Source organism: Micropterus salmoides, unplaced genomic scaffold, assembly GCF_014851395.1.
Source record: "Micropterus salmoides isolate LMB-PRFRI ecotype aquatic unplaced genomic scaffold, ASM1485139v1 Ms_hic_scaffold_2, whole genome shotgun sequence".
Classification (NCBI taxonomy): Eukaryota; Metazoa; Chordata; class Actinopteri; order Centrarchiformes; family Centrarchidae; genus Micropterus; species Micropterus salmoides.
The window spans coordinates 6,169,699-6,241,787 of NW_024041150.1; the positions used below are offsets into that span (position 1 = coordinate 6,169,699).

Genomic DNA, 72,089 nt, shown 5'->3' on the forward strand with positions numbered 1-72,089 from the left:
ACTGGCTGCTCCTCAATTCTCTAAACTGCAGCCACGTTTCCCTCGCTGGAGTCTTTTCCACGTGAAGAGGAAGGACAGAGGAAATATGGTTTTAGACAGTGAGTGGTCCTCTCCTCCGAAGCGTCACGTGATGCAAAGTCCGTTTCTGATCCAGCCGGACCAGCCCACCAGTCGCAGGCATTGACCCACCAGGCCGGATGCGACCCGGTGCGTGTTTTAGTGCACACATGACTGATGAAATGCATAATGGGATTTGTATTCTTAAAATGTTTTTAGCCTCTGTGAGGAAAAAAAGTTTCCAAAGCTGCGCTGCAGACAGAGATGAAGGCTGATGAGCTGAGCGACATTTCTGCCGATTACAGCAGTTACTTTGAGGACCAAATCAACAAGAATTAAAAGATCCAGACCTGCAAGCCAAGTGAGACTCCGTCCTGCAGGAAGTGGACAGCTGTTGGTGAAAGAAGTGAGAACCTTCTGAGAGTCACTGTGGACTATTGGCAAAAAGAAGGAGCTTTTTCACACAGGTTTGCAAAGATCTGTAGCTAATAATAATAACAACAACAACAAAATTTTGCACATTCCTTCATCCATTCCTTGTTAATAATGCTGTATATTATTTGTATTATTACTATAGTATTATTGTATTATTTTGTGTAGGTCGTGCTACATTTTTAAACTCTTCACTTTTTCTGTATTTATATTTCTATATTTATGTTCATGTGTAACAATGTAAGCAACAATCGTACCAAGGCAAATTCCTCATTTATGAAAATGTACCTGGCAATAAAACCTCATTGTGTTTCTGATTCTGAATATGTTGCCATTTGTAAAGAAATAACTAAAATTTGTACAAATGTATTCATTTATTTCAACTTTCTTTTTTAAAAGTAACTGAATACTGGGGGCAAATGCAAACTGTTCAAAGCCAAAGGTATAAGCTCTTCAATGGTTTTTATTTCATGTTTCATCTTCTACGGAGGCTGAGAAATAAAGGTGGAAGGTTTCCAGAAACCCCTCAGGTTTCAGAAAGCTTTTGTAGAGGCGCCACAGGTCTGGACGGGGTAAGGACGTACAGTGGAGGATTGAAGAGCTCTCCAGTGGCTGCCACGGAGGCACTAAGGAGAAAAAGATCAAAAATAATGTTAACATACTGGGTTAATGTTCAGGGGTGCTGTAGCTCTCACCCCCCTCAAGCCATCTTAGAAGAGAGCTGCACAATGACAGTGTCATTGAGGTTTGGATGGGAGGGGAATGCTGTAGCAGAAAGCCCGGGCCTTAGGTTCACTGCAGAGAACCTCCTTGGAAATAAGACATGGGGAATATCTAAGCATTAAATATCTGAAGAAATGTATTTAGTCTGCCAATCATCTGATCGGTGGAGGTAATGCACCTGGTTGCCAATTAAATCAGAAGAAGAAGCTGGATCAGCTGATCTCAGCTCTAACAGCTGGAGAGACTCTTGATGGAGTTTGTATCTGCACACATGTGATCTGTGCTGATACTAAGACTCAGTTCTCCCTGCAGAGCTGCAAGTTTTCTCTCTGTAGCTGTTTAACAAACACCTGCACATGAAGACCAACCTGCATTCTGTATTTATACTGAGCTGGTTCTCATCTCAGGGCGTCAAACAGGCTGCTGATGCTTTGCCAGGCTTTCTCAAAGCGTAGGTAGGCCTGCTCAGATTGGCAGAATGAGTTTTTATTATTTATTCAATAGCTGCATCTGTATTTACTGATATTCTGATTAAGTATTCATTATGTAATAACTCAGAATATGATAACGGTGTCCTTTGATTTATTAGACTAAATGTTTCAGCTGACTTTAGCTCAGTTTGAGGCTTTCCTGGGGCCTGTACCATGAAGCATGTTTAACATAACCAGGATATCTTTTCGTTATCTGGCTTCACTAACTCTAACAATCAGGATCAGGATAAGCGGTCACACAAAGCAGCTATTTGGAGCAGCTACTTTAAAAGTGTGGGGTGGGATGTGAGCACAAAGCCTGTCTGCAGCCATTATGTCCATCTTGCTGCTAAACTACACAGTGCTTTGTTTTTTTGCTTAAAAAAAAAAACAAAGTTAGAACAGCACTGACTTTTATCAGTTTATCTTATCTTTATGCAGTTTCCAGTGTGAAAGCCGAGGTATTTAAAGAAATCTGCTTGTTATTGTTGGATCTCAGCTAATAATGAGCTACACTTCATAAAGGGGAAACACACAGCACACTCTAATAACGCCAACTTATATTATTTTGTCATAAAAAAGTATTTTAAGTTTTACAGAAATTTTTGTAGTCGCAACTTGTTCTCAGTTTAGACAAAAAAGAACAAAAAAATAACACAAACTCAAAATCAAACAGGTTGGAATTATCATGATATAATGTTTTACTTAACGGATATCATCCAGTTCAACAAGTGTAACTGTGTTTTCAACTGTTCCCTATAGTTTTAAATAACCACAGTGCTAGTTGTGCTAAGAGTGAATTGTTATAAGATAGAACCAAAGCTGTTGTATGTCCTAACTCTGCATCTGAGTTTTACTGTATCTTTAAATTCAAGATAAAAAGGTGTGAGAGAATTGCAGTTTATTATATGCCTGTTTTACTAATATTGTTCTGTATTATCGTTGCTGTTGTCACAACATCCCAGCTTTGACTAGGCTGTGTGTGTGTTCTGTTACTTTCTCTTTCTGAGTGTGTGATCTGGCTGGTGTGTTTTAGTTTTTTTCTCTCTCTCTCTTCCTTGCTGCTCTACCTTTTCTACCTTGGCAGGAGGCGTGACATGTGGTGACGCATGGGGCTGGTTCACACGCCTGTCTGGCACACCGGATTCTCATCATGCCTATATGTGCTGCTTGATAAGCCCAGCAGTTCTCCTCGGTCTTTGCCGGATTGTTATGTTGAGTTCAGTGCGTCTCGAGCCAGCATCCAGCCTCGTGGTAACTTTGTATTTTCTGACCGTTCATCTCGTGTTTCCTGTTAGCCGCTGGTTAACCTTCTCTGTTCTCTGGTTTTTCCTAGCCTGGAAAGACGCCAACCCGAGAGGTTACCCTGCCTGTTTCTTTGGGGATCACACCCTCGTCGTCTCACGCTGCTTGCCTGCCCACCGGCAGACCGTCAGTCCTTCCGGAGCCACCAGCACTGATCACCGTCACGAGTCTCACGCTACACTCACTTACCACGATCAGTCCAGCAGACTTTTAGCTCTTATTGACTCTGGAGCAGAAGAGAGTTTCTTAGATGAAGTGTGGCAGAGCAGCTGAGAATCCCCACTGAACTGCTAGATACGCCACTAAACTAATGCTCTAGATGGTAAATTATTGGCCCTGGTTGTTGCTCGCACCTGCCCAGTCGAGCTACAGTTATCTGGTAACCACATCCAACAGATTCTTTTGTTATTACATTACATTTAGCTGAGCTGATTAGTTTCCCCTTTGTGCCACTAGTTCTGGCCATTACCCCAATATGGACTGGGCCACCTCAAGGATCATTAGCTGAAGCGCTACCTGTCATGCTAGCTGTTTGTTTCTGCCACACCCTGTCTGTTTCCCGTCAGGTGGAGAGCGCTGTAGAGCCCTTCCAGTGTATTTACGGATATCAGCCTCCTCTGTTTCATTCCCAGGAGAAGGACATTGCAGTCCCCTCAGTCCAGGCTCATATCCGTCTGTGGCATCGAGCCCGTTCCACGCTGCTGAGGACTTCGACATAGTACCAGAAACTATAATTTCCTGTAAATTGTCTGGTTTTTTTACATGTTTTCAGAAAAATTTATCAAAATTTTAATGTAGACATTGCATCTGTAATTATTTACAATTTAGATGTGGAGTTATTGATACTAATTGATCAATATGAAGAACCATAAGTTACAGTGTGAAATTATAATTTATTACAACTTAAACAGAAGTGTCACGGCTGTCACTGTCACCTTTGTGTTTCCCCTTTTTCCTGTCTCACCTCTACCAAGTAGGCTGTGTCCCTGGGGAATGAAGACCCGCCTACTTCCTGGTTTCTGGGTTGCTGACATCTGTCTCGCCCATTGGTTCCCTCTGTTTCCACTCAACCAATGGCCCGTCACCACGTTAATTACCTCCGGCTCATAAGGAGAGTCCACCTGTTGCTCCAGGCAGCTTGTCACCGCCTGTTGACTTGTGTGCTGCTGGTATTGACTGCATACCCTGCCTGTTAGTTGTACTCTGTGTTTAGTGGAATTATCCACCTTCCTTGCTTATTAGCTGTACATTGTGTTTAGGGAAACATTTGCATACCTTTGTTTGTTAGCTCCACATTGGGTGCAGTGGAGAAATTCACTTAGTGTTTTGTTTACTATTGTGTTTTCACCAGGTGGAGTGGGTGTTGTGCTCTTTGTGTTCTTTTGTAGCAAGAAACAACTCTGCTTAAATCGATAGATAGGTACAGGCCTCCTTTTGAGGACCTTTTTATTTTAATTTGGTTTGTTATTTTTGCAGCACCCGCGTCCACCCTCCTTTTGTTTTTTTGTTACCTGTCTACATCTCTGTTACCAATGAAAGTTACCTTGTTAAGATCTGTACCAGTTGTGCCTATATGTTTATGGCCCCCACACCCCTAGACCAACAGGGGGTCGTAACATAAGTAATAATTAAAAGTTGTTGCAACTTTGGTTGAGTTAAGAGAACGTCAAACCGAAAATTGATCAGACTCAAGAGCAAAACTTAAAATATTCAGTTTAATTGCCCAACTTAGAAGTTTGGTAAATTTTATTGGCTTAAAATTTTAAGTTCAACTTTTTCTTTTTACATTGTGGACTTTACTAACTTCTACTGAAACATGTTGGTCTGATCTGTTGTGACTGTCCCTGTCACACTTTATCATTTCTGCCCCAAATTATTATCTAAAAAAGTCTGAAAACTTTAAGAGTTGTGAGGAAACCTCACTTGGTCAGAAAGTGCAGGATGCCTCCCTGCTAACAGCAGGTTGGGCTTTATGTTCATATAGACAACGGAGATTTGTCAACCAGCAGAGATTTTGTTGAACCTTCATTTATCAGCTTTTAATTCACTGAGTTGCTCAAAGACAAACATTCACAGTTTGGTCTACAAACTGATTTTTATTGGATTTCCAGAAAATGTACAATTTCATATAAACTGACATAAACTGTGGTTTAAGATTTTATCCATATTGCCAAAAACACAACAGCTGCTGCAAAACAGCTGCTCTGAATCACATCCTAAACAGCAGCATGATTAGATCGAATAAAATGAAACAAACAATGGAATGGATTTTTTTCCTTATTTGTCCAAAAAATAAAACGCTTCGCGAACACAGTTTTGGGAAAGCATACATTAAAAAAACACTAAATTAAAACATGTATGAGAAACTAAAATATAAAAAGTGCTAAAGACGTGTTGAGATGCTCTCCCTGTATTAAACATCCAAACAACAGTCCAAATAAAGATTTAGGAAGAAGACAGCGAGGCGGCTAGAATGAGCTCAGTTCATCTAAAATAATATCTGCTTTGCTTCTGGGATTAAAGGAGAATAATGACAGACATCAACTTCCAGCTCCAAACTAATAAAACACATTTTATTTCCATGTGTTGAAGCCATCACAGTGAACCAGAGCAAGTTGACCAAAACATTTCCCAGCAGCCACTTCTCCCACAGCAGAGTCCAAACAGTGCTTCCTGTTCTCTACAGTTAGGTGTCTTATTGGAAATGGTCTCAGTAGATGACAGGATCTGTCTCGTCTCTATCCTTTCTATTGGCCTCCATTTCTCCTCCTGTTTCCTCCCCTTTCTCTCTCTCCCTCTTTCTCTGCCTACATGAAGCTGACTGTGGAAATGTTGTCATCATTCATACTGATGGACTGCTGATATCATTGCTGTCCATTCTGCAGCAACACACAGAGGCCAAAAGCTTGTCTATGAACCCTTTCCTCATGAAGACATACAGGAACAAGTCTGCAAGAGGACTCAACTTAACAAAGATGAGAGACAGAAGGTTGAGTCTAAAGTCTACCAATTGGTTATTGTCAGTGTATTCTTTCAAGAACCAAATGATGCTGGGCAGGAACAGCAGCGTGTAAATAAGCAGCACCAGAACCAAAATTCCCACAATTCGTCGTTTTTCATCAGAGGGGACCGAGATGGAAGCAGACAGGGCTTTGAGGGTCCCAACCAGGGAGAATATGAACAGTGGGAAGGGAAGGAGGAGGAGGACGGTGAGGATTATGTATGTGGTCAGATAATCAACAAAATAGTAAAGGACACCATATACAAGAAAAAGGACCCAGACCAGGACACAGACCACCACAGAGCTCCTGATGGTTCGTCTGAAGCGGTACCACAGCGGGTGGGCGATGACCAAATACCTGTAACACAAGATGGACACAAAGTCTTTGAGGAGCTTCAGAGTTATAAACTAATATAATGTTCAGACACAGAAGGAGCTCCACACATACTGGATAGACAGACAGATACCTTTCCAGGGAGATGCAGACCATGAAGCCAATACTGGCAAACAGAGCAGAGAAGTAAATATATATGAAGATGAGAGATATCGTCCTATCCACAGTTCGTACCACCTCAACGATCATGCAGCAGAGCTGAAGCAGGTCGGTAATGAGAAGGTTGATGACGTAGATGGGAGCAACATGATCTCTTCTCACCTGCAGGAAAACATTGGTAAAAGTCAACAAGCAGTTGGAAACATGTTGTGAAGTCCACCTCCTCCCAAATCTGTCATCTTGCTCTGCCCAAATAATAATAATAATACATTTTATTTACAGGCACCTTTCAGAACACTCAAGGTCACCTCACAAAACATCTTCAAACAGTCTAGAAATACATTTATAAAACTAACAGCAAAAACGAAGGTGGATAAGATGTTAGGATGGTTAGTTGCGTTGGTGTTAACCCCGTGTTAACTTAATTGGAGTTGGTGCATGTTCGCATAAAAGGGGCGTGTTTGGCCGTGCAGGCAGTTTTTTCGCAAAAAAGCCTTTGCAAGGCTGCAACATCACACACACATGTCTGCAGTGTATTATACATGCATTGGAAAGTTATATTAAACTTTGCAATCAGATTTAGCAGAGAGGAAAAACTCCTGAGTTTAGCCCACAATCACTATCATGCACCTCAGAGACTTTGCCTTGGATCGGGCGTATTCAGAAGAAAACACCAGTGTAAATGTCTGATAAATCGCATTAATATTCTCCTACATAGTATATATTTATATATTTAATAAGACATTGTAGTTCTGCTTTTATTTTGAAAGGCGCCGTTTTCTTATGTTTTGTGACGCTAAACTTCCTGCTACTTTTCTCTTCACAATGTGGTGCTCACGCGTCGTCGGAAGAACGGTAAAAAACTGGTAAACACGTTATTTATCATGTTCATCTATTTGAATCTTGTAAAGAAGGAGTTTACATTGTGATTTTATTATTTTTGTGTTGTTTGTACATGTTATTTCTAAGACCTACGAACTGTGAGCGTGTGTCGAGCTAGAGAGCGTGATAGCCGATGGCGAAACCATTTGATTAGCTTCCTTGGAGAGCGGAATGAGGTATGAAAGAAAATGTGTCTAGTGTATTATTATCAGAAGGGATTTTGTTTAAGGAAAGGAGAATGTCATTACTTCATTTGTTTATGGGTTAATTGCACATGTCATTAACATAAAAGCAATATTATTTCTGTGAACAATTATAATATATTGTATTTCATTTAAAGGCATGTGATATTTATTTGTCATAAAGACTTAAAAACATTTCATTTCATATTGGTTGTTAGTTAAATGATTTGTATTGTGTGTAAACATGATAAATATGTGAACACAATTTATGTGCAAACTATTTGTGAAGCTACATAGAAGCCTTTTGTGTTTCTTCTGTTTTATTCTGTAGTTTTCACGGTGTTCATGGTGCATGGTGCACGTTGAGAGGAATAATAAATCGACACCCGTTTGAAACTCTCTGCGTCTTGATCAATAAATCCAAGGGGCCGCTACAACCAGATTTCGATTTTTTGTGACATTAATTTCAGGGGAATTTCCGATTTTTCTTCTTGTAAATTTCACACTTTGATCTTGGATTTGTTTTCTGTTTCCTGTCTGATTTCCTCTCTAAAATCCCAGCTCGGCTGCAGGGCACGCTGTCTGAATGTAATGTTGTTGTGTTCAGAACTTCACCGCAGCCGCAGTGGAACAAATCAGGCTGAAATCTAAACATATTTAAGTGGTGTGTATTAATATCCTACTTCTCATCATTAACACTGAGTACAGATGTGGTGTGTAGTCCACGTGCAGGTAACCTCGAGTTAACCACGAACAAAACCTGCTCGGAGCAGTTTAGAGATCCAGCGTAAATTGCCATGGCAACAGACCTCGGGTAACACCTATCCACCTTTTGTGGTACGGGTAAACCAGGAGGTTACACCCGACGTCATGAAGTTACTCCTGAAGTTACGGATAAGCCAGTTACCCTGCTTGGTAGTACAGGCCACTGATGAACAGTGATCATGATCATTTATATGCCAGTTTAAAAAGATGTGTTTTCAGGCGGGAAACATGTTTTGTGAAAATACCTCATTTTGATCTTCCAATCAAACTCCCTCCACGTCGGGCTGCTAGTTACTTTGAATGTTTCTTCCCATTGTTCATCTGTTATTATAATATTTGCTTCCAATTCCCATTTTTCCTTGACATCCAAATTGTTATTGTTAGATTCCAGTTGTAGTACCTGATACAGTTTTGATATAATCCCTTTCTTTGTTTCTCCCTCTGTATACGCCATTAACAATTCTTCTAGTTTCGACGGGGTGTTAGAGATCTTCTCCCACTCCTTATGTGTCTTAAGGTAATGTCTTAGTTGTAGAAACTTAGAAAAAATCATGGGCTGGTAAATTAAATTCTTGTGTTAACTGTTGAAATGACTTCAGGGTTTGTCCCCTAAACATTTGTGCAATATATTTTAACCCCTGTTGTGTCCATCTATTATATCCTGCATCCATCATAGATGGCAAAAAATCTGGGTTTGTCGAGATTCGAGCGGCTCTACAAATGGTGTTTGACAGTTTCAATTTCTTACGTACCATTGAGCATATTCTCATTGTCCCCCTGATCCAGACTTGCCCACCTTCAGCCTCTTTAGTGTTACCTCACTCAAAAATGGAAGCGACTCTATAGGTACATTTATAGAGTTTTGTTCCATTCCCACCCACAATGTATCTGCATCATTAGTAATCCACATAATAAAAGCCCTGAGTTGAGCAGCCCAATAGTAATTGTTTAAATTGGGTAAATTTAACCCTCCCTTCTCTTTTGGACAAAGAAGTGTCTTATATTTAATTATTTTTCCAAATAAATTGGGATATAATCTTGTCTAACATCTTAAAGGTAGAGTTAGAGACCATAATAGGCAATGACTGGAACAAAAACAACAGTCTTGGTTGTACATTCATTCTCACAGTTTCTATCCTCCCCATCAGAGTCAAAGGCAAAATCTCCCACCTCTTTTTTAATTTCAGTTATCAATTTCCCATTGTTCGCTTCAAATAGCTGTGACGTAGCAGAGGTAATAATAATACCCAGATATCTGAACCCTATATTAGTCCATTTGAACTTGAATTTCCCCTTTAAATCAGCTGGACATTGACCTGAGAGCATCATAGCTACTGATTTAGCCTCAGATATCCTGAGATCTCCCCATACTTGTTCAGGTTATTCACCAGGGCTATTAATGAGGTGGAAGGTGCATTTATATATGTTAATATATCGTCTTCGAATAGTGATATTTTGTGTTCTGTCCCCCCTCATCCCTATTCCCTTTATCTTTATTCTGTCTTATTGACTCAGCCAGTGGTTCTATACTTGCAGCAAACAGTAAAGGGCTCAGACAGTCTCCCTGTCTGACTCCTCTTTTGAGTAGGAAAAAGTCTGAGCAACACCCATTGACTCTAATCCGTGATTTGGGGTTTTTGTATATCATTTTCACCCAGTCTATGAAGGTTGTGTGAAACCCGAAATTTGCAATGTTTGGTAAAGGAAGCTCCACTTTACTCTGTCAAATGCTTTTTGTGCATCTAAGCTGAGCAGCATGGCTACTTTTTACTTTTACTTGAGTAGATTTTTATATCAGTAACTTTACTTGTCCTTAAGTAAATGCTCATCAAAGTAATTGTTGTTTTGTTTAAGTAGAATATTTTGACTCTTTCCAGCTCTGGTCAGAATGTACATACCATAGAATACAGAGCATAGATGGCCACGAGGGTCAACAGGAGGCCGATAGCGATGATTGTGTATGTCACCACATACAGGATGAATACCAGTTCCTGTAATCCTGCTGTTGGAGGTGATGTCGCTGTGATCGTAGCTTTGGTTCTGTGAGGTGTTGTCCATGTGAGACCTTCCATTCTTCAGAGTGAAACCTGTTTGAGAGATCAGGTTATTAAAGGGAGCAGGTTTTTAATATCTACCTAACATTGTTCAGTGACATCACTAAAGCTGTGAGGTGAAGTTCACACAAACACAGTGTACCTATAGTTTACCCACAATCATATCAAATCACAAACTGCTGTCTTTCACTTTCTATCATCATTCCTCAACATTTGTTACATTTAACATTTATTTAATCAAAGAAGAAAAGAAGAACAAGTTCTATTACAAAAAATATTTTTACTTGTTGATGTTTCTTCTCACTCTGCACAGCTAGGTTACTACAATGCAAACAAATGGACTGCATTTAGAAGAAATTGTTACAGCTTAACAATTTGGAGCAGCCAGACTTCGATGGCTATGTGAGAAACATTATTGTCTGGCTTAGCTAGTCAGAGGCCGGGTAGGAGACGTCACGCCTTCACCAGAGTAGGAATCGCATAGTTGCCTCCTGTACTCGATGCCCCACAACTTGTTGAACGCCCCTCTGTCCTCTGTGGTTGATGAGGAGGTTTACATGACTATTAATCCACTTGATGAACCATCTGCAGATTTTATCTTCCTTGTTGGTGTTTATTCTGACATTTGGAATAAACATTTGTTACATATAAAACCTGTTTCTTTATCAAAATAAATAAAATTGACAAAGTAACTATTGAATATGCCATTCATGGGGTTTATGGATTTTACACTTTATTTCATCACAGATTGAAAAAGTCAAACCTACATTTTTAAAGGAATCATTAAACTGTAGGCTTCAAAAAACAAACAACATGTGAACACATTTAAATAACTGAATAAGGCCGACTGTAGAAGAACAACATTAAGTATCAAGTTAAAAAATTTTCAAAAAATAACATGTTGTTTTACTCACGCTATTAGAAGTAACTTTGGCCCCTGTCTTTAGCCCCTGGTCTTCTCAGCCCTGGAAGCCTGTCTAAAACTATTCCCAGATCCTGCTCTGGACCTCCTCACTCAGTTTCCCCCTTTTCTCATCACAGCTACATGACTAACATTAACCCTTACATTACCCCTAATCTTAACCTAATTGTAACCTGAACCCAAGTCTTAAACCTTAAAAGGCATCTGTACCCGTGGGCAGTCCCCATTAGTCAGTGTACATTCATGTTAAAGTCCCCTCAGGGACAAAAAAACATGATTGTCCCTCACGCGTCACTGCCAGAACTTAGTGAGAATCCTCCCCCTTCTGCTCTGGTTCATGTTCCAAATCAGCCTATCTAAGTACAACATCTATCAATCAAATCTAGCTTTGAACTTTCCTGGAATCCATGTCTCATTGAAAAGAAAAGCATTTACAATGAAAGGACCACAAATGATCTAAGTTACAGTTCCATCCAAGAGTAGAGAGCGACAGTGAGGGCCCGTCAGGTAAAATTGAATTGATGAATTAATTATTTTTTGTATCCATTTATCTACTATTAGGAGTTTTTTCTGGAAAGTTTTAGATACCGGATGCATAGATGCACCCTGCAGCCTTTAGTTCTCCCTAATGGTGATGCTACTGGAGAAGTATTATTACTTCCACTGCCCCACTTTACCCTGTCATCACTATTATTTTGATTGACAACTGATACAGTATAAGGCCTAAAACTGATCTTGTTAGAGTTTGGGTTGCTCAATACAAACCAGATGTACTTACTTTCTCTGAAAATGGTTCTATAGTTTAATTTGTGAAAACGAGATCAGTCTTGAAAAGTAAATGTTGTATAGAGTAGAAGACCAAAACACCATACTGCTGCTTTTAAAGGTAGTTCCTTCCTGTCCTTTCACATCCCCTCAACACTGTATCAAAATCAGGTTTCTGTCTAGTAGTTACTTCTTTTTTATATTCCTCTGTGTGTGTTTTTATGTACTTTGTGTGGTTGATTCAGGTTTACAGGAATGTTGTTTGGGATGGTTGGCAAGAACCTCTCTTTCTTTTTGTATGTATGTCTCCTGTATGTCACTCGTGATTGTATACACTACACACATGGGAAATGGCATAAATGAGGATGAACAGGAAAATACAGAACACAAATCATAACTGGCAAGAACAAGACTAAACATAAAACCAAAACCCTAACAAGATTGGATTGGATTATAACGAAAAAGAAGATGCTTGACCACTAAAAATAGCTTTTTTTTTATGGGAGTGAAATGAAGAGACACACGATTCAGGTTGATCACAAATTTAATAACAAACTGGATAAAGCCACCAAGTTCCTAAAAAACTCCAGCTCAACAAATGTATTATTATCATTAAAACATATTTCATACTTCTGCCCCCCACAGTTATTGTGACAACGGTGAGGTCGAAACATTTGGCCATTCAGATAAGCAGGACTGCGAGACGCTTTAAGCGAACACTGCAGCCTGTCAGGGGCACAAAAGAGAAGCCAAAACACACAGAGAAAAATAAAATCATAGAGGCAATGGCCAAATTTCTGGCCCAAAAAACTGTGAAGAAGCACGATGTATGTCTAACCGGTGAAGGTGAGGAGCTAACAGTTAGGCAGACTAGCAAAGCTTTAGCTTGCTAAAACCTTTCAATAATATAACACCAGAGCTGCCAACTCAGGCATCAAGCGTGAGACTCATGCAACTGATCACTTTCTGACGCAGTGATAAACAAATGTATAACTGATAATATCAACTCGGGGTGAGTAACTCCGCCCAGCTGTTACGACACCGGCACTCACCGCTGTGAGTTAAGCATCTAAAATCTGAGGCGCAGCCTTGTTCTGTTTGTGACTGCGAGCTGCACTTCATCAGAGGTGCTGAAGTGAACATTTGTATGGATTTGTGGTGAGATTTCTGCCTGATCAGAAGTGTTTTCAGTAAGTTTCATTTATCCGCCTCCTCCTCTCATCCAGTAGTACAGTCCCAAACGGTTCTGTGTCTGCAGACGGCCTCAACAGGCTAAATCAGCAGAGCAACAACGCTGGCTAATGCACAGCAGGGAAGTAGGGAAGGTAGACTGTTCTCATTAAATTATGATGTTATTCTTGAAATATTCTGACTCTTCTCTGGACATGTCAGAGAACACAGATAGGTTGGAGTGATTGTGCAGAAAGTTTTAAACATGAGCAGAACATCTGCTGAAACACAGGAGCTATTAAAGTCCAGGAGTTTATCACTGAATTAAAATTAATACATTTTTCATTGAGGTAAGAAAAGGTGCCACAGTCTTTTTAAACTTGATTTATACTCCTGCGTCAGGGCTACATGCCCTGATGTATAAAAGCATTTATACTATAAAGGCATTTATACTTGTGCGTCGGTGTCTCCGTCGTTCTGCAATTACACCGCTTTTCCCGGCCGAGCAAGCTAACTTCCGGCTTAGCCCTCCGCTAACGTGACTGGGGGTGAAATTGTATACCTACGGCTTTTATAGACTTTTTAAAAGTTATTGCCCGAATCGATCACATGCTGATAGTGAAACGAATAACTTTGCTCAGGTTGTGACGCTCAAATATATTAATCCACCGCGTTACAGCTGCCGATGTGGCCGCTAGTAAAATTTACTTCAAAGCACGGGGAACTTCCTGTCGGCTCGGAGGCATTGCGAGGCTACCCAGCCGACCAGTCACAGTGCTTATGGTCCATTTCGCCTCGACGTGTAGTTACATTTTTGAGGAGGTGCAAGTCAATGCAAGGTGCATTATCTATTATGTTTTGCATCATCACCTGCCATCTGAATTTAGTTTTCCCCCTCTTTTATTAATAAAGATCACTAATACCCACAAGTTCCCCTGTGGCAATCTCAAGAAAATTAAACACTCGTCAACAGCGCATCACAAGTCATAGGATACAGCTGCAAATATGGTTACAATACAATAAGCTATACACAACAAAGCCTTGTTTATATTATTACTATCATCATTTCAGCTGACACCGCTGAAAATTCTTCACATAATTTGACCAATACTTTGATTAATGTAGTCCTTAAGATTGAATATGATAGATGAAGTATGTTTATTTGTTCACTACTTATGATATGATACTATATATGGATATTATGATTTAATGCTTTGCAGTCATTTCTTCAATGTTTGTTTTTTCTTTTCTCTAATGAGCTAATCATTCAAGGGCATTTTTTCTCTCCTTGTCTTGTTTTAAGTTAAAAGGAGGAACAAAACTGTCACAGTCTAATGTGAAAGATTTTGCTTTTGTGCTTTATTATCATACTGAGTAATTGAGTATACAGTAGATGCGAGCGTGGCCTGGATGAGTCTATAACACTGTATTTGGAAATGGTTGTTAGGAACTCCATCTGTGATACTATAAGGCTAATGGCCAAGAGCTTCTCTGAAATTACCTGTGTTTGTATTGGAACTAAGGGTGGGTGTCGATAAGGGGCCCAGTTTGCACAATGTTGTCCCCCTGTCCATAATTAATAATGGCGGGCTGCCTGTGCCCCATCAAGTTCTTGTCTAAGAGGAAGAGGGGGGCGTGGTCCCTGGCGTTATGGGTTCACTATTTCCCAGCACAGTCTTTCCCAGAGTGGTGAACCCCTCCCCATCTTTGCCTTAGAAAGACTCTGCCATGCTCTTTTTAAACCCAATCATGTTGCTAACCTGTTGCCAGTTCACCTAATTAATTGTGAGATGATCCTGCGGGTGCTTTATTTGAGCATTTCACAACTATTTCTTTTTCTTTTGTTGCCACTGTCCAAAATTTTTGGGTTGCTGCCCAATATCACTTACCTGTTTTCAATGATACCCAGCCAACCCTCTGCTGTCTGGTTTAAGTCACTGGACTCAAAGATCTGTAAATTTTCAAAGCAAAAGAAAAGCAAAACTCCCACATTTTCTTCATTGCTTCCTGTCCAATAGACTACAATATATCTTAAAATGGATCAATCAGAGCCCCTTGGACCACTGATGGATGGACATATAACAAACATTCTGTAAGGAAAATGTCAAACTCATTTTCACACGGGCAACGTAAGCATTTTGGTTACCCTCAAAGGGCCACTTGGAACTGTAAGACTGTATAAACATACTTTACTGCATAAACTACTCCTTAACATATTGTAAAATAACTCTTTCTTTGATTATTTAGCCTATTCGAGTTAAGGACATTTAACCCATCAGATGCAAAAACATAAGCAAGCACATTTACTGTATCTGTGTTATTATAACATACATTAATTAATTTATCAGGTTTAGAAAAAGATAATACTTCATCAACAAAAAACTATTACATGGGGCAGAACCATTGTAAAACAAATAATTGTGAGCTGCTAATAACATGTGTGACAGATTTGGCATTTGATAAAAACAAACGGCTGCACACAGCCTTGCAGAGGCCATACATCCAACTAATGACAGATAGTTTTATTACCTGGAAAAATGCCGACGTATATTGTAGCCGACTCCTTCATCACAGACACTGGCTCAAAACCAGTGCTTGAAGTGGACAAAATGAGGTGCCAGAGTAAAGTGATGGAGACATTCTGATCCTGACCTGTCCCCAGAGTCCCCAGTGTAAATGACACCTATCTGTCAATATTTTTAAATGTCCCGCCCCATCCAGGCTGTGATTGGTCGGTTCACGACAAGTGACATTGAAGAGCTACATTCTGCACAAGGCTGCTTGAAAGGCGCCCGAGCTTCTCTTCTCCCTCCTCTCTCTGCGCCGACAGAGTTTAGCAGAGAACCGGATATGGAGAGGGCAGAGGAGAGGACCGGCAGCTTGGGAGAAGTCCCGGTACGCATAAACGGTCTGCGTACCGGGGTGTACCGGCCCACTTCAAGCACTGCTCAAAACACAAAAGACATAGGCCTAGCCTACCGGTTTATCTCCTTGAAACACAAACTTGCCTTCCTTCTGCATATTTTGTGTGCAGCTTATGAAGTCAATAATTGCCAAGGTATTTAAAGAAACAGCCTGACAGTTAAGGAAATTTTTCTTGTTGGATCTCAGCTAATAATGAGCTAAAGTTTAAAAAGGAGAAACATACAGTGACTGTCCCTGTCACACTTTATCATTTCTGCCCCAAATTATTATCTAAAAAAGTCTTTAAGAGTTGTGAGGAAACCTCATTTGGTCAGAAAGTGCAGGATGCCTCCCTGCTAACAGCAGGTTGGGCTTTATGTTCATATAGACAACAGAGATTTTGTTGAATCTTCATTTGTCAGCTTTTAATTCACTGAGTTGGTCAAAGACAAACATTCACAGTTTGGTCTACAAACTGATTTTTCCAGAAAATGTACAATTTCAAATAAACTGACATAAACTGTGGTTTAAGATTTTATCCATATTGCCAAAAACACCACAGCTGCTGCAAAACAGCTGCTCTGAATCCCATCCTAAACAGCAGCATGCCTACCACTAAAACAGCAGAAATTACACTTAAAAAGTACAAAGTGCTAAAGACGTGTTGAGATGCTCTCCCTGTGTTAAACATCCAAACAACAGTCCAAATAAAGATTTAGGAAGAAGACAGCGAGGCGGCTAGAATGAGCTCAGTTCATCTAAAATAATATCTGCTTTGCTTCTGGGATGAAAGGAGAATAATGACAGACATCAACTTCCAGCTCCAAACTAATAAAACACATTTTATTTCCATGTGTTGAAGCCATCACAGTGAACCAGAGCAAGTTGACCAAAACATTTCCCAGCAGCCACTTCTCCCACAGCAGAGTCCAAACAGTGCTTCCTGTTCTCTACAGTTAGGTGTCTTATTGGAAATGGTCTCAGTAGATGACAGGATCTGTCTCGTCTCTATCCTTTCTATTGGCCTCCATTTCTCCTCCTGTTTCCTCCCCTTTCTCTCTCTCCCTCTTTCTCTGCCTACATGAAGCTGACTGTGGAAATGTTGTCATCATTCATACTGATGACCTGCTGATATCATTGCTGTCCATTCTGCAGCAACACACAGAGGCCAAAAGCTTGTCTATGAACCCTTTCCTCATGAAGACATACAGGACTGAGTCTGCAAGAGGACTGAACCTAACAATTGTAAGATACAGAAGGTTGAGTCTGGAGTCTACCAATCGGTTATTGTCAGTGTATACTTTCAAGAACCAAATGATGGTGGGCAGGAACAGCAGAGTGTAAATAAGCAGCACCAGAACCAAAATTCCCACAATTCGTCGATTTTCATCAGAGGGGACCGAGATGGAAGCAGACAGGGCTTTGAGGGTCCCAACCAGGAAGAAGATTAACAGTGGGAAGGGAAGGAGGAGGAAGACGGTGAGGATCATGTATGTGGCCAGATAATTACCGAAATCTAATACGATGGCACAGACAGGAGAAAGGACCCAGACCAGGACACAGAGCACCACAGAGGTCTTGATGGTTCGTCTGCAGCGGTACCACAGTGGGTGGGCGATGACCAAATACCTGTAATACAAGATGGACACAAAGTCTTTGAGGAGCTTCAGAGTTATAAACTAATATAATGTTCAGACACAGAAGGAGCTCCACACATACTGGATAGACAGACAGATACCTTTCCAGGGAGATGCAGACCATGAAGCCAACACTGGCAAACAGAGCAGAGATGTAAATAGACATGAAGATGTAACGTATCCTCCAATCCTCAGGTTTTGCCACCTCAACGATCATGCAGCAGAACTGAATCAGGTCGGTAATGAGGAGGTTGATGACGTAGATGGGAGCAACATGATCACTTCTCACCTGCAGGAAAACATTGGTAAAAGTCAACAAGCAGTTGGAAACATGTTGTGAAGTCCACCTCCTCCCAAATCTGTCATCTTGCTCTGCCCAAATAATAATAATAATACATTTTATTTACAGGCACCTTTCAGAACACTCAAGGTCACCTCACAAAACATCTTCAAACAGTCTAGAAATACATTTATAAAACTAACAGCAAAAACGAAGGTGGATAAGATGTTAGGATGGTTAGTTGCGTTGGTGTTAACCCCGTGTTAACTTAATTGGAGTTGGTGCATGTTCGCATAAAAGGGGCGTGTTTGGCCGTGCAGGCAGTTTTTTCGCAAAAAAGCCTTTGCAAGGCTGCAACATCACACACACATGTCTGCAGTGTATTATACATGCATTGGAAAGTTATATTAAACTTTGCAATCAGATTTAGCAGAGAGGAAAAACTCCTGAGTTTAGCCCACAATCACTATCATGCACCTCAGAGACTTTGCCTTGGATCGGGCGTATTCAGAAGAAACACCAGATTTCGATTTTTTGTGACATTAATTTCAGGGGAATTTCCGAGTTTTCTTCTTGTAAATTTCACACTTTGATCTTGGATTTGTTTTCTGTTTCCTGTCTGATTTCCTCTCTAAAATCCCAGCTCGGCTGCAGGGCTCGCTGTCTGAATGTAATGCTGTTGTGTTCAGAACTTCACCGCAGCCGCAGTGGAACAAATCAGGCTGAAATCTAAACATATTTAAGTGGTGTGTATTAATATCCTACTTCTCATCATTAACACTGAGTACAGATGTGGTGTGTAGTCCACGTGCAGGGTAACCTCGATTTAACCACGAACAAAACCTGCTCGGAGCAGTTTAGAGATCCAGCGTAAATTGCCATGGCAACAGACCTCGGGTAACACCTATCCACCTTTTGTGGTACGGGTAAACCAGGAGGTTACACCCGACGTCATGAAGTTACTCCTGAAGTTACGGATAAGCCAGTTACCCTGCTTGGTAGTACAGGCCACTGATAAACAGTGATCATGATCATTTATATGCCAGTTTAAAAAGATTTTTAAAGAATAAAGTTTTCAGGCGGGAAACATGTTTTTGTGTCAAACTATCATTATGAGAAATGACTATTCCAAAACCATTTTATTGGAGGAAAAATCTTAAGCAGTTTTATTAAGCTTGTTTCCAAAAGGCTAGATATAATAATACCTACAACAATGGCTGAACTTAATTTTTTGCCAGTTTTTTTGTAGACTCTTCTTAATATTTTAGCATACACTAAAATGTTTATTGCTGAGTTTTCCCAACTTAAAAAATGAAGAAGTTCGCTAAACTAACAAAAAGTGGTTGGAAAATGTTGCCTTGTTTTTTTTAAGTTAACAGTTTTTACAGCGTATATACAACATGCACATTAGGAGATGCGCTGACAGTTTCACTTCTAACCTATGATCATGCCCTCGCCTTCTATCCCCAAACATTCCTTCCTCCGTCTTAAAAGGAGAGAACCTGAGTAACCTGTAGCAATAAGTAAATACCTTTACGGTCAAGTGTACTGCAGTACGTATAAACAATTAAAGCTGCAAGCAGCGTTGGGCGGGCCCTCGCACTTGTAAGCAATAATGAACCCAAACAATAAAATAAATTCCTTTTATATTTCCCTGCCTTGTTGTTTATGTGTACATACAGAGGAAGAATGTGAGAACAGCACACATTTCATCGTTACTGTGTGTTAGAGCATGGGAGAACAGTGGATACTTTTAATACAGCCCACACCCCTAATACTGTGTAACTATAACAAGTAGAGAACAGAAGAAAAAGATGTTCTTTCTTTACAACTGTCTGCATAGCTTATTCATATTGTGTAATGAATGAAAATAAATAGGCCTACTAGGCTCCTCTCTACTTTGACATTTAAGATTAGCTGGTTTGATCCACCTTCATACACATGTGACAACTTGAGAAAGGTGAGTTGTTTTCTGCTCCAGCCTGCCTAAAAGAAAAGCGTTTTTGGGATTAAATGGACTTTATTAGCTGCTGCAGTGCAGGATGAACTCAGAACAGACCCATTTCTCACCTTATTATTCTAAATCATGCAACGAAGAAGAAAAAATGCATAATAAATCCTGGGACAAAATCTGTCCACAAATACTGTACAGCATGTAGTCTAATGAACAAGACTTGTGTTATAGCTGACTTGGGCAGTGAAATGTTTAATTTTTTTAATTCATGTGGTCATAGTTGTCCACAACTCAAATCAGAATATAAGAAGAAATGTTTTATACCACCTCAAGAAGGCTTCCTATCAGAAAGGTAGGAAGGTATTTCAAATGTACAACTGCAGTACTTAAATCTCAGTAATTTCCCGGACATTTTTGTGTTACTTTACTTTTAATAGACCTATGTAAGAGGTTTTATACTTCCTGTGAGTATAATCCAATCAATCTTATTTTCATACTGTATATCCGATGTGTAATTTGATAAATTGTGTTGTATGTGGTGCTCGCATCTCAGAGAAGACTCTGACTGCAACATGCGTCTTTGTAAAGAGAGAAACGGACAGAAAAAGTCTCTAACTCTGCCTGTCAGCTCGCTCTGCTCCGTTAAAACTGAATTTTCCATACAGAATTGAATACGAGTGCACTCCAGATTTAGCTGCAGCCAGCTGACCGTGTGCTTCTCCCTATACCGCAGTTCTGTGTCCATGCATGCAGCAAACTGAAAGCACTGTCTGTCGGAGCGTCTACGTGAAAAGAGACAAGTAAGAGACACGTAAAATTCAAAATGGCCGACTTCCTGTTGGTTTTAGGGCATCGCTCCAAGAGGCTTTTTTGTGCGTCTGGACAAGATACACGTACCACAGAAAATTCGTGCACGTAGGTGAAACGTGCGGTGGGGGCTGCTTCGTTAAAGGTCACTTTCTGTTGCCAGCAGGTGGCGCTATGACTGTGGGTGAATGTCGACATGTACATGTGTTCAGGGCGGGACTCTCATCCTACATGTACAGTTTGGTGCAGATGTGAGCATGTACACTGAAGTTACAACAACTTCCTGTGTCATGTCGAAGACTTGATCTTTGACGCCACGCCACGGACACACCCATGACGAAAACTTGCAAATAGCACAACTTTTCATCTTCAATGCCTTTAGAAGGCACAGCAGAAATTTGACGTCCGACTAAAAAGTGTGTAAATCATCCAAAAATGGCCGTAAAATTGACGTAAATTGACTTTAGGCTATGGGTTCTTGAGGCTTTTTTGTGCGTCTTGATATGATACATGTCTCCAGCAAATTTCGGGCATGTAGGTGAACGAGGGGCTAATTTTTTCCAATTTTCTAGGTGGCGCTAGCAAGTCATTTTGCAACGCCCAACACACGGTCGTGCTCGGGCTCTAAATATATAATCTTAGCAAATTCAATAGGGACCTCACACGGTCGTGCTCGGGCCCTAAAAAACAAATATATATATAATCTTAGCAAATTACATAGGGACCTCGCACGGTCGTGCTCGGGCCCTAAATATATATATAATCTTAGCAAATTAGATAGGGACCTCACACGGTTGTGCTCGGGCCCTAATATATATATATAATCTTAGCAAATTAGATAGGGACCTCACACGGTCGTGCTCGGGCCCTAAATATATATATAATCTTAGCAAATTAGATAGGGACCTCACACGGTCGTGCTCGGGCCCTAAATATATATATAATCTTAGCAAATTAGATAGGGACCTCACACGGTTGTGCTCGGGCCCTAAATATATATATAATCTTAGCAAATTAGATGGGGACCTCACACGGTCGTGCTCGGGCCCTAAAAACAAATATATATATAATCTTAGCAAATTACATAGGGACCTCGCACGGTCGTGCTCGGGCTCTAAATATATAATCTTAGCAAATTCAATAGGGACCTCACACGGTCGTGCTCGGGCCCTAAATATATATATAATCTTAGCAAATTAGATAGGGACCTCACACGGTTGTGCTCGGGCCCTAAAATATATATATAATCTTAGCAAATTAGATGGGGACCTCACACGGTCGTGCTCGGGCCCTAAAAAACAAATATATATATATAATCTTAGCAAATTACATAGGGACCTCGCACGGTCGTGCTCGGGCTCTAAATATATAATCTTAGCAAATTCAATAGGGACCTCACACGGTCGTGCTCGGGCCCTAAAAAACAAATATATATATAATCTTAGCAAATTACATAGGGACCTCGCACGGTCGTGCTCGGGCCCTAAATATATATATAATCTTAGCAAATTAGATAGGGACCTCACACGGTCGTGCTCGGGCCCTAAATATATATATAATCTTAGCAAATTAGATAGGGACCTCACACGGTCGTGCTCAGGCCCTAAATATATATATATAATCTTAGCAAATTCAATAGGGACCTCACACGGTCGTGCTCGGGCCCTAATAAAATAATCTTAGCAAATTCAATAGGGACCTCGCATGGTCGTGCTCGGGCCCTAATAACCAATAAAAGAGGTAACTAGAGTTCTGACATTGTCTCTATTACTGGTAACCATCTTTGATCAAACCTGTCTGACTTGAGCTGCAACCTCGCTGTGATTTTCTCCATGATGAACACACTTTTTACCCTTTCTCTCCATTCAGTTATACTGGGAGGCTGTGGCTTCAACCAAGAGGCTGTGATTGTTTTCTTTGCTATTAAAAGCAGAATTCTCAGTAAGGAAGTCAAGTTCCTATCTATAGCATTATCTGGGACTATACCCAATATGTACAATGCTGGATCTAAATTAAAGTCAATACCCAAAACATGTTCTATTTCCTTTTGAATATCCTTCCAATAGTCTAAAATCTTAGGGCAATCCCAAAATATATGTGTAAAGTCCCCTACCAATCCGCAACCCCTCCAACATCTCTCCAAAGTATTACTATACTTTGATGTAATAGATGGAGTGTGAAAATACCTCATTTTGATCTTCCAATCAAACTCCCTCCACGTCGGGCTGCTAGTTACCTTATGTTCTGCTTTGAATGTTTCTTCCCATTGTTCATCTGTTATTATAATATTTGCTTCCAATTCCCATTTTTCCTTGACATCCAAATTGTTATTGTTAGATTCCAATTGTACCTTATACAGTTTTGATATAATCCCTTTCTTTGTTTCTCCCTCTGTATACGCCATTAACAATTCTTCTAGTTTCGACGGGGTGTTAGAGATCTTCTCCCACTCCTTATGTGTCTTAAGGTAATGTCTTAGTTGTAGAAACTTAGAAAAAATCATGATACATGTCTCCAGCAAATTTCGGGCATGTAGGTGAACGAGGGGCTAATTTTTTCCAATTTTCTAGGTGGCGCTAGCAAGTCATTTTGCAACGGCCAACACACGGTCGTGCTCGGGCTCTAAATATATAATCTTAGCAAATTCAATAGGGACCTCACACGGTCGTGCTCGGGCCCTAAAAAAAATATATATATATAATCTTAGCAAATTACATAGGGACCTCGCACGGTCGTGCTCGGGCCCTAAATATATATATAATCTTAGCAAATTAGATAGGGACCTCACACGGTTGTGCTCGGGCCCTAAATATATATATAATCTTAGCAAATTAGATGGGGACCTCACACGGTCGTGCTCGGGCCCTAAAAACAAATATATATATAATCTTAGCAAATTACATAGGGACCTCGCACGGTCGTGTTCGGGCTCTAAATATATAATCTTAGCAAATTCAATAGGGACCTCACACGGTCGTGCTCGGGCCCTAAAAACAAATATATATATATAATCTTAGCAAATTACATAGGGACCTCGCACGGTCGTGCTCGGGCCCTAAATATATATATAATCTTAGCAAATTAGATAGGGACCTCACACGGTCGTGCTCGGGCCCTAAATATATATATAATCTTAGCAAATTAGATAGGGACCTCACACGGTCGTGCTCGGGCCCTAAATATATATATAATCTTAGCAAATTCAATAGGGACCTCACACGGTCGTGCTCGGGCCCTAATAAAATAATCTTAGCAAATTCAATAGGGACCTCGCATGGTCGTGCTCGGGCCCTAATATATATATATAATCTTAGCAAATTCAATAGGGACCTCACAGTCGTGCTCGGGCCCTAATAAAATAATCTTAGCAAATTCAATAGGGACCTCGCATGGTCGTGCTCGGGCCCTAATAACCAATAAAAGAGGTAACTAGAGTTCTGACATTGTCTCTATTACTGGTAACCATCTTTGATCAAACCTGTCTGACTTGAGCTGCAACCTCGCTGTGATTTTCTCCATGATGAACACACTTTTTACCCTTTCTCTCCATTCAGTTATACTGGGAGGCTGTGGCTTCAACCAAGAGGCTGTGATTGTTTTCTTTGCTATTAAAAGCAGAATTCTCAGTAAGGAAGTCAAGTTCCTATCTATAGCATTATCTGGGACTATACCCAATATGTACAATGCTGGATCTAAATTAAAGTCAATACCCAAAACATGTTCTATTTCCTTTTGAATATTCTTCCAATAGTCTAAAATCTTAGGGCAATCCCAAAATATATGTTTAAAGTCCCCTACCAATCCGCAACCCCTCCAACATCTCTCCAAAGTATTACTATACTTTGATGTAATAGATGGAGTGTGAAAATACCTCATTTTGATCTTCCAATCAAACTCCCTCCACGTCGGGCTGCTAGTTACCTTATGTTCTGCTTTGAATGTTTCTTCCCATTGTTCATCTGTTATTATAATATTTGCTTCCAATTCCCATTTTTCCTTGACATCCAAATTGTTATTGTTAGATTCCAATTGTACCTTATACAGTTTTGATATAATCCCTTTCTTTGTTTCTCCCTCTGTATACGCCATTAACAATTCTTCTAGTTTCGACGGGGTGTTAGAGATCTTCTCCCACTCCTTATGTGTCTTAAGGTAATGTCTTAGTTGTAGAAACTTAGAAAAAATCATGGGCTGGTAAATTAAATTCTTGTGTTAACTGTTGAAATGACTTCAAGGTTTGTCCCCTAAACATTTGTGCAATATATTTTAACCCCTGTTGTGTCCATCTATTATATCCTGCATCCATCATAGATGGCAAAAAATCTGGGTTTGTCGAGATTCGAGCGGCTCTACAAATGGTGTTTAACAGTTTCAATTTCTTACGTACCATTGAGCATATTCTCATTGTCCCCCTGATCCAGACTTTGCCCACCTTCAGCCTCTTTAGTGTTACCTCACTCAAAAATGGAAGCGACTCTATAGGTACATTTATAGAGTTTTGTTCCATTCCCATCCACAATGTATCTGCATCATTAGTAATCCACATAATAAAAGCCCTGAGTTGAGCAGCCCAATAGTAATTGTTTAAATTGGGTAAATTTAACCCTCCCTTCTCTTTTGGACAAAGAAGTGTCTTATATTTAATTATTTTTCCAAATAATTGGAATATTTGGGATATAATCTTGTCTAACATCTTAAAGGTAGAGTTAGAGACCATAATAGGCAATGACTGGAACAAAAACAACAGTCTTGGTAGTACATTCATTCTCACAGTTTCTATCCTCCCCATCAGAGTCAAAGGCAAAATCTCCCACCTCTTTTTTAATTTCAGTTATCAATTTCCCATTGTTCGCTTCAAATAGCTGTGACGTAGCAGAGGTAATAATAATACCCTGATATCTGAACACTATATTAGTCCATTTGAACTTGAATTTCCCCTTTAAATCAGCTGGACATTGACCTGAGAGCATCATAGCTACTGATTTAGCCTCAGATATCCTGAGATCTCCCCATACTCGTTCAGGTTATTCACCAGGGCTATTAATGAGGTGGAAGGTGCATTTATATATGTTAATATATCGTCTGCGAATAGTGATATTTTGTGTTCTGTCCCCCCCCCTCATCCCTTATTCCCCTTTTTATCTTTATTCTGTCTTATTGACTCAGCCAGTGGTTCTATACTTGCAGCAAACAGTAAAGGGCTCAGACAGTCTCCCTTTTCTGACTCCTCTTTTGAGTAGGAAAAAGTCTGAGCAACACCCATTGACTCTAATCCGTGATTTGGGGTTTTTGTATATCATTTTCACCCAGTCTATGAAGGTTGTGTGAAACCCGAAATTTGCAAATGTTTGGTAAAGGAAGCTCCACTTTACTCTATCAAATGCTTTTTGTGCATCTAAGCTGAGCAGCATGGCTACTTTTTACTTTTACTTGAGTAGATTTTTATATCAGTAACTTTACTTGTCCTTAAGTAAATGCTCATCAAAGTAATTGTTGTTTTGTTTAAGTAGAATATTTTGACTCTTTCCAGCTCTGGTCAGAATGTACATACCATAGAATACAGAGCATAGATGGCCACGAGGGTCAACGGGAGGCCGATAGCACTGATTGTGTATGTCACCACATACAGGATGAATGACAAGTTCCTGTAATCCTGGCAGTTGGAGGTGATGTCGCTGTGATTGTAGCTTTGGTTCTGTGAGGTGCTGTTAATGTAGAGACCTTCCATTCTTCAGAGTAAAACCTGTTTGAGAGATCAGGTTATTAAATTCAATTCAATTCAATTTTATTTATATAGCGCCAAATCACAACAACAGTTATCTCACAGCGCTTTTCATAAAAGAGCAGGTCTAGACCGTACTCTGTGATGATATTTACAGAAGCCCAACAGTTCCCACCAAGAGCAGCACTAGGCGACAGAGGCAAGGAAAAACTTCCTTTTAAGAGGCAGAAACCTCGAGCAGAACCATGGCTCAGGGTGGGCGGCCATCTGCCTCGACCGGTTGGGGTGAAGGAGAGAGAGAGAGAGAGAGAGAGAGAGAGAGAGAGAGAGAGAGAGATGTAAAGAGAGAGAGAGAGATATGTAAAGACAGAGAGAGAGAGATGTAAGGGAGAGAGAGGGGAGGGAGGCAGCCTACACAATATACACACAGAGGTACAGACAGTGAAGGTAATGTTGCTATAGACTAAATGAAAAATGGTACAGATGTTTATAACAGTGTTAATGGTAACCATCGTAATGTTAATGATTATAATAACAATAGGACTAGCAACAATAGTGTTGCAGCAGAGGGTGTCGAGCAGGAACACGGGGGCAGCAGGTGACCCGCAACCACAGATCCAGACTCCACAGCTCCAAAGCCAGAAAACCTGCAGGAAGTGATAGGAGGAGAGAGGAGAGAGACGAGAAAGCACAAGACTACCAGAAAGGGGAGAAGTTGTGTTAGTAACATGCAATAATGGGATGAGGTTGCATACAGAGGGAGAGAAAGTAGAGGAGAGAGGAGCAGTGCATCATGGGAAATCCCCCGGCAGTCTAGGCCTATAGCAGCATAACTAAGGGATGGTTCAGGACTCACCTGAGCCAGCCCTAACTATAAGCTTTATCAAAGAGGAAAGTCTTAAGCCTACTCTTAAATGTGGAGATGGTGTCTGCCTCCTGAACCCAAACTGGAACCTGGTTCCACAGGAGAGGAGCTTGATAGCTGAACGCTCTGGCTCCTAGTCTACTTTTGGAGACTCTAGGAACCACAAGTAACCCTGCATTCTGGGAGCGCAGTGCTCTGGTGGGGTAGTAAGGTACTATGAGCTCTTTAAGATAAGATGGTGCCTGACCATTAAGAGCTTTGTAGGTAAGAAGAATGATTTTAAATTCTATTCTGGATTTTACTGGAAGCCAATGCAAAGAAGCTAAAACAGGAGAAATGTGATCTCTTTTCCTGGTTCCTGTCAGAACACGTGCTGCAGCATTCTGGATCAGCTGAAGAGTCTTAATGGACTTTTTCGAGCAGCCTGATAATAAGGAATTGCAGTAATCCAGCCTAGAAGTAACAAATGCATGGACTAGTTTTTCTGCATCATTTTTAGACAGGATGTTCCTGATTTTCGCAATATTACGTAGGTGAAAAAAGGCGGTCCTTGAAATTTGCTTAATGTGAGACTTAAACGACATGTCCTGATCAAAGATAACTCCAAGATTCCTCACAGTGGTGCTGGAGGCCAGGGCGATGCCATCCAGGGAAACTATATCTTTAGATAATGCGTCACGGAGGTGCTTAGGCCCCAGAGCAATAACTTCAGTTTTATCTGAGTTTAACATGAGAAAATTACAGCTCATCCAGGTTTTAACATCCTGAAGGCACATTTGAAGTTTAGCTAACTGATGAGTTTCATCTGGCTTGATCGATAGATATAACTGAGTATCATCTGCATAACAATGAAAGCTTATGGAATGTTTCCTGATAATATTGCCTAAAGGAAGCATATATAAAGTGAAGAGGATTGGTCCAAGGACAGATCCTTGAGGAACTCCATGAGTAACTTTGGCGTGGAGGACTCATCGTTAACATGTACAAACTGAAATCGATCTGATAAATAGGACTTAAACCAGCTTAGAGCGGTTCCTTTAATGCCAATGAAATATTCCAGTCTCTGCAATAGGATCTGATGGTCAATGGTATCAAATGCAGCACTAAGATCTAATAAAACCAGTACAGAGACAAGTCCTTTGTCTGATGCAATAAGGAGGTCATTAGTAATTTTCACCAGTGCTGTCTCTGTGCTATGATGAGCTCTAAATCCTGACTGAAAATCCTCAAATAAACTATTGCTCTGTAGAAAGTCACACAGCTGTTTAGCAACTGCTTTCTCCAGAACCTTAGAGAGAAATGGAAGGTTAGATATAGGTCTATAGTTGGCTAAAACATCCGGATCAAGTTTGGGCTTTTTCAGAAGAGGTTTAATTACAGCTACTTTAAAGTACTGTGGTACATAGCCTGTTGATAAAGATAGATTGATCATATCTAGTATAGAGGTGCTGACTAAGGGTAAAACATCTTTAAGCAGCCTAGTCGGGATGGGGTCTAAGAGGCAGGTTGATGGTTTAGATGAAGAAATTATTGAAGTTAGTTGGTAAAGATTGAGGGAAGCAAAACAGTCTAAACATGTATCTGGTTCTACAGCTGTTTCTAAGGTTCCTGAGTTAAGAGATAAGTCGGTGCCAATTGAGGGCAGGTCTTGGTGAATTTTGTCTCTAATAGCTAGAATTTTATCATTAAAGAAGCTCATGAAGTCGTAACTACTGAGAGCTATGGGAATACTTGGCTCAATAGAGCTGTGACTCTCTGTCAGCCTGGCTACAGTGCTGAAAAGAAACCTGGGGTTGTTCCTATTTTCCTCTATTAATGACGAGTAGTACGCTGCTCTGGCATTACGGAGGGCCTTCCTATAAGTTTTAAGACTATCTTGCCAAATTAAACGAGAATTTTCCACTTTGGTGGAACGCCAATTCCTCTCAAGTTTCCGTGATATTTGCTTTAATTTGCGAGTTTCAGTATTATACCATGGAGCTAACCGTCTTTGTTTTAGTATTTTCTTTTTTAGAGGGGCTACAGAGTCGAGTGTCATTCGCAGCGAGCCTGCAGCACTATCAACAAGATGATCGATTTGGGAGGGACTGAAATTAGCATAGGAGTCCTCCGTTACTTTGTGACTAGATAATGTATTTAGAGCTGATGGAATCGCATCCTTAAATTTAGCTATAGCACTATCAGACAGACATCTTGTATAGAAATTTTTGCCCAATGGCGAGTAGTTCAGCAATACAAACTCAAAAGTTATCAAACAGTGGTCGGACAAAGAGGGATTCTGTGGGAACACCACTAAATGTTCAATTTCAATACCATACACCAAAACAAGGTCGAGGGTGTGGTTAAAACAGTGAGTCGGTTCATGAACACTCTGAGAGAAGCCAATGGAATCTAACAGAGAGATAAACGCAGTACTAAAGCTGTCATTCTCAACATCCACATGAATATTAAAACCCCTACAATAATAACTTTGTCCGTTTTAAGGACTAAAGTTGACAAAAACTCTGCAAATTCAGATAAGAATTCAGAGTACGGGCCAGGTGCTCGGTACACTATAACAAAAAGAATTGGTTGCAGTGATTTCCAACTTGGGTGCGAAAGACTAAGAACAAGACTTTCAAATGAGTTATAGTTTAGTTTAGGTTTAGAGCTGATTAGTAGGCTAGAGTGGAAGATAGCTGCAACTCCACCTCCTCGGCCTGTGCCTCGAGGAATGTGAGTATTAATATGACTGGGAGGGGTGGATTCATTTAGGCTAACATATTCTCCATCACCCAGCCAGGTTTCAGTAAGACCAAATAAATCAATATCATAATCTGATATTAGTTCATTTACTAGTACACCTTTAGAAGAGAGAGATCTGATGTTTAAGAGTCCACATTTAACTCTCCTATTCGTTTGCACTATTGCTCTTGTGGTTTTAATTTTTATGAGGTTTTTATGCACAGCTCCTCTTCTGTTTACCTTTTTAAATAATTTCGATGGTCGGGGGGCAGACACCGTCACTATAGGTTTTCACTAAGTACCTCCTGAAATGGAGGAGCAGAGAAGTGTGTTAGACTGCGACTCTGCGTAGGGTTTTGGGTGGGTAACTGCTGAAAAGAAGGGCAGAGAAGTGTGTTAGACTCTGCGTAGGGTTTTGGGTGGGTAACTGCTGAATTAGAAGGGCAGAGAAGTGTGTTAGACTGCGACTCTGCCTCCTGGTCTCAACTCTGGGTTGTCATGGATTTGGTCCACTAATAAACTTGGCCAGATTTCTAGAAATGAGAGCTGCTCCTTCCCAAGTGGGATGGATGCCGTCTCTCCGGATCAGACCAGGTCTTCCCCAGAAAGTCTGCCAATGATCAACAAAGCCCACATCGTTTGCTGGACACCACCTCGACAACCAGCGGCGGAATGACGACATGCGGCTATACATGTCATCACTGGTCAGATTTGGCAGGGGTCCAGAGAAAACTACGGTGTCCGACATTGTTTTTGCATATGTACACACCGACTCAACATTAATCTTAGTGACCTCCGATTGGCGTAACCGGGAGTCATTACCGCCGACGTGAATAACAATCTTACTGTATTTACGTTTATCCTTAGCCAGCAGTTTCAAATAAGACTCAATGTCGCCCGCTCTGGCCCCAGGGATGCACTTAACTATGGCCGCTGGCTTCGCTAACTTCACGTTTCTCAAAATGGAGCTGCCAATGATCAGAGTTGGTTTCTCAGCGGGTGTGTCGCTGAGTGGGGAAAATCTGTTAGAAACGTGAACAGGTTGATGATGCCCCGTGGACTTTGAATGCTTACGACTATTCCTCCTTCGGACAGTCACCCAGCCCCCCTTTCTTGGCTGCACAGGAGATCTAAATCACTGAGCCTCACCTCCATGTCTATAAATAAACTACACTTATTACACGTACCATTACCGCTAAAGGAGGCAGAGGAGTAACTGAACATCTGACACACCGAGCAGGAGAAAGTAGGAGAGAGAGAGGGAGAAGGAGAAGCCATCGCTAGCTGCTAAGCTAAAGTCGCTAACGGCTAAGCTAAAGTACTGTAGCGTCAGCTACCAAAACTTTAGAACAAGTATGAGATTGAACAGCAGTCACTAAAAGATGGAAAGAACTGTGAGTGCTTAGGCAAAATTACTGTAAAGAATAAGTGTTTAGCGAACAGTTGGCCGCTGTAATCTAACAAATGTAACTGTTATTTAGCGAGAGCAACACAACACGGTACCAACACATAAGCACCGGAAACGGAAATGAGTCGTCACGCTTACCGCAATACGTCAGCAGTTTGTCAGGTGAGATCAGAGGGGAACGGCAATCAAAAAAAAATTAAAGGGAGCAGGTTTTTAATATCTACCTAACATTGTTCACTGACATCACTAAAGCTGTGAGGTGAAGTTCACACAAACACAGTGTACCTATAGTTTACCCACAATCATATCAAATCACAAACTGCTGTCTTTCACTTTCTATCATCATTCCTCAACATTTGTTACATTTAACTTTTATTTAATCAAAGAAGAAAAGTTGTTACTAGTTCTAGTACAAAAAATATTTTTACTTGTTGATGTTTCTTCTCACTCTCCACAGCTAGGTTACTACAATGCAAACAAATGGACTGCATTTAGAAGAAATTGTTACAGCTTAACAATTTGGAGCAGCCAGACTTCGATGGCTATGTGAGAAACATTATTGTCTGGCTTAGCTAGTCAGAGGCCGGGTAGGAGACGTCACGCCTTCACCAGAGTAGGAATCGCATAGTTGCCTCCTGTACTCGATGCCCCACAACTTGTTGAACGCCCCTCTGTCCTCTGTGGTTAGATGAGGAGGTTTACATGACTATTAATCCACTTGATGAACCATCTGCAGATTTTATCTTCCTTGTTGGTGTTTATTCTGACATTTGGAATAAACATTTGTTACATATAAAACCTGTTTCTTTATCAAAATAAAATAAAATTGACAAAGTAACTATTAAATATGCCATTCATGGGGTTTATGGATTTTACACTTTATTTCATCACAGATTGAAAAAGTCAAACCTACATTTTTAAAGGAATCATTAAACTGTAGGCTTCAAAAAACAAACAACATGTGAACACATTTAAATAACTGAATAAGGCCGACTGTAGAAGAACAACATTAAGTATCAAGTTAAAACATTTTTAAACAATAACATGTTGTTTTACTCACGCTATTAGAAGTAACTTCGGCCCCTGTCTTTAGCCCCTGGTCTTCTCAGCCCTGGAAGCCTGTCTAAAACTATTCCCAGATCCTGCTCTGGACCTCCTCTACTCAGCTTCCCCCTTTTCTCATCACAGCTACATGACTAACATTAACCCTTACACTACCCCTAATCTTAACCTAATTGTAACCTGAACCCAAGTCTTAAACCTTAAAAGGCATCTGTACCCGTGGGCAGTCCCCATTAGTCAGTGTACATTCATGTTAAAGTCCCCTCAGGGACAAAAAAACATGATTGTCCCTCACGCGTCACTGCCAGAACTTAGTGAGAATCCTCCCCCTTCTGCTCTGGTTCATGTTCCAAATCAGCCTATCTAAGTACAACATCTATCAATCAAATCTAGCTTTGAACTTTCCTGGAATCCATGTCTCATTGAAAAGAAAAGCATTTACAATGAAAGGACCACAAATGATCTAAGTTACAGTTCCATCCAAGAGTAGAGAGCGACAGTGAGGGCCCGTCAGGTAAAATTGAATTGATGAATGAATTATTTTTTGTATGCATTTATCTACTATTAGGAGTTTTTTCTGGAAAGTTTTAGATACCGGATGCATAGATGCTCCCTGCAGCCTTTAGTTCTCCCTAATGGTGATGCTACTGGAGAAGTAATATTACTTCCACTGCCCCACTTTACCCTGTCATCACTATTATTTTGATTGACAACTGATACAGTATAAGGCCTAAAACTGATCTTGTTAGAGTTTGGGTTGCTCAATACAAACCAGATGTACTTACTTTCTCTGAAAATGGTTCTATAGTTTAATTTGTGAAAACGAGATCAGTCTTGAAAAGTAAATGTTGTATAGAGTAGAAGACCAAAACACCATACTGCTGCTTTTAAAGGTAGTTCCTTCCTGTCCTTTCACATCCCCTCAACACTGTATCAAAATCAGTTTTCTGTCTAGTAGTTACTTCTTTTTTATATTCCTCTGTGTGTGTTTTTATGTACTTTGTGTGGTTGATGCAGGTTTACAGGAATGTTGTTTGGGATGGTTGGCAAGAACCTCTCTTTCTTTTTGTATGAATGTATGTCTCCTGTATGTCACTCATGATTTTATACACTACACACATGGGGAATGGCATAAATGAGGATGAACAGGAAAATACAGAACACAAATCATAACTGGCAAGAACAAGACTAAACATAAAACCAAAACCCTAACAAGATTGGATTGGATTATAACGAAAAAGAAGATGCTTGACCACTAAAAATAGCTTTTTTTATGGGAGTGAAATGAAGAGACACACGATTCAGGTTGATAACAAATTTAATAACAAACTGGATAAAGCCACCAAGTTCCTAAAAAACTCCAGCTCAACAAATGTATTATTATCATTAAAACATATTTCATACTTCCGCCCCCACAGTTATTGTGACAACGGTGAGGTCGAAACATTTGGCCATTCAGATAAGCAGGACTGTGAGACGCTTTGAGCGAACACTGCAGCCTGTCAGGGGCCCACAAAAGAGAAGCCAAAACACACAGAGAAAAATAAAATCATAGAGGCAATGGCCAAATTTCTGGCCCAAAAAACTGTGAAGAAGCACGATGTATGTCTAACCGGTGAAGGTGAGGAGCTAACAGTTAGGCAGACTAGCAAAGCTTTAGCTTGCTAAAACCTTTCAATAATATAACACCAGAGCTGCCAACTCAGGCATCAAGCGTGAGACTCATGCAACTGATCACTTTCTGACGCAGTGATAAACAAATGTATAACTGATAATATCAACTCGGGGTGAGTAACTCCGCCCAGCTGTTACGACACCGGCACTCACCGCTGTGAGTTAAGCATCTAAAATCTGAGGCGCAGCCTTGTTCTGTTTGTGACTGCGAGCTGCACTTCATCAGAGGTGCTGAAGTGAACATTTGTATGGATTTGTGGTGAGATTTCTGCCTGATCAGAAGTGTTTTCAGTAAGTTTCATTTATCCGCCTCCTCCTCTCATCCAGTAGTACAGTCCCAAACGGTTCTGTGTCTGCAGACGGCCTCAACAGGCTAAATCAGCAGAGCAACAACGCTGGCTAATGCACAGCAGGGAAGTAGGGAAGGTAGACTGTTCTCATTAAATTATGATGTTATTCTTGAAATATTCTGACTCTTCTCTGGACATGTCAGAGAACACAGATAGGTTGGAGAGATTCTGATTGTGCAGAAAGTTTTAAACATGAGCAGAACATCTGCTGAAACACAGGAGCTATTAAAGTCCAGGAGTTTATCACTGAATTAAAATTAATAAATTTTTCATTGAGGTAAGAAAAGGTGCCACAGTCTTTTTAAACTTGATTTATACTCCTGCGTCAGGGCTACAGGGCTTATACTATAAAGGCATTTATACTTGTGCGTCTCCGTCGTTCTGCAATTACACCGCTTTTCCCGGCCGAGCAAGCTAACTTCCGGCTTAGCCCTCCGCTAACGTGACTGGGGGTGAAATTGTATACCTACGGCTTTTATAGACTTTTTAAAAGTTATTGCCCGAATCGATCACATGCTGATAGTGAAACGAATAACTTTGCTCAGGTTGTGACGCTCAAATATATTAATCCACCGCGTTACAGCTGCCGATGTGGCCGCTAGTAAAATTTACTTCAAAGCACGGGGAACTTCCTGTCGGCTCGGAGGCATTGCGAGGCTACCCAGCCGACCAGTCACAGTGCTTATGGTCCATTTCGCCTCGACGTGTAGTTACATTTTTGAGGAGGTGCAAGTCAATGCAAGGTGCATCTATTATGTTTTGCATCATCACCTGCCATCTGAATTTAGTTTTCCCCCTCTTTTATTAATAAAGATCACTAATACCCACAAGTTCCCCTGTGGCAATCTCAAGAAAATTAAACACTCGTCAACAGCGCATCACAAGTCATAGGATACAGCTGCAAATATGGTTACAATACAATAAGCTATACACAACAAAGCCTTGTTTATATTATTACTATCATCATTTCAGCTGACACCGCTGAAAATTCTTCACATAATTTGACCAATACTTTGATTAATGTAGTCCTCAAGATTGAATATGATAGATGAAGTATGTTTATTTGTTCACTACTTATGATATGATACTATATATGGATATTATGATTTAATGCTTTGCAGTCATTTCTTCAATGTTTGTTTTTTCTTTTCTCTAATGAGCTAATCATTGCATTTTTTCTCTCCTTGTCTTGTTTTAAGTTAAAAGGGGGAACAAAACTGTCACAGTCTAATGTGAAAGATTTTGCTTTTGTGCTTTATAAATCATATTGAGTAATTGAATATATATGTGAGCATGGCCTGGATGAGTCTATAACACTGTATTTGGAAATGGTTGTTAGGAACTCCTACCTGTGTTTGTATTGGAACTAAGGGTGGGTGTCGATAAGGGGCCCAGTTTGCACAATGTTGTCCCCCTGTCCATAATTAATAATGGCGGGCTGCCTGTGCCCCATCAAGTTCTTGTCTAAGAGGAAGAGGGGGGCGTGGTCCCTGGGCGTTATGGGTTCACTATTTCCCAGCACAGTCTTTCCCAGAGTGGTGAACCCCTCCCCATCTTTGCCTTAGAAAGACTCTGCCATGCTCTTTTTAAACCCAATCATGTTGCTAACCTGTTGCCAGTTCACCTAATTAATTGTGAGATGATCCTGCGGGTACTTTATTTGAGCATTTCACAACTATTTCTTTTTCTTTTGTTGCCACTGTCCAAAATTTTTGGGTTGCTGCCCAATATCACTTACCTGTTTTCAATGATACCCAGCCAACCCTCTGCTGTCTGGTTTAAGTCACTGGACTCAAAGATCTGTAAATTTTCAAAGCAAAAGAAAAGCAAAACTCCCACATTTTCTTCATTGCTTCCTGTCCAATAGACTACAATATATCTTAAAATGGATCAATCAGAGCCCCTTGGACCACTGATGGATGGACATATAACAAACATTCTGTAAGGAAAATGTCAAACTCATTTTCACTACGGGCAACGTAAGCATTTTGGTTACCCTCAAAGGGCCACTTGGAACTGTAAGACTGTATAAACATACTTTACTGCATAAACTACTCCTTAACATATTGTAAAATAACTCTTTCTTTGATTATTTAGCCTATTCGAGTTAAGGACATTTAACCCATCAGATGCAAAAACATAAGCAAGCACATTTACTGTATCTGTGTTATTATAACATACATTAATTAATTTATCAGGTTTAGAAAAAGATAATACTTCATCAACAAAAAACTATTACATGGGGCAGAACCATTGTAAAACAAATAATTGTGAGCTGCTAATAACATGTGTGACAGATTTGGCATTTGATAAAAACAAACGGCTGCACACAGCCTTGCAGAGGCCATACATCCAACTAATGACAGATAGTTTTATTACCTGGAAAAATGCCGACGTATATTGTAGCCGACTCCTTCATCACAGACACTGGCTCAAAACCAGTGCTTGAAGTGGACAAAATGAGGTGCCAGAGTAAAGTGATGGAGACATTCTGATCCTGACCTGTCCCCAGAGTCCCCAGTGTAAATGACACCTATCTGTCAATATTTTTAAATGTCCCGCCCCATCCAGGCTGTGATTGGTCGGTTCACGACAAGTGACATTGAAGAGCTACATTCTGCACAAGGCTGCTTGAAAGGCGCCCGAGCTTCTCTTCTCCCTCCTCTCTCTGCGCCGACAGAGTTTAGCAGAGAACCGGATATGGAGAGGGCAGAGGAGAGGACCGGCAGCTTGGGAGAAGTCCCGGTCTGCGTACCGGGGTGTACCGGCCCACTTCAAGCACTGCTCAAAACACAAAAGACATAGGCCTAGCCTACCGGTTTATCTCCTTGAAACACAAACTTGCCTTCCTTCTGCATATTTTGTGTGCAGCTTATCAAGTCAATAATTGCCAAGGTATTTAAAGAAACAGCCTGACAGTTAAGGAAATTTGTTCTTGTTGGATCTGAAGTTTAAAAAGGAGAAACATACAGTGACTGTCCCTGTCACACTTTATCATTTCTGCCCCAAATTATTATCTAAAAAAGTCTTTAAGAGTTGTGAGGAAACCTCATTTGGTCAGAAAGTGCAGGATGCCTCCCTGCTAACAGCAGGTTGGGCTTTATGTTCATATAGAAACAGAGATTTTGTTGAATCTTCATTTGTCAGCTTTTAATTCACTGAGTTGGTCAAAGACAAACATTCACAGTTTGGTCTACAAACTGATTTTTCCAAAAATGTACAATTTCAAATAAACTGACATAAACTGTGGTTTAAGATTTTATCCATATTGCCAAAAACACCACAGCTGCTGCAAAACAGCTGCTCTGAATCCCATCCTAAACAGCAGCATGCCTACCACTAAAACAGCAGAAATTACACTTAAAAAGTACAAAGTGCTAAAGACGTGTTGAGATGCTCTCCCTGTGTTAAACATCCAAACAACAGTCCAAATAAAGATTTAGGAAGAAGACAGCGAGGCGGCTAGAATGAGCTCAGTTCATCTAAAATAATATCTGCTTTGCTTCTGGGATGAAAGGAGAATAATGACAGACATCAACTTCCAGCTCCAAACTAATAAAACACATTTTATTTCCATGTGTTGAAGCCATCACAGTGAACCAGAGCAAGTTGACCAAAACATTTCCCAGCAGCCACTTCTCCCACAGCAGAGTCCAAACAGTGCTTCCTGTTCTCTACAGTTAGGTGTCTTATTGGAAATGGTCTCAGTAGATGACAGGATCTGTCTCGTCTCTATCCTTTCTATTGGCCTCCATTTCTCCTCCTGTTTCCTCCCCTTTCTCTCTCTCCCTCTTTCTCTGCCTACATGAAGCTGACTGTGGAAATGTTGTCATCATTCATACTGATGACTGCTGATATCATTGCTGTCCATTCTGCAGCAACACACAGAGGCCAAAAGCTTGTCTATGAACCCTTTCCTCATGAAGACATACAGGACTGAGTCTGCAAGAGGACTGAACCTAACAATTGTAAGATACAGAAGGTTGAGTCTGGAGTCTACCAATCGGTTATTGTCAGTGTATACTTTCAAGAACCAAATGATGGTGGGCAGGAACAGCAGAGTGTAAATAAGCAGCACCAGAACCAAAATTCCCACAATTCGTCGATTTTCATCAGAGGGGACCGAGATGGAAGCAGACAGGGCTTTGAGGGTCCCAACCAGGAAGAATATTAACAGTGGGAAGGGAAGGAGGAAGAGGATGGCGAAGATATGTATGTGGCCAGATAATTACCGAAATCTAATACGATGGCACAGACAGGAGAAAGGACCCAGACCAGGACACAGAGCACCACAGAGGTCTTGATGGTTCGTCTGCAGCGGTACCACAGTGGGTGGGCGATGACCAAATACCTGTAATACAAGATGGACACAAAGTCTTTGAGGAGCTTCAGAGTTATAAACTAATATAATGTTCAGACAGAAGGAGCTCCACACATACTGGATAGACAGATAGATACCTTTCCAGGGCGACGCAGACCATGAAGCCAATACTGGCAAACAGAGCAGAGAAGTAAATATATATGAAGATGTAACGTATCCTCCTATCCTCAGGTTTTGCCACCTCAACGATCATGCAGCAGAGCTGAATCAGGTCGGTAATGAGAAGGTTGATGACGTAGATGGGAGCAACATGATCACTTCTCACCTGCAGGAAAACATTGGTAAAAGTCAACAAGCAGTTGGAAACATGTTGTGAAGTCCACCTCCTCCCAAATCTGTCATCTTGCTCTGCCCAAAAATAATAATAATACATTTTATTTACAGGCACCTTTCAGAACACTCAAGGTCACCTCACAAAACATCTTCAAACAGTCTAGAAATACATTTATAAAACTAACAGCAAAAACGAAGGTGGATAAGATGTTAGGATGGTTAGTTGCGTTGGTGTTAACCCCGTGTTAACTTAATTGGAGTTGGTGCATGTTCGCATAAAAGGGGCGTGTTTGGCCGTGCAGGCAGTTTTTTCGCAAAAAAGCCTTTGCAAGGCTGCAACATCACACACACATGTCTGCAGTGTATTATACATGCATTGGAAAGTTATATTAAACTTTGCAATCAGATTTAGCAGAGAGGAAAAACTCCTGAGTTTAGCCCACAATCACTATCATGCACCTCAGAGACTTTGCCTTGGATCGGGCGTATTCAGAAGAAACACCAGATTTCGATTTTTTGTGACCTTAATTTCAGGGGAATTTCCGATTTTTCTTCTTGTAAATTTCACACTTTGATCTTGGATTTGTTTTCTGTTTCCTGTCTGATTTCCTCTCTAAAATCCCAGCTCGGCTGCAGGGCTCGCTGTCTGAATGTAATGCTGTTGTGTTCAGAACTTCACCGCAGCCGCAGTGGAACAAATCAGGCTGAAATCTAAACATATTTAAGTGGTGTGTATTAATATCCTACTTCTCATCATTAACACTGAGTACAGATGTGGTGTGTAGTCCACGTGCAGGGTAACCTCGATTTAACCACGAACAAAACCTGCTCGGAGCAGTTTAGAGATCCAGCGTAAATTGCCATGGCAACAGACCTCGGGTAACACCTATCCACCTTTTGTGGTACGGGTAAACCAGGAGGTTACACCCGACGTCATGAAGTTACTCCTGAAGTTACGGATAAGCCAGTTACCCTGCTTGGTAGTACAGGCCACTGATAAACAGTGATCATGATCATTTATATGCCAGTTTAAAAAGATTTTTAAAGAATAAAGTTTTCAGGCGGGAAACATGTTTTTGTGTCAAACTATCATTATGAGAAATGACTATTCCAAAACCATTTTATTGGAGGAAAAATCTTAAGCAGTTTTATTAAGCTTGTTTCCAAAAGGCTAGATATAATAATACCTACAACAATGACTGAACTTAATTTTTTGCCAGTTTTTTTGTAGACTCTTCTTAATATTTTAGCATACACTAAAATGTTTATTGCTGAGTTTTCCCAACTTAAAAAATGAAGAAGTTCGCTAAACTAACAAAAAGTGGTTGGAAAATGTTGCCTTTTTAAGTTAGATCTAAGTAACAGTTTTTACAGCGTATATACAACATGCACATTAGGAGATGCGCTGACAGTTTCACTTCTAACCTATGATCATGCCCTCGCCTTCTATCCCCAAACATTCCTTCCTCCGTCTTAAAAGGAGAGAACCTGAGTAACCTGTAGCAATAAGTAAATACCTTACGGTCAAGTGTACTGCAGTACGTATAAACAATTAAAGCTGCAAGCAGCGTTGGGCGGGCCCTCGCACTTGTAAGCAATAATGAACCCAAACAATAAAATAAATTCCTTTTATATTTCCCTGCCTTGTTGTTTATGTGTACATACAGAGGAGAATGTGAGAACAGCACACATTTCATCGTTACTGTGTGTTAGAGCATGGGAGAACAGTGGATACTTTTAATACAGCCCACACCCCTAATACTGTGTAACTATAACAAGTAGAGAACAGAAGAAAAAGATGTTCTTTCTTTACAACTGTCTGCATAGCTTATTCATATTGTGTAATGAATGAAAATAAATAGGCCTACTAGGCTCCTCTCTACTTTGACATTTAAGATTAGCTTGTTTGATCCACCTTCATACACATGTGACATTACTGTACAACTTGAGAAAGGTGAGTTGTTTTCTGCTCCAGCCTGCCTAAAGAAAAGCGTTTTGGGATTAAATGGACTTTATTAGCTGCTGCAGTGCAGGATGAACTCAGAACAGACCCATTTCTCACCTTATTATTCTAAATCATGCAACGAAGAAGAAGAAATGCATAATAAATCCTGGGACAAAATCTGTCCACAAATACTGTACAGCATGTAGTCTAATGAACAAGACTTGTGTTATAGCTGACTTGGGCAGTGAAATGTTTTTTTAATTCATGTGGTCATAGTTGTCCACAACTCAAATCAGAATATAAGAAGAAATGTTTTATACCACCTCAAGAAGGCTTCCTATCAGAAAGTTAGGAAGGTATTTCAAATGTACAACTGCAGTACTTAAATCTCAGTAATTTCCCGGACATTTTTGTGTTACTTTACTTTTAATAGACCTATGTAAGAGGTTTTATACTTCCTGTGAGTATAATCCAATCAATCTTATTTTCATACTGTATATCCGATGTGTAATTTGATAAATTGTGTTGTATGTCGTGCTCGCATCTCAGAGAAGACTCTGACTGCAACATGCGTCTTTGTAAAGAGAGAAACGGACAGAAAAAGTCTCTAACTCTGCCTGTCAGCTCGCTCTGCTCCGTTAAAACTGAATTTTCCATACAGAATTGAATACGAGTGCACTCCAGATTTAGCTGCAGCCAGCTGACCGTGTGCTTCTCCCTATACCGCAGTTCTGTGTCCATGCATGCAGCAAACTGAAAGCACTGTCTGTCGGAGCGTCTACGTGAAAAGAGACAAGTAAGAGACACGTAAAATTCAAAATGGCCGACTTCCTGTTGGTTTTAGGGCATCGCTCCAAGAGGCTTTTTTGTGTCTGGACAAGATACACGTACCACAGAAAATTCGTGCACGTAGGTGAAACGTGCGGCGGGGGCTGCTTCGTTAAAGGTCACTTTCTGTTGCCAGCAGGTGGCGCTATGACTGTGGGTGAATGTCGGCATGTACATGTGTTCAGGGCGGGACTCTCATCCTACATGTACAGTTTGGTGCAGATGTGAGCATGTACACTGAAGTTACAACAACTTCCTGTGTCATGTCGAAGACTTGATCTTTGACGCCACGGACACGCCCATTGACGAAAACTTGCAAATAGCACAACTTTTCATCTTCAATGCCTTTAGAAGGCACAGCAGAAATTTGACGTCCGACTAAAAAGTGTGTAAATCATCCAAAAATGGCCGTAAAATTGACGTAAATTGACTTTAGGCTATGGGTTCTTGAGGCTTTTTTGTGCGTCTTGATATGATACATGTCTCCAGCAAATTTCGGGCATGTAGGTGAACGAGGGGCTAATTTTTTCCAATTTTCTAGGTTGCGCTAGCAAGTCATTTTGCAACGCCCAACACACGGTCGTGCTCGGGCTCTAAATATATAATCTTAGCAAATTCAATAGGGACCTCACACGGTCGTGCTCGGGCCCTAATAAAATAATCTTAGCAAATTCAATAGGGACCTCGCATGGTCGTGCTCGGGCCCTAATAACCAATAAAAGAGGTAACTAGAGTTCTGACATTGTCTCTATTACTGGTAACCATCTTTGATCAAACCTGTCTGACTTGAGCTGCAACCTCGCTGTGATTTTCTCCATGATGAACACACTTTTTACCCTTTCTCTCCATTCAGTTATACTGGGAGGCTGTGGCTTCAACCAAGAGGCTGTGATTGTTTTCTTTGCTATTAAAAGCAGAATTCTCAGTAAGGAAGTCAAGTTCCTATCTATAGCATTATCTGGGACTATACCCAATATGTACAATGCTGGATCTAAATTAAAGTCAATACCCAAACATGTTCTATTTCCTTTTGAATATTCTTCCAATAGTCTAAAATCTTAGGGCAATCCCAAAATATATGTGTAAAGTCCCCTACCAATCCACAACCCCTCCAACATCTCTCCAAAGTATTACTATACTTTGATGTAATAGATGGAGTGTGAAAATACCTCATTTTGATCTTCCAATCAAACTCCCTCCACGTCGGGCTGCTAGTTACCTTATGTTCTGCTTTGAATGTTTCTTCCCATTGTTCATCTGTTATTATAATATTTGCTTCCAATTCCCATTTTTCCTTGACATCCAAATTGTTATTGTTAGATTCCAATTGTACCTTATACAGTTTTGATATAATCCCTTTCTTTGTTTCTCCCTCTGTATACGCCATTAACAATTCTTCTAGTTTCGACGGGGTGTTAGAGATCTTCTCCCACTCCTTATGTGTCTTAAGGTAATGTCTTAGTTGTAGAAACTTAGAAAAAATCATGGGCTGGTAAATTAAATTCTTGTGTTAACTGTTGAAATGACTTCAAGGTTTGTCCCCTAAACATTTGTGCAATATATTTTAACCCCTGTTGTGTCCATCTATTATATCCTGCATCCATCATAGATGGCAAAAAATCTGGGTTTGTCGAGATTCGAGCGGCTCTACAAATGGTGTTTAACAGTTTCAATTTCTTACGTACCATTGAGCATATTCTCATTGTCCCCCTGATCCAGACTTTGCCCACCTTCAGCCTCTTTAGTGTTACCTCACTCAAAAATGGAAGCGACTCTATAGGTACATTTATAGAGTTTTGTTCCGTTCCCACCCACAATGTATCTGCATCATTAGTAATCCACATAATAATAGCCCTGAGTTGAGCAGCCCAATAGTAATTGTTTAAATTGGGTAAATTTAACCCTCCCTTCTCTTTTGGACAAAGAAGTGTCTTATATTTAATTATTTTTCCAAATAATTGGAATATTTGGGATATAATCTTGTCTAACATCTTAAAGGTAGAGTTAGAGACCATAATAGGCAATGACTGGAACAAAAACAACAGTCTTGGTAGTACATTCATTCTCACAGTTTCTATCCTCCCCATCAGAGTCAAAGGCAAAATCTCCCACCTCTTTTTTAATTTCAGTTATCAATTTCCCATTGTTCGCTTCAAATAGCTGTGACGTAGCAGAGGTAATAATAATACCCTGATATCTGAACACTATATTAGTCCATTTGAACTTGAATTTCCCCTTTAAATCAGCTGGACATTGACCTGAGAGCATCATAGCTACTGATTTAGCCTCAGATATCCTGAGATCTCCCCATACTCGTTCAGGTTATTCACCAGGGCTATTAATGAGGTGGAAGGTGCATTTATATATGTTAATATATCGTCTTCGAATAGTGATATTTTGTGTTCTGTCCTCCCCTCATCCCTTATTCCCTTTTTATCTTTATTCTGTCTTATTGACTCAGCCAGTGGTTCTATACTTGCAGCAAACAGTAAAGGGCTCAGACAGTCTCCCTGTCTGACTCCTCTTTTGAGTAGGAAAAAGTCTGAGCAACACCCATTGACTCTAATCCGTGATTTGGGGTTTTTGTATATCATTTTCACCCAGTCTATGAAGGTTGTGTGAAACCCGAAATTTGCAAATGTTTGGTAAAGGAAGCTCCACTTTACTCTATCAAATGCTTTTTGTGCATCTAAGCTGAGCAGCATGGCTACTTTTTACTTTTACTTGAGTAGATTTTTATATCAGTAACTTTACTTGTCCTTAAGTAAATGCTCATCAAAGTAATTGTTGTTTTGTTTAAGTAGAATATTTTGACTCTTTCCAGCTCTGGTCAGAATGTACATACCATAGAATACAGAGCATAGATGGCCACGAGGGTCAACGGAGGCCGATAGCACTGATTGTGTATGTCACCACATACAGGATGAATGACAAGTTCCTGTAATCCTGGCAGTTGGAGGTGATGTCGCTGTGATTGTAGCTTTGGTTCTGTGAGGTGCTGTTAATGTAGAGACCTTCCATTCTTCAGAGTAAAACCTGTTTGAGAGATCAGGTTATTAAATTCAATTCAATTCAATTTTATTTATATAGCGCCAAATCACAACAACAGTTATCTCACAGCGCTTTTCATAAAAGAGCAGGTCTAGACCGTACTCTGTGATGTATTTACAGAAGCCCAACAGTTCCCACCAAGAGCAGCACTAGGCGACAGAGGCAAGGAAAAACTTCCTTTTAAGAGGCAGAAACCTCGAGCAGAACCATGGCTCAGGGTGGGCGACCATCTGCCTCGACCGGTTGGGGTGAAGGAGAGAGAGAGAGAGAGAGAGAGAGAGAGAGATGTATAGAGAGAGAGAGAGATGTAAAGAGAGAGAGAGAGATATGTAAAGACAGAGAGAGAGAGAGATGTAAGGAGAGAGAGAGGGGAGGGAGGCAGCCTACACAATATACACACAGAGGTACAGACAGTGAAGGTAATGTTGCTATAGACTAAATGAAAAATGGTACAGATGTTTATAACAGTGTTAATGGTAACCATCGTAATGTTAATGATTATAATAACAATAGGACTAGCAACAATAGTGTTGCAGCAGAGGGTGTCGAGCAGGAACACGGGGAGAGCAGGTGACCCGCAACCACAGATCCAGACTCCACAGCTCCAAAGCCAGAAAACCTGCAGGAAGTGATAGGAGGAGAGAGGAGAGAGACGAGAAAGCACAAGACTACCAGAAAGGGGAGAAGTTGTGTTAGTAACATGCAATAATGGGATGAGGTTGCATACAGAGGGAGAGAAAGTAGAGGAGAGAGGAGCAGTGCATCATGGGAAATCCCCCGGCAGTCTAGGCCTATAGCAGCATAACTAAGGGATGGTTCAGGACTCACCTGAGCCAGCCCTAACTATAAGCTTTATCAAAGAGGAAAGTCTTAAGCCTACTCTTAAATGTGGAGATGGTGTCTGCCTCCTGAACCCAAACTGGAAACTGGTTCCACAGGAGAGGAGCTTGATAGCTGAACGCTCTGGCTCCTAGTCTACTTTTGGAGACTCTAGGAACCACAAGTAACCCTGCATTCTGGGAGCGCAGTGCTCTGGTGGGGTAGTAAGGTACTATGAGCTCTTTAAGATAAGATGGTGCCTGACCATTAAGAGCTTTGTAGGTAAGAAGAATGATTTTAAATTCTATTCTGGATTTTACTGGAAGCCAATGCAAAGAAGCTAAAACAGGAGAAATGTGATCTCTTTTCCTGGTTCCTGTCAGAACACGTGCTGCAGCATTCTGGATCAGCTGAAGAGTCTTAATGGACTTTTTCGAGCAGCCTGATAATAAGGAATTGCAGTAATCCAGCCTAGAAGTAACAAATGCATGGACTAGTTTTTCTGCATCATTTTTAGACAGGATGTTCCTGATTTTCGCAATATTACGTAGGTGAAAAAAGGCGGTCCTTGAAATTTGCTTAATGTGAGACTTAAACGACATGTCCTGATCAAAGATAACTCCAGATTCCTCACAGTGGTGCTGGAGGCCAGGGCGATGCCATCCAGGGAAACTATATCTTTAGATAATGCGTCACGGAGGTGCTTAGGCCCCAGAGCAATAACTTCAGTTTTATCTGAGTTTAACATGAGAAAATTACAGCTCATCCAGGTTTTAACATCCTGAAGGCACATTTGAAGTTTAGCTAACTGATGAGTTTCATCTGGCTTGATCGATAGATATAACTGAGTATCATCTGCATAACAATGAAAGCTTATGGAATGTTTCCTGATAATATTGCCTAAAGGAAGCATATATAAAGTGAAGAGGATTGGTCCAAGGACAGATCCTTGAGGAACTCCATGAGTAACTTTGGCGTGGAGGACTCATCGTTAACATATACAAACTGAAATCGATCTGATAAATAGGACTTAAACCAGCTTAGAGCGGTTCCTTTAATGCCAATGAAATATTCCAGTCTCTGCAATAGGATCTGATGGTCAATGGTATCAAATGCAGCACTAAGATCTAATAAAACCAGTACAGAGACAAGTCCTTTGTCTGATGCAATAAGGAGGTCATTAGTAATTTTCACCAGTGCTGTCTCTGTGCTATGATGAGCTCTAAATCCTGACTGAAAATCCTCAAATAAACTATTGCTCTGTAGAAAGTCACACAGCTGTTTAGCAACTGCTTTCTCCAGAACCTTAGAGAGAAATGGAAGGTTAGATATAGGTCTATAGTTGGCTAAAACATCCGGATCAAGTTTGGGCTTTTTCAGATGAGGTTTAATTACAGCTACTTTAAAGTACTGTGGTACATAGCCTGTTGATAAAGATAGATTGATCATATCTAGTATAGAGGTGCTGACTAAGGGTAAAACATCTTTAAGCAGCTTAGTCGGGACGGGGTCTAAGAGGCAGGTTGATGGTTTAGATGAAGAAATTATTGAAGTTAGTTGGTAAAGATTGAGGGAAGCAAAACAGTCTAAACATGTATCTGGTTCTACAGCTGTTTCTAAGGTTCCTGAGTTAAGAGATAAGTCGGTGCCAATTGAGGGCAGGTCTTGGTGAATTTTGTCTCTAATAGCTAGAATTTTATTATTAAAGAAGCTCATGAAATCGTAACTACTGAGAGCTATGGGAATACTTGGCTCAATAGAGCTGTGACTCTCTGTCAGCCTGGCTACAGTGCTGAAAAGAAACCTGGGGTTGTTCCTATTTTCCTCTATTAATGACGAGTAGTACGCTGCTCTGGCATTACGGAGGGCCTTCCTATAAGTTTTAAGACTATCTTGCCAAATTAAACGAGAATTTTCCACTTTGGTAGAACGCCAATTCCTCTCAAGTTTCCGTGATATTTGCTTTAATTTACGAGTTTCAGTATTATACCATGGAGCTTAACCGTCTTTGTTTTAGTATTTTCTTTTTTAGAGGGGCTACAGAGTCGAGTGTCATTCGCAGCGAGCCTGCAGCACTATCAACAAGATGATCGATTTGGGAGGGACTGAAATTAGCATAGGAGTCCTCCGTTACTTTGTGACTAGATAATGTATTTAGAGCTGATGGAATCGCATCCTTAAATTTAGCTATAGCACTATCAGACAGACATCTTGTATAGAAATTTTTGCCCAATGGCGTGTAGTTCAGCAATACAAACTCAAAAGTTATCAATCAGTGGTCGGACAAAGAGGGATTCTGTGGGAACACCACTAAATGTTCAATTTCAATACCATACACCAAAACAAGGTCGAGGGTGTGGTTAAAACAGTGAGTCGACACTCTGAGAGAAGCCAATGGAATCTAACAGAGAGATAAACGCAGTACTGAAGCTGTCATTCTCAACATCCACATGAATATTAAAATCCCCTACAATAATAACTTTGTCCGTTTTAAGGACTAAAGTTGACAAAAACTCTGCAAATTCAGATAAGAATTCAGAGTACGGGCCAGGTGCTCGGTACACTATAACAAAAAGAATTGGTTGCAGTGATTTCCAACTTGGGTGCGAAAGACTAAGAACAAGACTTTCAAATGAGTTATAGTTTAGTTTAGGTTTAGAGCTGATTAGTAGGCTAGAGTCGAAGATAGTTGCAACTCCACCTCCTCGGCCTGTGCCTCGAGGAATGTGAGTATTAATATGACTGGGAGGGGTGGATTCATTTAGGCTAACATATTCTCCATCACCCAGCCAGGTTTCAGTAAGACCAAATAACTCAATATCATAATCTGATATTAGTTCATTTTCTAGTACACCTTTAGAAGAGAGAGATCTGATGTTTAAGAGTCCACATTTAACTCTCCTATTAGTTTGCACTATTGCTCTTGTGGTTTTAATTTTTATGAGGTTTTTATGCACAGCTCCTCTTCTGTTTACCTTTTTAAATAATTTCGATGGTCGGGGGGCAGACACCGTCACTATAGGATTTTCACTAAGTAACTCCTGAAATGGAGGAGCAGAGAAGTGTGTTAAACTGCGACTCTGCCTCCTGGTCTCAACTCTGGGTTGTCATGGATTTGGTCCACTAATAAACTTGGCCAGATTTCTAGAAATGAGAGCTGCTCCTTCCCAAGTGGGATGGATGCCGTCTCTCCGGATCAGACCAGGTCTTCCCCAGAAAGTCTGCCAATGATCAACAAAGCCCACATCGTTTGCTGGACACCACCTCGACAACCAGCGGCGGAATGACGACATGCGGCTATACATGTCATCACTGGTCAGATTTGGCAGGGGTCCAGAGAAAACTACGGTGTCCGACATTGTTTTTGCATATGTACACACCGACTCAACATTAATCTTAGTGACCTCCGATTGGCGTAACCGGGAGTCATTACCGCCGACGTGAATAACAATCTTACTGTATTTACGTTTATCCTTAGCCAGCAGTTTCAAATAAGACTCAATGTCGCCCGCTCTGGCCCCAGGGATGCACTTAACTATGGCCGCTGGCTTCGCTAACTTCACGTTTCTCAAAATGGAGCTGCCAATGATCAGAGTTGGTTTCTCAGCGGGTGTGTCGCTGAGTGGGGAAAATCTGTTAGAAACGTGAACAGGTTGATGATGCCCCGTGGACTTTGAATGCTTACGACTATTCCTCCTTCGGACAGTCACCCAGCCCCCCCCCTTTCCTGGCTGCACAGGAGATCTAAATCACTGAGCCTCACCTCCATGTCTATAAATAAACTACACTTATTACACGTACCATTACCGCTAAAGGAGGCAGAGGAGTAACTGAACATCTGACACACCGAGCAGGAGAAAGTAGGAGAGAGAGAGGGAGAAGGAGAAGCCATCGCTAGCTGCTAAGCTAAAGTCGCTAACGGCTAAGCTAAAGTACTGTAGCGTCAGCTACCAAAACTTTAGAACAAGTATGAGATTGAACAGCAGTCACTAAAAGATGGAAAGAACTGTGAGTGCTTAGGCAAAATTACTGTAAAGAATAAGTGTTTAGCGAACAGTTGGCCGCTGTAATCAAACAAATGTAACTGTTATTTAGCGAGAGCAGCACAACACGGTACCAGCACACAAGCACCGGGAACGGAAATGAGTCGACACGCTTACCGCAGTACGTCAGCAATACGTCCTACCACAACAAGGGCTAAATTTAGAGCATTCATTATTCATGTGAAGTATACACTTGATAGTAGGCCATCATCTGTGCGTTATAAAGGGCGGATACATATTTTGGCTGCGTGCCCAGCCTGGTAGGACCAGTAGGCTACTGTTATGGCTTTCTGTGTATGAAAAGTGCTGTTTAAATGCAATGCAGTATTAAATTGCCTGTGACATCACTTTAGCTTATTATAGCAGCGCTGCTTATTATTATAATTATTATTATTGTTGTTGTTATATTATTATTATATTATTATTATTATGTATTATTATTATTATTATTTTATTGTATTATTATTATTATTATTATTATTATATTATATTATTATTATTATTATTATTATTATTATTAGCAAGTCTGCACTTTAGATTTTAGATGTTTATATTGCAACTAACAGTTTTAGCAGTTAGTTATAACTGTCACAACTGTCAGACTCACAACACTATCACAGCGTGTTGATCACTCATACATTTGTTTTTCACTGTGTGAGAAAATTGATGTGTGTCATGACAGCATGTGGAGAATGTAAATGTTCAGCTTTTAACCTGAAATCTCCATCCATCGTCAACAGCTTATCAGTTTTGTCAGCCCCCTAATGGATGGAGTATTGGTGACGGATGTCCGACCGATTTCGGTGGGCCGCCTGGGTCAAAAATGCCAGGGCCGATTTTTTGTCCCAGTCCAGCCCTGGCTTGGACTGATTGTACATAAGCATGAGAGCAGCATCAGAAATAATTATGACTAACAATAATCCAGTTTCTAATATATGTAAAATATGATTACCTACCCAGCTTTCTGATGGAAAGGAAACTCCTTGGATGGGCTCAGATCAGATTTCGGTAAAACAAGGATCAGTGTGAGATGGGTGGGGCCGCTCGGATCTCCTCCCAATACTGAAAGTAGTCTGACACACTGGCTGCTCCTCAATTCTCTAAACTGCAGCCACGTTTCCCTCGCTGGAGTCTTTTCCACGTGAAGAGGAAGGACAGAGGAAATATGGTTTTAGACAGTGAGTGGTCCTCTCCTCCGAAGCGTCACGTGATGCAAAGTCCGTTTCTGATCCAGCCGGACCAGCCCACCAGTCGCAGGCATTGACCCACCAGGCCGGATGCGACCCGGTGCGTGTTTTAGTGCACACATGACTGATGAAATGCATAATGGGATTTGTATTCTTAAAATGTTTTTAGCCTCTGTGAGGAAAAAAAGTTTCCAAAGCTGCGCTGCAGACAGAGATGAAGGCTGATGAGCTGAGCGACATTTCTGCCGATTACAGCAGTTACTTTGAGGACCAAATCAACAACAATTAAAAGATCCAGACCTGCAAGCCAAGTGAGACTCCGTCCTGCAGGAAGTGGACAGCTGTTGGTGAAAGAAGTGAGAACCTTCTGAGAGTCACTGTGGACTATTGGCAAAAAGAAGGAGCTTTTTCACACAGGTTTGCAAAGATCTGTAGCTAATAATAATAACAACAACAACAAAATTTTGCACATTCCTTCATCCATTCCTTGTTAATAATGCTGTATATTATTTGTATTATTACTATAGTATTATTGTATTATTTTGTGTAGGTCGTGCTACATTTTTAAACTCTTCACTTTTTCTGTATTTATATTTCTATATTTATGTTCATGTGTAACAATGTAAGCAACAATCGTACCAAGGCGAATTCCTCATTTGTGAAAATGTACCTGGCAATAAAACCTCATTGTGTTTCTGATTCTGAATATGTTGCCATTTGTAAAGAAATAACTAAAATTTGTACAAATGTATTCATTTATTTCAACTTTCTTTTTTAAAAAGTAACTGAATACAGGGGGCAAATGCAAACTGTTCAAAGCCAAAGGTATAAGCTCTTCAATGGTTTTTATTTCATGTTTCATCTTCTACGGAGGCTGAGAAATAAAGGTGGAAGGTTTCCAGAAACCCCTCAGGTTTCAGAAAGCTTTTGTAGAGGCGCCACAGGTCTGGACGGGGTAAGGACGTACAGTGGAGGATTGAAGAGCTCTCCAGTGGCTGCCACGGAGGCACTAAGGAGAAAAAGATCAAAAATAATGTTAACATACTGGGTTAATGTTCAGGGGTGCTGTAGCTCTCACCCCCCTCAAGCCATCTTAGAAGAGAGCTGCACAATGACAGTGTCATTGAGGTTTGGATGGGAGGGGAATGCTGCAGCAGAAAGCCCGGGCCTTAGGTTCACTGCAGAGAACCTCCTTGGAAATAAGACATGGGGAATATCAGCATTAAATATCTGAAGAAATGAACATATTTAGTCTGCCAATCATCTGATCGGTGGAGGTAATGCACCTGGTTGCCAATTAAATCAGAAGAAGAAGCTGGATCAGCTGATCTCAGCTCTAACAGCTGGAGAGACTCTTGATGGAGTTTGTATCTGCACACATGTGATCTGTGCTGATACTAAGACTCAGTTCTCCCTGCAGAGCTGCAAGTTTTCTCTCTGTAGCTGTTTAACAAACACCTGCACATGAAGACCAACCTGCATTCTGTATTTATACTGAGCTGGTTCTCATCTCAGGGCGTCAAACAGGCTGCTGATGCTTTGCCAGGCTTTCTCAAAGCGTAGGTAGGCCTGCTCAGATTGGCAGAATGAGTTTTTATTATTTATTCAATAGCTGCATCTGTATTTACTGATATTCTGATTAAGTATTCATTATTTAATAACTCAGAATATGATAACGGTGTCCTTTGATTTATTAGACTAAATGTTTCAGCTGACTTTAGCTCAGTTTGAGGCTTTCCTGGGGCCTGTACCATGAAGCATGTTTAACATAACCAGGATATCTTTTCGGTATCTGGCTTCACTAACTCTAACAATCAGGATCAGGATAAGCGGTCACACAAAGCAGCTATTTGGAGCAGCTATTTTAAAAGTGTGGGGTGGGATGTGAGCACAAAGCCTGTCTGCAGCCATTATGTCCATCTTGCTGCTAAACTACACAGTGCTTTGTTTTTTTGCTTAAAAAAAAAACAAAGTTAGAACAGCACTGACTTTTATCAGTTTATCTTATCTTTTATGCAGTTTCCAGTGTGAAAGCCGAGGTATTTAAAGAAATCTGCTTGTTATTGTTGGATCTCAGCTAATAATGAGCTACACTTCATAAAGGGGAAACACACAGCACACTCTAATAACGCCAACTTATATTATTTTGTCATAAAAAAGTATTTTAAGTTTTACAGAAATTTTTGTAGTCGCAACTTGTTCTCAGTTTAGACAAAAAAGAACAAAAAAATAACACAAACTCAAAATCAAACAGGTTGGAATTATCATGATATAATGTTTTACTTAACGGATATCATCCAGTTCAACAAGTGTAACTGTGTTTTCAACTGTTCCCTATAGTTTTAAATAACCACAGTGCTAGTTGTGCTAAGAGTGAATTGTTATAAGATAGAACCAAAGCTGTTGTATGTCCTAACTCTGCATCTGAGTTTTACTGTATCTTTAAATTCAAGATAAAAAGGTGTGAGAGGATTGCAGTTTATTATATGCCTCGTTTTACTAATATTGTTCTGTATTATCGTTGCTGTTGTCACAACATCCAGCTTTGACTAGGCTGTGTGTGTGTTCTGTTACTTTCTCTTTCTGAGTGTGTGATCCTGGCTGGTGTGTTTTAGTTTTTTTCTCTCTCTCTCTTCCTTGCTGCTCTACCTTTTCTACCTTGGCAGGAGGCGTGACATGTGGTGACGCATGGGGCTGGTTCACACGCCTGTCTGGCACACCGGATTCTCATCATGCCTATATGTGCTGCTTGATAAGCCCAGCAGTTCTCCTCGGTCTTTGCCGGATTGTTATGTTGAGTTCAGTGCGTCTCGAGCCAGCATCCAGCCTCGTGGTAACTTTGTATTTTCTGACCGTTCATCTCGTGTTTCCTGTTAGCCGCTGGTTAACCTTCTCTGTTCTCTGGTTTTTCCTAGCCTGGAAAGACGCCAACCCGAGAGGTTACCCTGCCTGTTTCTTTGGGGATCACACCCTCGTCGTCTCACGCTGCTTGCCTGCCCACCGGCAGACCGTCAGTCCTTCCGGAGCCACCAGCACTGATCACCGTCACGAGTCTCACGCTACACTCACTTACCACGATCAGTCCAGCAGACTTTTAGCTCTTATTGACTCTGGAGCAGAAGAGAGTTTCTTAGATGAAGTGTTGGCAGAGCAGCTGAGAATCCCCACTGAACTGCTAGATACGCCACTAAACTAATGCTCTAGATGGTAAATTATTGGCCCTGGTTGTTGCTCGCACCTGCCCAGTCGAGCTACAGTTATCTGGTAACCACATCCAACAGATTCTTTTGTTATTACTACATTTAGCTGAGCTGATTAGTTTCCCCTTTGTGCCACTAGTTCTGGCCATTACCCCAATATGGACTGGGCCACCTCAAGGATCATTAGCTGAAGCGCTACCTGTCATGCTAGCTGTTTGTTTCTGCCACACCCGTGTCTGTTTCCCGTCAGGTGGAGAGCGCTGTAGAGCCCTTCCAGTGTATTTACGGATATCAGCCTCCTCTGTTTCATTCCCAGGAGAAGGACATTGCAGTCCCCTCAGTCCAGGCTCATATCCGTCTGTGGCATCGAGCCCGTTCCACGCTGCTGAGGACTTCGACATAGTACCAGAAACTATAATTTCCTGTAAATTGTCTGTTTTTTTTTACATGTTTTGAGAAAAATTTATCAAAATTTTAATGTAGACATTGCATCTGTAATTATTTACAATTTAGATGTGGAGTTATTGATACTAATTGATCAATATGAAGAACCATAAGTTACAGTGTGAAATTATAATTTATTACAACTTAAACAGAAGTGTCACGGCTGTCACTGTCACCTTTGTGTTTCCCCTTTTTCATGTCTCACCTCTACCAAGTAGGCTGTGTCCCTGGGGAATGAAGACCCGCCTACTTCCTGGTTTCTGGGTTGCTGACATCTGTCTCGCCCATTGGTTCCCTCTGTTTCCACTCAACCAATGGCTCATCACCACGTTAATTACCTCCGGCTCATAAGGAGAGTCCACCTGTTGGTCCAGGCAGCTTGTCACCGCCTGTTGACTTGTGTGCTGCTGGTATTGACTGCATAGCCTGTCTGTTAGTTGTACTCTGTGTTTAGTGGAACTATCCACCTTCCTTGCTTATTAGCTGTACATTGTGTTTAGGGAAACATTTGCATACCTTTGTTTGTTAGCTCCACATTGGGTGCAGTGGAGAAATTCACTTAGTGTTTTGTTTACTATTGTGTTTTCACCAGGTGGAGTGGGTGTTGTGCTCTTTGTGTTCTTTTGTAGCAAGAAACAACTCTGCTTAAATCGATAGATAGGTACAGGCCTCCTTTTGAGGACCTTTTTATTTTAACTTGGTTTGTTATTTTTGCAGCACCCGCGTCCACCCTCCTTTTGTTTTTTTGTTACCTGTCTACATCTCTGTTACCAATAAAAGTTACCTTGTTAAGATCTGTACCAGTTGTGCCTATATGTTTATGGCCCCCACTCCCCTAGACCAACAGGGGGTCGTAACTTTGGTTTGGTTTTCAACTTTGGTTGAGTTAAGAGAACGTCAAACCGAAAATTGATCAGACTCAAGAGCAAAACTTAGAAGTTTTTATTGGATTTCCAGAAAATGTACAATTTCATAGAAACTGACATAAACTGTGGTTTAAGATTTTATCCAGATTGCCAAAAACACAACAGTTGCTGCAAAACAGCTGCTCTGAATCCCATCCTAAACAGCAGCATGATTAGATCGAATAAAATGAAACAAACAATGGAATGGATTTTTTTCCTTATTTGTCCAAAAAATAAAATGCTTTGCGAACACAGTTTTGGGAAAGCATACATTAAAAAACAACTACATTAAAACATGTATGAGAAACTAAAATATAAAAAGTGCTAAAGACGCGTTGAGATGCTCTCCCTGTATTAAACATCCAAACAACAGTCCAAATAAAGATTTAGGAAGAAGACAGCGAGGTGGTTAGAATGAGCTCAGTTCATCTAAAATAATATCTGCTTTGCTTCTGGGATTAAAGGAGAATAATGACAGACATCAACTTCCAGCTCCAAACTAATAAAACACATTTTATTTCCATGTGTTGAAGCCATCACAGTGAACCAGAGCAAGTTGACCAAAACATTTCCCAGCAGCCACTTCTCCCACAGCAGAGTCCAAACAGTGCTTCCTGTTCTCTACAGTTAGGTGTCTTATTGGAAATGGTCTCAGTAGATGACAGGATCTGTCTCGTCTCTATCCTTTCTATTGGCCTCCATTTCTCCTCCTGTTTCCTCCCCTTTCTCTCTCTCCCTCTTTCTCTGCCTACATGAAGCTGACTGTGGAAATGTTGTCATCATTCATACTGATGACCTGCTGATATCATTGCTGTCCATTCTGCAGCAACACACAGAGGCCAAAAGCTTGTCTATGAACCCTTTCCTCATGAAGACATACAGGAACAAGTCTGCAAGAGGACTGAACCTAAGAAACATGTGGGACAGAAGGTTGAGTCTAAATTCTACCAATTGGTTAATGTCAGTGTATACTTTCAAGAACCAAATCATGAAGGGCAGGAACAGCACGGTGTAAATAAGCAGCACCAGAACCAAAACTCCCACAATTCGTCGTTTTTCATCAGAGTGGACCGAGATGGAAGCAGACAGGGCTTTGATGGTCCCAACCAGGAAGAAGATTAACAGTGGGAAGGGAAGGAGGAGGACAAAGTAGATTATTGCTTGGACCAGATTAAAGAAAAGGACAACACAGACAGGAGAAAGGACCCAGACCAGGACACAGACCACCACAGAGGTCTTGATGGTTCGTCTGAAGCGGTACCACAGTGGGTGGGCGATGACCAAATACCTGTAATACAAGATGGACACAAAGTCTTTGAGGAGCTTCAGAGTTATAAACTAATATAATGTTCAGACACAGAAGGAGCTCCACACATACTGGATAGACAGATAGATACCTTTCCAGGGCGATGCAGACCATGAAGCCAACACTGGCAATCAGAGCAGAGAAGTAAATATATACGAAGATGAGATATATCGTCCAATCCACATTTGGTACCACCTGAACGATCATGAAGCAGAGCTGAATCAGGTCGGTAATGAGAAGGTTGATGACGTAGATGGGAGCAACATGATCTCTTCTCACCTGCAGGAAAACATTGGTAAAAGTCAACAATCAGTTGGAAACATGTTGTGAAGTCCACCTCCTCCCAAATCTGTCATCTTGCTCTGCCCAAATAATAATAATAATACATTTTATTTACAGGCACCTCAAGGTCACCTCACAAAACATCTTCAAACAGTCTAGAAATAAATTTATAAAACTAACAGCAATTTTAATTGCAGTGCTTACAATCAGGGTTGATAAACAACTGGACACAAAAGTTTGTTGTGACCTGCACTGCGAAGGGAGTTCAACCTACTCAGAGTTAACTCGGGGTTATCGGGCAAACTCAGGGTTGACAAACTCTGATCACCTACACTGGAGTTAAACGGTACTACGAAGGTGGATAAGATGTTAGGATGGTTAGTTGCGTTGGTGTTAACCCCGTGTTAACTTAATTGGAGTTGGTGCATGTTCGCATAAAAGGGGCGTGTTTGGCCGTGCAGGCAGTTTTTTCGCAAAAAAGCCTTTGCAAGGCTGCAACATCACACACACACATGTCTGCAGTGTATTATACATGCATTGGAAAGTTATATTAAACTTTGCAATCAGATTTAGCAGAGAGGAAAAACTCCTGAGTTTAGCCCACAATCACTATCATGCACCTCAGAGACTTTGCCTTGGATCGGGCGTATTCAGAAGAAAACACCAGATTTCGATTTTTTTGTGACATTAATTTCAGGGGAATTTCCGATTTTTCTTCTTGTAAATTTCACACTTTGATCTTGGATTTGTTTTCTGTTTCCTGTCTGATTTCCTCTCTAAAATCCCAGCTCGGCTGCAGGGCTCGCTGTCTGAATGTAATGTTGTTGTGTTCAGAACTTCACCGCAGCCGCAGTGGAACAAATCAGGCTGAAATCTAAACATATTTAAGTGGTGTGTATTAATATCCTACTTCTCATCATTAACACTGAGTACAGATGTGGTGTTTAGTCCACGTGCAGGGTAACCTCGATTTAACCACGAACAAAACCTGCTCGGAGCAGTTTAGAGATCCAGCGTAAATTGCCATGGCAACAGACCTCTGGTAAGACCTATCCACCTTTTGTGGTACGGGTAAACCAGGAGGTTACACCCGACATCATGAAGTTACTCCTGAAGTTACGGATAAGCCAGTTACCCTGCTTGGTAGTACAGGCCACTGATGAACAGTGATCATGATCATTTATATGCCAGTTTAAAAAGATGTGTTTTCAGGCGGGAAACATGTTTTTGTGTCAAACTATCATTATGAGAAATGACTATTCCAAAACCATTTTATTGGAGGAAAAATCTTAAGCAGTTTTATTAAGCTTGTTTCCAAAAGGCTAGATATAATAATACCTAGGGCTGCAGCTAACGATGATTTTAGTATTCAAAGCTTTGCTAGATTATTTCAACGATTCATCAATGGTATCGTCGTATAAGAAGTACTTTTGCTTGGCGGCGGCGGCGTGAAAGGATGGATTAGCACACGCAGGTAGCAGGGATTGTCTGAGCTACAGAGAGAGCTGGAGGTGAGTTAAAAGGTGCAGCTCCCGACAGCCAGTTAACTCCTGACTGTGAGGTTGCAACTCGGCCCAAAAAGGAGAACAACAAACTCACGTGGGTGCATTTTCAGCTGAGGACTGCAGCTTACTTTGCCTTCAACTAAACAATCAATCATGATTTCAGGTAATTGCTGAAGCTGCTGTTACTGTTAAGCTGATGATACACGGAGCAACTTTTAGAGCAATCGTGCTGGGCGACGTTGCCGTCAGTGGTAATGAGTAAAGATTACTACAGTAATCCCCTTCCCCCACCTTCAGACACAGCCATGTCTTGTCATGTATACATGTAGACGGCCCATGCTCAGGCCCTCCGCAGTCATTTGTCAAGACGGCATCCAGAAGTAAACTGACATAACTCATCACAAGTAACGTTCGTTCACCTGCCTATTATGTCAAAGATATTTTTCTAACACATAGGTAATCATCTGAAGAATAATGAGACTAATCTTTCAAGTTTACCACTTTTTTGGTTTTGATTAACTTAACTGAAAGTACTTAAATTTTCACAAAATGTCCTAAAACTTTATTGTATTGAAAAGATAATTCAGACCAGCAGTGAATATGTTGTAGGTTTGGAGTGATATTGCTAAATGTTTCATTATTCAATCATCAACTCTAGGACCCAAGATCCTCTCTAATGAAGAAGAGAGATGTGACTCTAAGATGCCTCACTGAGTATGTGAAAGAGTGGACAGGACCTTATCTCTGAGTACTATGTAAGTATAGTTAAAAAGTATGGTTGGGTCTGTTTCTGGTTTTACTGGTCAAGTTAAACCAGTATGATTTTATGTGGGCTGACTGAACCAGCATTCGTCATGTGTAGGCTGAGAGAACCAGCAGCATGGAGATTGTTAGCAGCATTTTTAAGTATTATGAAGTAGAGCCCTATGCAGAACTTATTTTAAATTCCTTTCCCGGGAAAATTTCTGAAAAATACTGCCTGCTCAATGACTTTTGTGTATTCTCCCATTTTTATTTTATGTACAGATTTTTAAATTGAACAAATATAGGAAATATTTAACATTATTGTGTATTTATTTACAGATTGTTTAATCTGTATGCCTGACAGATATGCATAATCTTACATTTGTGAAAGGAATTATGAGACACTGGGACACAGGTCTCCAGCTCCACACAGATCAATGAATACATGCTGCATTTAACTGCTGGTGGAAAAGGGGGGACATCTGGGCTTTTCATTCAGTAGGCTATAAAGTGTTTTATATAAGCTGTTGCTAACTAGTAAATATGTTCTTTACTGGTCTTTCCTACTTTGAAATAAATGGGAAAGACGAAAGAGTATGAAGTGTCTGAAAAAGCCACACACTGTTACATCATACAAAGCAAAAATTATTGGATTTTTTATGTTAAAGATCTGTACATAAAATATTAACATTATTTAGGTTGTGATAGTTTATTTGTATTAAATTTATTGAAGTTGCTTAGTGTTGTGTGGATTTGAGCACACATTTGCGTTTTTTGGGTCTCCAAAGAAGATGTGATGTTGAATTATTATCTTAATCTGAATATACTGTACATTCTGTTTTTATTTTTCCTTAGTAAGTGCGACAGTTTCCTAATTTTGTTTGTTTGTCATACAGGGATCTGCAGAGTGCAGCGTGCATGAGGACCTGAAAATGCGGTTTGAGGATCTAGCCTATGCTCGCCATTAACCAGATGCGGTGGGCATCATCATCGAGGGAATCCAGTGCTTACAGATCTTGACAATCTGGCCAGAATCTCCAGTATCCATCCAATCTTTTGATGAAGACTTTCTGTGGGACTCAATGCACTGCGCCCAAAACCAACTGCCAAGTTAATAAGCCTCAACAACAAGCTTCTCGCAAAGATTGTTGGCCTTGCACTGAAAACAGACGGAAGTTTTGTTGTTTCTGTTGAGGAAATTTATACATTTTCTTGGCCTGATGTGTGATTCTTCAGACTGTTGTACCTGAAGGCCTTTCAAGGATTGTTTGTGGGACTCCGCACTGGGTCCTCAACTAACCTCCATGGTCATTAGTTTCACTAACAAGTTTCAAGCGTGGACAGTGAAACATGACAGTCACCCTGGCTGTCACAAACAGATATGTTTTCTGTTATGATCAAGTGTTTTAATAGTCACTGAAATACACTGTCACAATATTGTGTCAAGCTGCAGTTTGTAAGCTGAGGTCACAAGTTGTAGTATGTAAAATGTTTTATTAAGATTTAAAAGGAAAATCTGACAATATTAAACCGTAACTCACTATGTATAAAAACATCTACAGTTGCAGCTTCTGCCTTCTAGCAGAGTTTTTGTTCTGTTACCAGTGATGTCAAATGATGCCTGAGGCAGACTGTTAGCTGTAATTTTTGAAATAGTAAAATTTGTCCCTTCAAGATGACTGTTTACACACAGAAGAGGTGCTACACATAGGCTGTGGTCAGAAGATTGGGTCTAATTTTGCATAACTGCATTTAATGGCTTTTAATAAATGTTGGAAACCAATACGTCCTTTCTTTGTTAAATTTATGACAATGCTAACTAAGTATTTTAAGTAAATTGCACTTTTACAACAGAAAAAAATAATTGGTCTACATTTAAAGAAAATAAGTACATGAACTGATTCAAAATTTCTTTTGAATGTAACTTATTTTAATTAATTTTGATGTGGTTAAAATGCTGTCCATTTTGACAATGGCTGAACTTAATTTTTTGCCAGTTTGTTGTAGACTCTTCTTAATATTTTAGCATACACTAAAATGTTTATTACTGAGTTTTCCCAACTTAAAAAATCAAGAAGTTCGCTAAACTTACAAAAAGTGGTTGGAAAATGTTGCCTTTTTAAGTTAGATCTAAGTAACAGTTTTTACAGCGTATATACAACATATACATTAGGAGATGCGCTGACAGTTTCACTTCTAACCTATGATCATGCCCTCGCCTTCTATCCCCAAACATTCCTTCCTCCGTCTTAAAAGGAGAGAACCTGAGTAACCTGTAGCAATAAGTAAATACCTTCACTGTCAAGTGTACTGCAGTAAGTAGAAATTACAATTAAGTTGAGGGGAAAATAAATAAATAAATAACCAATAAAAGAGGTAACTAGAGTTCTGACATTGTCTCTATTACTGGTAACCATCTTTGATCAAACCTGTCTGACTTGAGCTGCAACCTCGCTGTGATTTTCTCCATGATGAACACACTTTTTACTCTTTCTCTCCATTCAGTTATACTGGGAGGCTGTGGCTTCAACCAAGAGGCTGTGATTTTTTTCTTTGCTATTAAAAGCAGAATTCTCAGTAAGGAAGTCAAGTTCCTATCTATAGCATTATCTGGGACTATACCCAATATGTACAATGCTGGATCTAAATTAAAGTCAATACCCAAAACATGTTCTATTTCCTTTTGAATATTCTTCCAATAGTCTAAAATCTTAGGGCAATCCCAAAATATATGTGTAAAGTCCCCTACCAATCCACAACCCCTCCAACATCTCTCCAAAGTATTACTATACTTTGATGTAATAGATGGAGTGTGAAAATACCTCATTTTGATCTTCCAATCAAACTCCCTCCACATCGGGCTGCTAGTTACCTTATGTTCTGCTTTGAATGTTTCTTCCCATTGTTCATCTGTTATTATAATATTTGCTTCCAATTCCCATTTTTCCTTGACATCCAAATTGTTATTGTAAGATTCCAATTGTACCTTATACAGTTTTGATATAATCCCTTTCTTTGTTTCTCCCTCTGTATACGCCATTAACAATTCTTCTAGTTTCGACGGGGTGTTAGAGATCTTCTCCCACTCCTTATGTGTCTTAAGGTAATGTCTTAGTTGTAGAAAAAATCATGGGCTGGTAAATTAAATTCTTGTGTTAACTGTTGAAATGACTTCAGGGTTTGTCCCCTAAACATTTGTGCAATATATTTTAACCCCTGTTGTGTCCATCTATTATATCCTGCATCCATCATAGATGGCAAAAAATCTGGGTTTGTCGAGATTCGAGCGGCTCTACAAATGGTGTTTAACAGTTTCAATTTCTTACGTACCATTGAGCATATTCTCATTGTCCCCCTGATCCAGACTTTGCCCACCTTCAGCCTCTTTAGTGTTACCTCACTCAAAAATGGAAGCGACTCTATAGGTACATTTATAGAGTTTTGTTCCGTTCCCACCCACAATGTATCTGCATCATTAGTAATCCACATAATAAAAGCCCTGAGTTGAGCAGCCCAATAGTAATTGTTTAAATTGGGTAAATTTAACCCTCCCTTCTCTTTTGGACAAAGAAGTGTCTTATATTTAATTCTTTTTCCAAATAATTTGGGATATAATCTTGTCTAACATCTTAAAGGTAGAGTTAGAGACCATAATAGGCAATGACTGGAACAAAAACAACAGTCTTGGTAGTACATTCATTCTCACAGTTTCTATCCTCCCCATCAGAGTCAAAGGCAAAATCTTCCACCTCTTTTTTAATTTCAGTTATCAATTTCCCATTGTTCGCTTCAAATAGCTGTGACGTAGCAGAGGTAATAATAATACCCAGATATCTGAACCCTATATTAGTCCATTTGAACTTGAATTTCCCCTTTAAATCAGCTGGACATTGACCTGAGAGCATCATAGCTACTGATTTAGCCTCAGATATCCTGAGATCTCCCCATACTCGTTCAGGTTATTCACCAGGGCTATTAATGAGGTGGAAGGTGCATTTATATATGTTAATATATCGTCTGCGAATAGTGATATTTTGTGTTCTGTCCCCCCCCCTCATCCCTTATTCCATTTTTTATCTTTATTCTGTCTTATTGACTCAGCCAGTGGTTCTATACTTGCAGCAAACAGTAAAGGGCTCAGACAGTCTCCCTGTCTGACTCCTCTTTTGAGTAGGAAAAAGTCGAAACACCCATTGACTCTAATCCGTGATTTGGGGTTTTTGTATATCATTTTCACCCAGTCTATCAAGGTTGTGTGAAACCCGAAATTTGCTAATGTTTGGTAAAGGAAGCTCCACTTTACTCTGTCAAATGCTTTTTGTGCATCTAAGCTGAGCAGCATGGCTACTTTTTACTTTTACTTGAGTAGATTTTTATATCAGTAACCTTACTTGTCCTTAAGTAAATGCTCATCAAAGTAATTGTTGTTTTGTTTAAGTAGAATATTTTGACTCTTTCCAGCTCTGGTCAGAATGTACATACCATAGAATAAAGAGCATAGATGGCCACGAGGGTCAACGGGAGGCCGATAGCACTGATTGTGTATGTCACCACATACAGGATGAATGACCAGTTCCTGTAATCCTGCTGGTTGGAGGTGGTGCTGCTATAATCGTAGCTTTGGTTCTGTGAGCTGCTGTTAAAGTAGAGACCTTCCATTCTTCAGAGTGAAACCTGTTTGAGAGATCAGGTTATTAAAGGGAGCAGGTTTTTAATATCTACCTAACATTGTTCAGTGACATCACTAAAGCTGTGAGGTGAAGTTCACACAAACACAGTGAACCTATAGTTTACCCACAATCATATCAAATCACAAACTGCTGTCTTTCACTTTCTATCATCATTCCTCAACATTTGTTGCATTTATTGTTCCACTTAAAAAATATTTTTACTTGTTGATGTTTCTTCTCACTCTCCACAGCTAGGTTACTACAATGCAAACAAATGGACTGCATTTAGAAGAAATTGTTACAGCTTAACAATTTGGAGCAGCCAGACTTCGATGGCTATGTGAGAAACACTATTGTCTGGCTTAGCTAGTCAGAGGCCGGGTAGGAGACATCACGCCTTCACCAGAGTAGCAATCGCATAGTTGCCTCCTGTACTCGATGCCCCACAACTTGTTGAACGCCCCTCTGTCCTCTGTGGTTAGATGAGGAGGTTTACATGACTGATTACTCCACTTGATGAACCATCTGCAGATTTTATCTTCCTTGTTGGTTTTTATTCTGACATTTGGAATAAACATTTGTTACATATAAAACCTGTCTCTTTATCAAAATAAAATAAAATTGACAAAGTAACTATTGAATATGCCATTCATGGGGTTTATGGATTTTACACTTGCTTTATTTCATCACAGATTGAAAAAGTCAAACCTACATTTTTAAAGGAATCATTAAACTGTAGGCTTCAAAAAACAAACAACATGTGAACACATTTAAATAACTGAATAAGGCCGACTGTAGAAGAACAACATTAAGTATCAAGTTAAAACATTTTCATAAAATAACATATTGTTTTACTCACGCTATTAGAAGTAACTTTGGCCCCTGTCTTTAGCCCCTGGTCTTCTCAGCCCTGGAAGCCTGTCTAAAACTATTCCCAGATCCTGCTCTGGACCTCCTCTACTCAGCTTCCCACACTCTCAGCTACAGTTTCCCCCTTTTCTCATCACAGCTACATGACTAACATTAACCCTTACACTACCTCTAATCTTAACCTAACTGTAACCTGAACCCAAGTCTTAAACCTTAAAAGGCATCTGTACCCGTGGGCAGTCCCCATTAGTCAGTGTACATTCATGTTAAAGTCCCCTCAGGGACAAAAAAACATGATTGTCCCTCACGCGTCACTGCCAGAACTTAGTGAGAATCCTCCCCCTTCTGCTCTGGTTCATGTTCCAAATCAGCTAATCATCTAAATACAGCATCTATCAATCAAATCTAGCTTTGAACTTTCCTGGAATCCATGTCTCATTGAAAAGAAAAGCATTTACAATGAAAGGACCACAAATGATCTAAGTTACAGTTCCATCCAAGAGTAGAGAGCGACAGTGAGGGCTCGTCAGGTAAAATTTAATTGATGAATTAATTATTTTTTGTATCCATTTATCTACTATTAGGAGTTTTTTCTGGAAAGTTTTAGATACCGGATGCATAGATGCTCCCTGCAGCCTTTAGTTCTCCCTAATGGTGATGCTACTGGAGAAGTAATATTACTTCCACTGCCCCACTTTACCCTGTCATCACTATTATTTTGATTGACAACTGATACAGTATAAGGCCTAAAACTGATCTTGTTAGAGTTTGGGTTGCTCAATACAAACCAGATGTACTTACTTTCTCTGAAAATGGTTCTATAGTTTAATTTGTGAAAACGAGATCAGTCTTGAAAAGTAAATGTTGTATAGAGTAGAAGACCAAAACACCATACTGCTGCTTTTAAAGGTAGTTCCTTCCTGTCCTTTCACATCCCCTCAACACTGTATCAAAATCAGTTTTCTGTCTAGTAGTTACTTCTTTTTTATATTCCTCTGTGTGTGTTTTTATGTACTTTGTGTGGTTGATTCAGGTTTACAGGAATGTTGTTTGGGATGGTTGGCAAGAACCTCTCTTTCTTTTTGTATGAATGTATGTCTCCTGTATGTCACTCGTGATTGTATACACTACACACATGGGGAATGGCATAAATGAGGATGAACAGGAAAATACAGAACACAAATCATAACTGGCAAGAACAAGACTAAACATAAAACCAAAACCCTAACAAGATTGGATTATAACGAAAAAGAAGATGCTTGACCACTAAAAATAGCTTTTTTTTATGGGAGTGAAATGAAGAGACACACGATTCAGGTTGATAACAAATTTAATAACAAACTGGATAAAGCCACCAAGTTCCTAAAAAACTCCAGCTCAACAAATGTATTATTATCATTAAAACATATTTCATACTTCTGCCCCCCACAGTTATTGTGACAACGGTGAGGTCGAAACATTTGGCCATTCAGATAAGCAGGACTGTGAGACGCTTTGAGCGAACACTGCAGCCTGTCAGGGGCCCACAAAAGAGAAGCCAAAACACACAGAGAAAAATAAAATCATAGAGGCAATGGCCAAATTTCTGGCCCAAAAAACTGTGAAGAAGCACGATGTATGTCTAACCGGTGAAGGTGAGGAGCTAACAGTTAGGCAGACTAGCAAAGCTTTAGCTTGCTAAAACCTTTCAATAATATAACACCAGAGCTGCCAACTCAGGCATCAAGCGTGAGACTCATGCAACTGATCACTTTCTGACGCAGTGATAAACAAATGTATAACTGATAATATCAACTCGGGGTGAGTAACTCCGCCCAGCTGTTACGACACCGGCACTCACCGCTGTGAGTTAAGCATCTAAAATCTGAGGCGCAGCCTTGTTCTCTTTGTGACTGCGAGCTGCACTTCATCAGAGGTGCTGAAGTGAACATTTGTATGGATTTGTGGTGAGATTTCTGCCTGATCAGAAGTGTTTTCAGTAAGTTTCATTTATCCGCCTCCTCCTCTCATCCAGTAGTACAGTCCCAAACGGTTCTGTGTCTGCAGACGGCCTCAACAGGCTAAATCAGCAGAGCAACAACACTGGCTAATGCACAGCAGGGAAGTAGGGAAGGTAGACTGTTCTCATTAAATTATGATGTTATTCTTGAAATATTCTGACTCTTCTCTGGACATGTCAGAGAACACAGATAGGTTGGAGAGATTCTGATTGTGCAGAAAGTTTTAAACATGAGCAGAACATCTGCTGAAACACAGGAGCTATTAAAGTCCAGGAGTTTATCACTGAATTAAAATTAATACATTTTTCATTGAGGTAAGAAAAGGTGCCACAGTCTTTTTAAACTTGATTTATACTCCTGCGTCAGGGCTACATGCCCTGATGTATAAAAGCATTTATACTATAAAGGCATTTATACTTGTGCGTCTCCGTCGTTCTGCAATTACACCGCTTTTCCCGGCCGAGCAAGCTAACTTCCGGCTTAGCCCTCCGCTAACGTGACTGGGGGTAAAATTGTATACCTACGGCTTTTATAGACTTTTTAAAAGTTATTGCCCGAATCGATCACATGCTGATAGTGAAACGAATAACTTTGCTCAGGTTGTGACGCTCAAATATATTAATCCACCGCGTTACAGCTGCCGATGTGGCCGCTAGTAAAATTTACTTCAAAGCACGGGGAACTTCCTGTCGGCTCGGAGGCATTGCGAGGCTACCCAGCCGACCAGTCACAGTGCTTATGGTCCATTTCGCCTCGACGTGTAGTTACATTTTTGAGGAGGTGCAAGTCAATGCAAGGTGCATCTATTATGTTTTGCATCATCACCTGCCATCTGAATTTAGTTTTCCCCCTCTTTTATTAATAAAGATCACTAATACCCACAAGTTCCCCTGTGGAAATCTCAAGAAAATTAAACACTCGTCAACAGCGCATCACAAGTCATAGGATACAGCTGCAAATATGGTTACAATACAATAAGCTATACACAACAAAGCCTTGTTTATATTATTACTATCATCATTTCAGCTGACACCGCTGAAAATTCTTCACATAATTTGACCAATACTTTGATTAATGTAGTCCTCAAGATTGAATATGATAGATAAAGTATGTTTATTTGTTCACTATGTATGATATGATACTATATATGGATATTATGATTTAATGCTTTGCATTCATTTCTTCAATGTTTGTTTTTTCTTTTCTCTAATGAGCTAATCATTGCATTTTTTCTCTCCTTGTCTTGTTTTAAGTTAAAAGGAGGAACAAAACTGTCACAGTCTAATGTGAAAGATTTTGACTTTTGTGCTTTATTATCATACTGAGTAATTGAGTATACAGTAGATGCGAGCGTGGCCTGGATGAGTTTATAACACTGTATTTGGAAATGGTTGTTAGGAACTCCATCTGTGATACTATAAGGCTAATGGCCAAGAGCTTCTCTGAAATTACCTGTGTTTGTATTGGAACTAAGGGTGGGTGTCGATAAGGGGCCCAGTTTGCACAATGTTGTCCCCCTGTCCATAATTAATAATGGCGGGCCTGCCTGTGCCCCATCAAGTTCTTGTCTAAGAGGAAGAGGGGGGCGTGGTCCCTTGCGTTATGGGTTCACTATTTCCCAGCACAGTCTTTCCCAAAGTGGTGAACCCCTCCCCATCTTTGCCTTAGAAAGACTCTGCCATGCTCTTCTTAAACCCAATCATGTTGCTAACCTGTTGCCAGTTCACCTAATTAATTGTGAGATGATCCTGCGGGTGCTTTATTTGAGCATTTCACAACTATTTCTTTTGCTTTTGTTGCCACTGTCCAAAATTTTTGGGTTGCTGCCCAATATCACTTACCTGTTTTCAATGATACCCAGCCAACCCTCTGCTGTCTGGTTTAAGTCACTGGACTCAAAGATCTGTAAATTTTCAAAGCAAAAGAAAAGCAAAACTCCCACATTTTCTTCATTGCTTCCTGTCCAATAGACTACAATATATCTTAAAATGGATCAATCAGAGCCCCTTGGACCACTGATGGATGGACATATAACAAACATTCTGTAAGGAAAATGTCAAACTCATTTTCACCACGGGCAACGTAAGCATTTTGGTTACCCTCAAAGAGCCACTTGGAACTGTAAGACTGTATAAACATACTTTACTGCATAAACTACTCCTTAACATATTGTAAAATAACTCTTTCTTTGATTATTTAGCCTATTCGAGTTAAGGACATTTAACCCATCAGATGCAAAAACATAAGCAAGCACATTTACTGTATCTGTGTTATTATAACATACATTAATTAATTTATCAGGTTTAGAAACAGATAATACTTCATCAATCTTTTTTATGTACTTGAAAAGTATATAACAAAAAACTATTACATGGGGCAGAACCATTGTAAAACAAATAATTGTGAGCTGCTAATAACATGTGTGACAGATTTGGCATTTGATAAAAACAAACGGCTGCACACAGCCTTGCAGAGGCCATACATCCAACTAATGACAGATAGTTTTATTACCTGGAAAAATGCCGACGTATATTGTAGCCGACTCCTTCATCACAGACACTGGCTCAAAACCAGTGCTTGAAGTGGACAAAATTAGGTGCCAGAGTAAAGTGATGGAGACAGATCCTGACCTGTGTAGCAGACCTCGGCTACGTAAAATTTTAATACAGTTATGAAAATTAATATTTCCGGGAATATTAATTATACCTCAAAATTAAGAGCACCACCTAAAGATTTGCTTGTCCGCCCAAGCCTTTCGGTCCTTGAGTATAGCCTGAGAATTATACCAAGTCCTGGTAATTCATGAAATCGTAAGGTCAATCAGAGTCTCAGATCTGAGCGTAAGTTCTATGTATAGGGACTCTAGATTCTGAATAACACAAACACATACATCGCTGTGCTCAAGGTGAATTTATTAACTAACAAAAGAGGATACAATAGTGGGTAAATGTGGTGATATTACAGGGATAACATTTAATATGACAACCAGGAGGTACTAAAACAGGTTAGCCTATGTAAGGTTCGATTGAATTTCAGTTTATATTGTAGAGGGAGAGAATTCTACGAGTATGAGGGAACGACTGACCAAAATTGGGTTGCAGATTTAGTTTGACTAATCTAAGGGTTATTAACTGTGGATGGAGCCCATAGAATACCAACGAGTCACAGAGGGTTGTTTGTTTTGCCCTACCGTTGCCGCAGGTCCCGTGGCGAGGCTCGACTGCCGGTTGGCTCGGGAAGTCAGTTCTGGACCGACCACAGTGACGTTTTCGAGTTGGGTTGACACCGGTGGATTGGGTCCGGAGTCCTCTTGTGGGAAGTGCTTGCAGCAACGGGCTGTCAGCCAAGGTTTTTGCTCTGATCTCAGTTCGTTTGGTGTCGCTATAGGGCCCACTCAGGGTTCTGTCGTCAGAACCGTGGTTTCATTTATTCAAGGCCATAAATGAAGGCTTCTGAGTTTCTGGTCCAAAGTTGCTCACAACGGTCGGATGAGGTTGCAACAACAAAATCAAATAAACTCACACATTCACCGTAGGTTCGCGAGGCCTCGGGAATATAGGCTATTTAATGTTGCTGAGATTAAGCAGGCAGCTCCAAACAGAATTAAAAAAAATCAAATCTCCCACTAAGAAATTTGGAATTCAGGGTCGTAGCTTTCTCAGCTCGTCTGAAGGAGATTTAAGTACGAAACAAAAATCGGAATTTCAAAAGTAAAGGAAGTTAAGAGAATGTATACGTTTAGTTTCAAGAAAGTTTAAAAGAAGAGGTTTTCTTTGAAGAGGAAGAAGTTAGAACAAAAGACAGCAGGGCCTTTTTATTGATCCCGCTAGGTAGTGTGACATCATTTTGGGGATGGTCTCCCAAACGTCGCTAAGGTGTTAACTTTTTGGGATAAAGAAATATATGTTGCGCGTATTTCCCTTTAATCTCTCTCTCCACAATATCGGCATTTGGAAAAATACTTAGTTCTAAACATTCGGATAAAGACAGTTAAAACAAGGCTAAACACTATGGAAAAAGGTTATAATGGTTATATAAAACGTAACAAAGCTTGATTACCTGTCCTCAGTATACTTGCTGGTTACTGGTTTTAACTCATGAGACAATTTAGATGTAAGCATGACAGTAAAATTTCGTTCATGCAATTACATGGTGATAGTTAGGCCTACTTAATGATTCTGTCAGTGTAAGCCGAGTTTTAAACACGCGTGTTATACCTTTCTTGTCCCCTTGGTGGCGCTCGAGTCACACAAGAAAAGAGTAGACATTCAACTTTAACTGAGAGGCTGGTGATGAACACGAGCGCTTCCATGGATAATTTAATAGGAAATTGTATATGAACATTTAACTAAAGCATTAGTTAATACTGAACAGACAGAGATTACTAGGGAGTAACAGGGATGAATTAAAACAACACAGAAAGAGGTTAGAAAACTAGTTCAAGATTACTTTCTTATGGGTCTGCTAGTCTTCAAACATCACTAAAGGATAACAACAGGGTTATTACTTACTAAACTCAGAGGCTAACACCGCTGCTTACTTAGCAAGGTTATTATTTAAACAGAATAAACACAGTTATAATGGAACCTTGCTTGGTTCGAGAAACGGGGGTTTTTATGGTCTCTCTTCTCTGCATTCCTGGCTTATCGCACCGGTTATCAGAGAATGAAATGGTGGTTTATAGCTCAGCCGTTCTGTGGAGAGAAAAGAGTCAGGGTGAGGCTGGAGGTGACCTGCTGGAGGGAGAAGGGGTCAGATCGCCCCTTTTCCTGTCCTGTGGACTGTCTTTAGTGACACCCAGAGGCGATGTCTCTGGGTTTTACATGTGAAAAGGTCAACTCTCGGGGAGGGAAACTTCCCTCCCTCTTTTGACACCACCTGACCTTCTTTGAAGTGCGTCTTTTTGAGTTCACAACAGTCCCCCCTTTCGAGCCGGTATTCACTCTGATACGGAACACCGGGTCGAAGATGAGGAGCAACCAGCGCAGGTGCTGGTCCGGTGTTGATCAGGTGTTGGTCAGATGCTGG

At 40.4% G+C, this 72,089-nt stretch overlaps 2 protein-coding genes across 2 annotated transcripts; both read right to left on the minus strand.

The window, feature by feature from the left end:
• Positions 1–5,775: 5,775 nt before the first annotated feature.
• Positions 5,776–26,531, minus strand: LOC119913467 (mas-related G-protein coupled receptor member A6-like). The gene is made up of 5 exons (XM_038732895.1): positions 26,355–26,531; positions 17,864–18,051; positions 10,209–10,383; positions 6,456–6,643; positions 5,776–6,346 (listed from the first exon to the last, which is right to left on the minus strand). The coding sequence occupies exons 1-5, from the start codon at positions 26,529–26,531 to the stop codon at positions 5,830–5,832; spliced, it is 1,245 nt and encodes a 414-aa protein (XP_038588823.1). The 3' UTR covers positions 5,776–5,829.
• Positions 26,532–54,508: 27,977 nt separating this feature from the next.
• Positions 54,509–64,180, minus strand: LOC119913470 (G-protein coupled receptor 4-like). The gene is made up of 4 exons (XM_038732897.1): positions 64,004–64,180; positions 57,082–57,269; positions 56,488–56,972; positions 54,509–54,768 (listed from the first exon to the last, which is right to left on the minus strand). The coding sequence occupies exons 1-4, from the start codon at positions 64,178–64,180 to the stop codon at positions 54,509–54,511; spliced, it is 1,110 nt and encodes a 369-aa protein (XP_038588825.1).
• Positions 64,181–72,089: the final 7,909 nt, after the last annotated feature.

Coding starts and splice junctions, on each gene's coding strand:
- LOC119913467 (XM_038732895.1), bottom strand. CDS start 26,531: ATGGAAGGTCTCTACATTAACAGCACCTCACAGAACCAAAGCTACAAT. Junction 18,052..26,354: donor TCTATGCTCTGTATTCTATG/GTATGTACATTC, acceptor GTTTTCCTGCAG/GTGAGAAGTGATCATGTTGC. Junction 10,384..17,863: donor GTCTGCATCTCCCTGGAAAG/GTATCTGTCTGT, acceptor TTCACTCTGAAG/AATGGAAGGTCTCACATGGA.
- LOC119913470 (XM_038732897.1), bottom strand. CDS start 64,180: ATGGAAGGTCTCTACTTTAACAGCAGCTCACAGAACCAAAGCTACGAT. Junction 56,973..57,081: donor GTCTGCATCGCCCTGGAAAG/GTATCTATCTGT, acceptor CTTGTATTACAG/GTATTTGGTCATCGCCCACC. Junction 54,769..56,487: donor CAGAATGGACAGCAATGATA/TCAGCAGGTCAT, acceptor AAAAAAAAACAG/ACAATTTACAGGAAATTATA.